This window comes from Schistocerca piceifrons, chromosome 2 (assembly GCF_021461385.2).
Source record: "Schistocerca piceifrons isolate TAMUIC-IGC-003096 chromosome 2, iqSchPice1.1, whole genome shotgun sequence".
Classification (NCBI taxonomy): Eukaryota; Metazoa; Arthropoda; class Insecta; order Orthoptera; family Acrididae; genus Schistocerca; species Schistocerca piceifrons.
Window position 1 is genome coordinate 430660619 of NC_060139.1, and position 72089 is coordinate 430732707.

Genomic DNA, 72089 nt, shown 5'->3' on the forward strand with positions numbered 1-72089 from the left:
AGACTTTGGCATTATTCTTGTTGTATTTTGGAGCACGGAGTAACTATCCTTATGATGGAGACGCGTAGCTGTTCAGGGAGCCGCGACCGGAAAAACCTGCCAGACAATAACCCTGAACAAGGACGAGGTCAAAACGTCGATTCCGACCAGGAACGAAACGCGGAAAACGCAAGTACAAGTGTTGTCCATCCTGAGCCCGCCGTAGTGATTTCGAATCATTCGATAGATGCAAATTCATTACAGGCTATGCTACGACAATTACTAGACAGTAATAGGAGACATATCGAGGAAGTGAATAAAAAACAAGCAGAAGAAAATAGGAGGCATATGGAGGAAGCGAATAAAAGATGGACTAGTGAAATAGTACAAGGCGTTGGGGAGAAACTGGCGATCATTGACCAACGCATCTCCGCCTTAGAAGAGGGGCACTAAGTCATTAGCAAGCAGGTGATGGAGCAAGAAGAAAGGTTCGCTGGGAATATACGTATACTAGCAGAACAATGCCAGAGTGAACAAGCGGCTCTTGAGTCCCGAGTAGGACGAAATTCCGCCAGGGATCTCCGCGCGTTAGCAGAACAATGCCAGAGTGACCACGCGGCTCTTGTGTCCCGAATAGAGGACACTGTGGCTAAGTGCCCGGTTCACCTTAGCGCGCAGGTAGAAACCCTCAGCCAGGCGATAATAGCTCTCGAGCGAGAGCAAGGGCTCACGCAAACAAAACAAGACACGGCCCACCGAGAGATGCGAGAAGAAATAGCCAGGATCTCAGACGCAGTGGCGCGTAAGTCTGACAATAATAGGGATACGATTACCTCGTCATCTGCGGATGCAGACGAAATACGGTCGATAACGAAATGTCGGCGTGGACAGTGTGAAATAAAAATACAACAAAGAGGGGTTACCGATGGAATATGTGAGCGCATTGCCCGTTTAGAACTTCACCTAAAAGGGTTAAAGGCCCATGAAGTTGAAAGAAATGAACGAAAGGGCCATTATTCCGACGATGATTCCGGGAACGATGGCGAATTTGATCATCGTCATGATCACGGATCTCGTACCAGGTGGGAACGGCGCGGATCCCCTCAGGAACGTTCGCCAAGGGAAACTCACGAATTTGACTTTAAACATTTTCTGACCGTGAGGAAGTTTGAAGTCTTCCGTAACTCGGCTACGGGGATTCATCCGCGGGCCTGGTTACAGCAGTTCGAGTTCTCCCTCCCTCCTACGTGGCCCAGTGCGCACAAAATAGAGTATATGTGCGGCTACTTCGAAGGTGAGCCAGCGGCGCGGATGAGGTCAATTGCACGCAGTTGCTACACTGTTGGGGAGTTTCGTTAACACTTCCTGTCGATATATTGGTCAGTGGCAGCGCAAAGTCGTGTAAAACACGGACTCATTATGCTACCAGAGTTAAACAGGTCAAAATTCTCCAGCCCTGTGCAGATGTTCGAGCACATGCTGCAGGCGAATGAACATCTTGACGATCCTTATGGACCTGCATAAATTATTCGTATTTGCCTGGGAAAGTTTCCAATGCAGTTGCGGCACGTTATCCTTGCAGGACGATGTAAGGATGACGTAGAGGGGTTTCGCAATTTCCTTTTATAGCTTGAGTGCGATGCGAATGGCACCACGCAGAATTACGGTCAGAGCGCCTACGAGCAGCGGCCGCGCGAGCGAAGCCGCAGCCGTAGAGACAGGTGGCACTCCAGATGTAACGGGTCGCCTCAGAGTTACAGGGCGCGCGAGCGTTGGCAGCGTCACGACTCCTCACGGAACGCGGGCAGAACGAACGATGCCAATCGTCATCATTCGCCGAGAGTAAATCAAAGACACCCCCGGGAGTTTAGAAGATATGGTAATGAGCAGAGATTTAGGCGCAATTACAGCGGACCTAGGAACGGTAGTCGTGACCGACCCCAGAATAATTATCGAACAAGCAACAACAGGGGTGCCGTAAACAGTACGGTTGGTCCGCCAGTGGGTGTTGAAATTCGTCCCACAAACCCGCGGCACAATCCGACAAATGCCTCTAATCAAAGGGATCAATGACTGTTGGCTGGCTCGGTTGGCGTCAAACTTAATGAGGACTGGTGCTATTGATGATATTGATGTGCATTTGAATAAAGGAAGACGATATTAGGGAAGATTTGTTGAGGGAGGGAGGGCCACAGTATTGGTGTGCCCGCGGTAAACCCAGTCGCCTCTGTTTCGTAAAATGACAGTGTATATTTTCCAATGTTTTGATTCACTCTGGTGTGATTAAAATTAAAGTGTATATTTTCTGTGTATTGTAAAGGGTCCACCAATATGTGTGTAGTTATTTCTTCTTGTCAGCAGAAAGGAGTAGTGTTGTGCAGCTTCAAAACATCTGAATGTGAATGATTATGAGGCTCATATGAAGCGTTTCATATTACAGTAAGATGGCTTTCGTTCTTTGATGACTAAAAAGGTATCGGGTGGATTGGCGTGGCGAGTCAATGGTCGTAAGGTAATTCTTGATGATAAATTACAGTTTTAGTGTTCTTATTCCCCTTAGGTGAGCATGATTCAGTGAGATTTTTCAAATGTACTGCGATGTTAATGAAGCAACTTGGTGACTTGTAGGTGAAGGACTTGTGTATGAAGGGAGATTAATAGTGTTTGATTTTCAGAGTTGCCATCTTATAAGATATTTGGAAAGTGTAACTTGCCGTCACATACTACTAGGTACGGTTGAGGACACCAGGGTGTGAAACCCCAGAAGATGTATATGGAAACAGCTTATAAACTCAAGCAGCTTGATATTTAATAGAGAATCAATGCGACTACCTCCAAGCTAAAATAACATGACGGTAGGTGAGGACCCCTGGGGACATGTGGTGAGTAAGTGTGTAATCATTATGAGTATCTTATGATAGCAGTAAGTTGGGTACTCATGGCCCTGGACAATGGATTTCTTTTGACAGTATTTTTTTATGTACTTATAGGACGAAGTGTTTATGTGTTTGCTAATAGGATAGGATGATTTTTATTTTCATTTTTATGCCCACTGACCTTTTGCATTAGTCTGATGAATAGATGTTGAAACATTTACCATTACAGATGTGACTTGAATGAACCTTCTGTGTCTCATTAATCATAACTTTTATTATGCAATGTCCATGGAAAAGAAGTTTCGGAAATTTTTCACAGATCAGCAAACATGTTCTGCAAACCTTGGAGGAGCAGTCAATGAACAACGATATGGGTATTGGTGTTGAAAGGAATATTTTGTTTATATGTGGGAATTGTAGTCGGGCTATATGGTGAAGGTGACTAGTACGAGCTGTGTAGATTGTGTGTGAGAGCGTAATTAGGAGCAGGTAGAGTTTTGTGTCTGTAGCTAGCAGCGGCGCCAAATCCTATCCAAATCCTGACCAAACCTTGTACAAGATCTACCCTGAATGATTGACAGCAGAGGTAGTACTGGAACTATATTTTATAAAAAAGGATTTTTTGTTTGTTTGAATATTGGTTATTTAATTTTCTTCATTGTTTTTTTATTAGTAATGTTAAGAAGGCCCTTTTTGTCAAGTTAATTTTTGGCACTATTCCATGTATTGATCAGGAGTGAGAAACTCCGAAGATTTTGTGGTAATCTGTACACATGATATTTTGTAACGATCCCTGTGAGCGCAGTTCTTAAGTGGGTGCAAGGCCGCCTAGGGAGCCTCCGCATCAGAAAGCACAGGGCTTGGTCCACCGGCAGGCGTTGCAGAACCCTGGTATCAACGGCGAAGCAGTGGTGCGGCGAGCGGTCACAGCTGTTTCCCCATCAGAGGGGAGGGGTGCTGGTCTTCCCCCAGGCGCAGGCTCACACCGGAGCCCGCAGCCGTGTCACCACGGCAGCGCCAGCTGATGGCCGGCGTTCCACCCCATGCGCTAGTCATCTGACAAGCGAAAGGGAAAGTATGACGCACACCAGGCGAGGCCGCCGATCCCTGAGCGCCGCTAGTCCAGACGGCTGCTGCGGTGAGGTAACGCCCACTGCCCGGAGGGACACGGGTCCCACTACTGACGCATCAGCTGAGACGGTGCAAAGAGGTGATAAGCGGGTCTCAAGCCCGACACCCGCACGAGTTTACGTCGACCTCGATGCGACGCAGAAGAGCGCGTGTCTCCCCATTGACACGACAGGAGACGGGGGCGTGTGTCGGTAAAACACATTCCTCCACAACACACGGACGACGACCGCCAAGCCGCCTTCTCGATGATGAGGCAGGGCCCACAAGTGGCGATGTCCTGCAAATCTGCAACGCCGAACCATCCCACAGTATGGACGCAGAGGGTGGAAACGGGCACGAGGCAACGTCGCGGGGTGCTGTCTAGGATGAACAACCTGGGTTACAACGGACGTTACAATCAACGCCGCTGCGAACTCCCCAGTTCAGGTTGTGGTCCCCTAGTAGCTTATCCTCCAAGTCGCCTTTAGAAGAGACGCCCACCCCAGCACCTAAAGAGAATACCCAGTGAAACAACCATGTGGCGAAACTGAAAAATGACAGCGTGTCAACGAGTTGATTTCTGGATGTGTTTTTGTACTCATGTCTTATTTTCCATAGGTGATTATTTACCAGCTGTCATACCATTGGGTTCATTAATGATTTTGTATCACTGTATTTGTTGTGAATATTGTATTTTGCACTTTCACTTGCATGTTTTTATATATGTCAGCACCAGATGATACTGCTTTGGTTCGTGATAATGATTTTGCATCATTGTATTTGTTTATATATTTATATATATTATGTACCTGTTCACCTATGTCTCTATGTTAACTTTTGATAGTTGGTTAAAGCAATTTTAAAATAATATCTCATGGTTGTGGTCGTAGTAGGTCAGATGACATGATGTTAGCGTAGTATATCACGCTTAATTTAATTTGTTCTGTTTGCTTTGCGGACCGCATGAGATCACAATTATTGACTAAGGTCGGATAAAGCTCACTTGGATATAACAGATTAATCAACTCCTTTGTGCTGCTATTTACTGTTGCAATTGTTACTCATTAGGGTATGTTTGTTTCGAAGACTGTTGGCGAATCTCCTAGCATGGCGAGAAAATTCGCGGCACGGTCTTCTCCGGGACGTTTGGGGTGATGAAAGGGTCCTGTAGCCACCTTTCATTGCCAACTCTCGTGGTGGTCAAGTCGGCAAAGAGGTTTCCGCTACCTGTGAGAAATCCACCTGCGTTAGGTTGGTGGCGGAAATGGCGTCCTGGGGTTTTCCGGTCCACGCGGAGCGTGGAAGAGGCTGGAGAAGCGGGAGGCAGTCTGCCGCCGGTACGGGAAGCGTACACAGCTGTGCTCCAGTCGAAGAAGGGTGAGCTGGACTGACCGCGTGGCGCGTTGTCACATAGAGAGGGGAGCTTTAGCTTTTGGTCTCGAATTTCGTCTTATAAATATTTATTTGCTGGGTTGCAGCAGGGAACGCAAGGCTTTTGTAGACTTTCAGTTTGATTCCCAATGCAGTCTTGACTTTGATCCGTGAGAGGAACGCAGCACAAAGGAGTTGCATATGTTGAAGTGCCCTCGGTTCAGTGTGAATGTTTATGTGAGTACAACTGTGTGTGTATGCTTCTAATCTTTTCCGGATCTTGGTAATTTTTGTGTATTTGTGAATTTTCTTTGTCTCATGTCATTAAAATTTGGCCACGGTCCATAAAAATTGTCTCCGCGGACCGAGTGGGCACGCTAGTCTGTTATGAAACGTGTAGCATTTCACAAGCAATTGTACATAGTTAGCATGCAACAGCAGTCCATAGATGCACTACATCAATGTTTTAAGGAATAAATAATTTTGCCTTCAATCTTATCTTGTGTACCGATGTTACGTCGCCGTTACCTTCGCCATTTACCTTGTAGTTTTCCTTGTTGGCCCATCTATAGCGTTTCCATGTGCACAGGTGTAGTGATTAGTGTCCCTTTTTTATCTGAAACAAATGCTCTGGAATAGATCGTGTTTTCACGAATCTTGCTTCAGGCTGCACTTACGCATGGTGTTCACACCCTCTTTACTTTACTCAATATTTGATTCACGGGAAGAATGCCTGGATCATATTAATAACTACATCCCATTCTTTATCCGACTCAGTGCTACCTCTTCTTTGTGGTGTGGCTAGAGTTGGTGGCGACCCTATCTTTTATATTGATTTCAGTGTCAAATAGCATTTTCTTATTCAAAGTGCGTGTGGCTCTTTTAGCTATCAGGATACATTCAAAGGGCGCTTCATGCTTCTTGCACATAGCGTCCTTTTATTCACGCTACTTACACATGTTTGGAGGCAACCCGGCTAGACTCAACGTCAAGTTGGAGGTTCCCTGCCGTTTTCGGGTGGCATTATGTGGGGCCGAAGAGGTCACTGGTGGTTATGGAAGGAGCCGTAACGGCTGTACAATACGTGAATGCCAACCTCCGGCCGATAGTGCAACCATATCGGCAGCATATTGGCGAGGCATTAGTCTTCATGGACGACAACTCGCGCACCCATCGAGCATATCTTGTGGATGACTTCCTTCAGGAAAAAGGCATTCGCTCGACTAAAGTGGCCAGCAAGTTCTCCAGACATGAATCCTACCGAACATGCCTGGGGTAGATTGAAAAGGGCTGTTCATGGACGACGTGACCCAGCAACCCCTCTGAGGGATCTACGCTGAATTGCAGTTGAGGAGTTAGACTGTCTGGACCAACAGTGCCTTGATGAACTTGTGGATAGTATGCCAAGACGAATACAGGCATGCATCAATGCAACGTGCTACTAGGTATTAGAGGTACCGGTATGCACAGCAATCTGGACCACCACCTCTGAAGGTCTCGCTGTATGGTGGTACAACACGCAATGTGTGGTTTTCATGAGCAACAAAAAGGGCGGAAATGCTGTTTATGTTGATCTCTAATCCAATTTTATGTACAGGTTTCGGAACTCTCTGAACCGAAGTGATGCAAAACTTTTTGATATGTGTATTTTTCCACCTAGCGCCAAACTTATAATTACAGCTTGGGAAAATTTTCTGGGAACTGTCATTACTAAAAAGATGTTAGAAATATTCGGCCTTTAACTAATGGCCACTAGGTAAGGGAAAACAGTAGACCCCTAAAAGTCCAACATAAAACATTGCTCATACTCAGGTTGTAATTTACCGACAACCATGAACCCACGATTTAAAAAAGTACCAGAAAGCTTAATCAGGATGCCGACCGAAAGCTGCTTATATAATTAACAAGAAAATCCTTAATTTCAAGATACTTAAAAATAACCCACAATAACACGGCCGTTACGTCCTGTAACTAATTAATCAAACAGAACAGTATTTGAAAAACACGAATCAACTCGGGAACAGTACAACTTAGAGTAGCTACACTTTAACCTGTTCTCGTAGAACGCCTTGTTGCACAACACACAACAAGTACACACAATTTAACGACCGCAAGATTTATATAAAAGGTCAAGGTCTTAATCCACTGGGGTTATGTTCAGACAGCACCTCCACAATGCACCAAGACTCCACTAGGTAAAACCGGGTCGCCAATTGCTCACCAGATTTACATAAACAGGGACCGGCCGCTCGTATGTGGCAGAGGATGGCTACAAATCCACGTTTCCGGTTGTCCCTCATAAGCTTCGTTCTCGAGACACAGCCCGGCAGAGACAAACAGTGCATGTGGCTCAGTCACCGCGGCGTTCCTTGCACGCAACACCACTGGCCGTCCAAAACACCCTCCTGCCGCAACAGGCTCACGGCTTCTCCTACTAACAGCACAGCTCTTCGTGGCCACTTCCTTCACTCCGTGGTCCCTCCTCCGACCCCTTTCTGGTTGGAGCCTATCTTGCAACTAATGAAGCTCCGCTGTCACGCGACAGAGACGCGCTCGGGTACAGATAGCCACACAGCAGCACAACTGGCAGTCGAGCGATGGAAGCAAGCCGCACAGCTCACAGATAGTTGATGCTGTGATCTTGTTCATGTTCCACTACAAATGTACTTTTCTCGTGTAAACTATTGAAGCAACTTATAATGTCTAAATGGGTTCATTACGTCTAACAAGCTACAACAAAAACTAATACGTGATACAAAGCGTGATCATGGCCCATACTCAGACTCAGAAACATATAAAGTAACATCCCCGGAACGCTCCACGTTCTACCTAGTAAAAATAGGCCGAAATCTCTACATCAGGCAGGGCCGCTGAGGCCGAGCGGTTCTAGGCACTTCACTCTGGAACGACGCTGCTGTTTCGGTCGCAGGTTCGAATCCTGCCGCGGGCATGGATGTGTGTGAAGTCCTTAGGTTAGTTAGGTTTAAGTAGTTCTAAGTCTAGGGGACTGATGACCTCAGATGTTAAGCCCCATAGTGCTTGGAGCCATTTGAACTCTACACCAGACCTACACAAACAGACACTAAACATTAGCAATAACCACACACATACACAATACGGGACACACATGTGCATAAATGGAGCAAAATGCCATAATACTGACTAAATAAAGGGCGTGAAATGGATATGTTAGAAGACCTGGACATACACTCACACTAAAAAAATATTAAGATAAAATAGTAAACGAAAAAACGTGAAAGTGAATCAGTGATTTTCTTCAGATGCTTTGACAAAATACTTAAATAGAAATAGTAATACACAGAAACAAGCACCATTATAAATATGTATATATGCAAATTACGATCCATATTATTAAGAGAAATGCCTTCTGTACAAAAGTGTACGATACTCTGTGGGACACCTGTTAACTAAATCTAAAAAAAAAATCTTTCCAGCTGTCTCATCAGAATGGAATTTACGGATATAGATTACAGCTCAATCCCGTGAACCTAGCAGTAGCTCAACATACAGTCTCCTCACTCACTGTACAGTGTTGACAGATTTATCCAAGATGGCGGATCCAAATTAGTGGTCGTACATGTGGCAATGTTGCACTGACGACATGGCGGGAAATTCGACTACTGTCACTATTCTAACTCCTCCAGCTATGAGGTCACCCACCAGCCTCTGAATATCCAGCTGCACGAGAGGAAGGTTCTGTTCGTGTACGTCATTTATTTTAGGTGGGAAATGGTAAGTCTGTACTGGAGAGGATGGGATGGCATTTAACTTATTTATTTATAACTCGACTGGGTTACTTCCAGTACCCTAACTCAGACATATGTGTTCGTCTTGATGAGCAACGACCGACTAAGCAAGCATACACTACATCCACCAGAGGGTGCTGCTGGCCTACCCCACACCTCCCCAAATTCCTATAACGTCATCTAAACCGACGGGAAACAGTCAGTTTCTGTCCACCTGCCGTAGAGGATGGTTAGGTTAGTGCACATTATTTATTTTTGGTGGGAAACTCAAGATGGCTCCTAATTACACATATATATGCACAGTGCTAAACAGCAAGCACCTAAAATCGGAATACTGTAAAAAATTTACAATGTCGTACTACTGGTGTAATCCTGTTGGGAAAAAAATTCACATTACCTCTCGAAACCAGTAGCAGGTGGATTCAAAATAAATAGTAACTCTCCATAGGAAGCTTCCTTCACTTACAAATCTAAATAAATGAAACACTGAGTGTGCTTAGTTTATATTTGCTACTGGAGTCAGGGATGTTTTTTCAATCATTTTTTATTTTCCTCACTTTTCGAAGCATAGTTCTACAATGGGAAACCTACACTGGTGTCGAAGCACAAACGAGAGAATCAGAACAATTAAACATCTAAAACGTTATGACATGTTTCGATACCCATAACAGATCGTAAAAAGAAACCACAGACACACAAAAGATCGAATATGTAAAAAATTCTCCTAGAATTCGAAGCACTGTCCTATAGACGAGAAAAATGGCTGGAATTTTCAGTGAATTTTCGATGTCCTACAACTGCTGCTTTGGAGGTGCTCTAAACCAACAAACAATGGCGAGTAGGGCACAGCATCCCACCTGCCTGAACCAGAGGAGGCTGGGCTACCCAGACTTGTTTCTGAACACTTGGACAAACAAGACATCACTACCAAACCTTTCGTAGATGCCTCGTTCTGATCCCGTCTTGTTCGAACCATTCTGTAGAGACTCCTACGCCTCCCACACAGGACGTCTTGTGACTCTCTGACGTCATAGACCTTCCTGTGAATGGGGCGTCCTGACTGATTCTCACTGAATTTATCTGTCAAAATGCTGCTGCTGGTGTGGAAGCACTGTCCGCCACTTTCTACAGATGGACAAATAACGAGAATTTCAGCGGAAAACTGTTTTGTTAAGATCGAAAAACGGAGGTCACTCGAATACCACTGCCAATTAATCCCTTCAAAAGTTGTCTATAGACGATGAAATGCGGAAGCTATTGTCAAAGTCTGCTACGGTCGAGAAAAGCTTGAATTTTTCGGCGTGAAACCAGGGTACATCACCACAAACGATTGTGGTACTACACCATATCGCTGTAACACACACAATTCGTATCCTGCACCATAAAAAATCATCACTTCTGCATCCTGTATATAGCTGTCTACCACCAGACACTCATACATATACTGCAAAGACACACAGATGCCAAAAGAGGAAGTGCATGCGCCGTATATAGAAGCAGTGCTAGATATTCCCGCAAGGTCCACCGGTCATACACCACTGTCAATGATTACTAGGCAACTACCCCTGTATACGCTGGCGCGATGCACGACTAGAGCGCCCTCTGCGGACAGCGACCACTCTCCGGACTGGTGTACAAAGACTGAGCTCGTTTCCCCGACACAAAGGCGTCCGCCAACGTTACTATTTCCGGTCTGATCTGTTTTTGCTGCCGTGGTTTTTGCAAAGAGTTGGGAACGTCTCCCGACTATGGGTTACCAGAATATTTATTTCTGAGCTCTGTCAATGAGGAATGGATTGCCAATCACGAATTAATTTACTGGTACCAGCTGCAGTATCCGATTTTACATGCCAAAAAACGACGATATTTGTGACTCTGTTATCAAGTAGCATAGAACAATTCTCAGAATTTGGTGTATTTTCACATGGTTTGCCAGAATATCATTCCATTTACGTGACTTTTCTGGATATCAGTCACACAGCAATATACTAACGATCGCTTGCACAGTATAACTCTGAAGTTAAAGAGTGGAAACTTCAGTGAGGTCATTACGTGGAGCCGGCCGGAGTGATCGTGCGGTTCTAGGCGCTACAGTCTGGAGCCGAGCGACCGCTACGGTCGCAGGCTCGAATACTGCCTCGGGCATGGATGTGTGTGATGTTCTTTGGTTAGTTACATTTAATTAGTTCTAAGTTCTAGGCGACTGATGACCTCAGAAGTTAAGTCGCATAGTGCTCAGAGCCATTTGAACCATTCATTACGTAGAATGTGCTGCAAATTGGTTAGTAACTAGAAATTTACTTTGTCAAAACTCGAAAATACAACAACTGGTAGTTCCGCTCTTATTTCTTAACGAATGCCGATGTCGATAATATAACAGATTTCAGATCATCCTTGTATTTTACAAAGCCAACTAAGGCTTTAATACTCATAATTGTATGTGTTTCTCATATGTAGAGAAACAGCATGCGTCTCTTTCACCAGTTTTTCGCCTTCTCGATGCAATCAACACATCACAGTCGATGTTTTCTCAACCAAATAAAGACAGGAGATGTGTAAAATGATATTATACCTTGCAGTCGAACAAGAGGCTTCTGGAACTCTCGGACCTGCCAGACTGACCACACAGAGAGAGAGTGATTTGAAACAACTTGTCTCATTATAGTTTCCCAACTCGCCAAAGAAGTGTGACGTCACTGATCACACCACCTCCGTCGAACAAGAGGCTTCTGGAATTCTCGGGGCTTGTCTCACTACAGTCTCCACCCCGACAAAGAAGTTTTACATCACGGATAACACCACACCTCACAGTCGAACGAGGGTTTCTAGGACTTCCATTCAAAGTTTGAATCTCATTGGTTACTGAAATATACTCTTGTCTGTTCGTACGCCAGCTTTCCCAGACGCTCAGAGACCGGATAGGCTATTTCCGCGACTGCCAAGCAGTGAACCAGTCAGTTTTCTTGGGGGGGGGGGGGGAGGGGGGGGGGAATAATTTTTCGGCACAAACACTCACCACATTGAATCTTCTTTAATTTCCAAGCAAAAATCGCAGAATACTCGCAACACACACAATCGCGAAGGCTCCCCAACACGTACTGAGTATTAGTTTGCCAATGATCCACGCAAAGGGCACTGCGAGCGCGGACGCAAGCTACGCCCGCCAAGTCACCCTACAGCCACAGGGCGGCGCCGAACACAGACCGAAAGTCTCTCTAACGTCAGAACAAAGCATCAGCCATATGCATCATGCTCCCAGCCACCAAGACAAGTCATCCTGGCAAACAAGTCCCATTTATCAGTGTAATTACAACAAAATATTACGGTTGTTAAACTCGGAGAACGAGCAAAGTGCCAGAAATGTCTCCTCATGACTGTGGCTCTGGAAACAAATTTCCTAAGTAAATATCTAACTTCCTTACGACTGGACATAATTTTCGGCGTAAAATCTCTCATACTCACAGCTGTCAATGCGTCGAAATTGCGATTTTCCACGTCAAATCCATACCTCCTTTGCGGCCGGGCACAGCCCCACCACGTCATTTTTCTTTCGGAACACTGACAACAATAGTTCTACGCTCTAACAGCGTATCATTTCCTAATAACATTTGTAGGTGTATAGCGTTCTAAAAACACACCAAGGGGGTGTCGGTGTACGATAGCTTCCCTGCAGCAAAACCCTTCCGCCACATCGTCGTTATCACATGTCGAGGAATATTTGGCGTAATTAGAATTAAAAAGCCCTCACGTTTTTAATTTATATTAAGTATCTCTTATTTATGTTACATGCGTTCTTCCACGATAGTAGCGTGTGCCAGAGCATGAAGAACTGATACACCCAGACAACTCACAGTTCCCTGCTAGTTCTCTCTAAATCTCTTCATGTTTCGACAGCACTGTTCCATTGTTAGAAGGCTGCCTAGTCGTCCACCAGTCACTTGCTAGGTGGAGAGATGATGGCGTGACGTATAAAAATTTTCGGTGCCTGCAGTGTCACGTCTTTCAGTGTCACAGAAATTTTTATTTTTAAAGGGGATCCGTGAGTTCGCCCCTCAAATTTCTCCCTCATATCACAAACTTGTCGTCTGATGTAGTACAAACTGAAAAAATAAACTCCTTTTAAAGCACAGTTTCGTAAATAATTTATATTCAAAACCTTACACCTGTGTCACAGAACAAATTATACATCGAGAATGCTTTACACAAGTTTAAGGGAAGAAATGCTTCCGATAATTATTACCGTATTTAAAGAACATCAAAATATGAACAGGCTGAAATGAACGAACGGTACATGGGACTATGTTAATAAATTTAACTGTAAAAAGCTAAGGAGCATATTTTTAACAAAATCAGAAATATGCAAAAGTGAAATGCCAAAATGAGCAGTTCTCAATTGGGAGTAAATCAAAACAATCAGAATGGCTGAACGAGAGCACAATACCATGAAGCCATAAACGAATAAGAGCTAAGCAACTAAGCAAATAACTGACTAGGCAAAAATGAGATGCGAACAAAATAAGAGCTGCCCGAACTCCGTCGGCACTTATATACGGTTGCGCTCATGGCGGCAACTCGCGGCCCGTACGCAACACGCGCGCCTCTGGCCGCAATGCACTCTTAGCGCTTGCGACGGCATCTGGCGGCCCGTACGCAAGTTGTGCGATTGCTGTCGCAGGTCGATCCTTAGTCTACGATGTTACATGCCCCCCCAATGTGGAAAGCGGTTAATTTATTAAACGCCTGACACATTTTGTCAGTTTACTCCGATCGCAAAATTTTACTTTAAATTTTCAAATTACTATCGTTGTTTCTACCACCTTTACATTCAGTGGTTCACAAAATAATCATTCATTATCACATATACTGATATAAATACAAACATTTTAGCCATATTTCAAAAGTATGACGATAGTAGTACAAAACATTTTGTTATATATTCTTCTACCTCTATTGAATAGAAGGTATTGTACAATATTTCAGTTGATGCTTTGGTCTAAATATTTATTTATTTTACGGGTTTTATTTAACTAGAAAAGCTGTAATGATTAACAGGCATTTACACTGTTTGAAAATTCATTGTATATACATTGTTACATCTACAGTACATGGAAACGTCTGGAAATCGTTTATTTAGATGAAATTTTACTGTAGTGTACTTCGTTAACTTCGAAGGTGCAATTTAAAAATGTGTCTAGAAATATATAGCGCACACACACACACACACACACACACATATATATATATATATATATATATATATATATATATATATATATATATACAACCTTTCGCATCGAGGAGTTATTTTTCAAAAGGTTGGCTCGAAAGACCCCAAATTATCCGAGTCCTTCGAGTAATGATGTTCAACAGACATACATTTCAAAAATATAAGGTAACATTTGTATATCCTTATCCTTTTCAATTTACTGGCTATTGACATAGTTTGAGTACGTAGTAGTCCAACACCACCTAGAAATTTTGAGTATTGCTCCTTTTGTTAAGGTGCTCAGGTCAAGCAATGGTGTATCACTCATTGTTGATAGGGTACATCGCTTACCTGTCCTATGACTAAGGTATTTTCTTTTGTTTAGACAAAAAACAATTTTTTGCTTTTTATGTACATTATACATATTTCCTTGTTTCTTTGTAAGTACTGCCAATTATAGGCGCTACGAATTTCGTACGACTATTAGCTATGCGACTATTAGCTATAGTCAACATCGTTCTTGTAGCCAAGTTTATATTCACACTACTCCGTTTTTTTCTCATCTCATATCTAGTCTCAAGTATCCCCGAATGAGTGCAAGTAACTTATCTTTCGTGAATTACAAGTTGAAAGGACTTGACTCTTCCGAGTCTTTTCTTGTACAGATGTGCATATAGAAGATTTTGTCTCATGCTATCTTTCCACTATTTGTGACCTAATTGTCCTGTTATATTAGGAACAATTTTACAGTTGGTCTTACATTTATTTAGTACTTATTTTAAAGGAAAAAAACATTTTATGTTGTTCCTTACACTAAATTATCGTAGTGTCGTCGTAACTGCCGTCTGTGTCACGTCTGCTGTGCAGCGAGCAACGTTAATTTAAGTATTAACTGCATTTTTCGTACTTGTCACTTCTTCTTCCGTGTGTTTTTGATTTTAGGAAGCTTTAATTGTCGAGTGCTAGTAATAGTGTTCCATAGATTTCGTGTTTGTTTTGAATACAGCCAGAGAGAGTCCCTTTAGCAGCCACAGTGCCAATAGTGCTGTCCAGAGACAGGTAGTGCTATTTTCATTGTTTTCTACAAGAAGTGTCTAGTAACCACAGTTCAGTCAATTATCAGCCGCCTTTAGTGAATTAGCAGTCTAGTTAAAAGTTGATTAACTGTCTACAGTAAATTGATTTCTTAGGATGGATAGGATGTGTGACGGCTGTGTACGGACGCATGAGGAGCTGACCACTGTTCGCGAACAGCTGAACGTGTTGATGGCCGCGGTCAGCCGTCTTCAGGCTGCTGCCTCGGACTGTAGCGGCAGTGGGGAGTCTGGTGCGTCGCATGATACACCCCAGGTGTTACATGCTTCACCCACTGTCCCTGCTGTCAGGACATCTTCGCGGGTACCGGGTGCGGTTGGGCCACCCTCTCCCCAACGGGAGTGGCGGGTTCAGCGGCGTTCGCGGGGCACGATGCGGAGGGTCAGTGTGGAGGCTGGCCGTGTGGCATCGCCCGCTCTGCCTGTGAGTGGACATGTGGCCGCTCCCTCAGCAAGGTCCGAGCAGGAACATGGGGGAGGGGTTTATTAGTGGGAGCTCGAAGGTTAGGCGGGTAATGGAGCCCCTTAGGGAAATAGCGGAAAGGTCTGCTTGTCGGGGGTCTCATCCGAGATGTGGAGGAGGCCCTGCCGGCGGCGACAGAGAGCACTGGGTGCACCCGACTGCAAATTGTTGCTCATGTCGGCACCAATGACTCCTGCCGTCTGGGTTCAGAGGTCATCCTCAGTTCATACAGGCGGTTGACGGAGTTGGTGAAGGCGGAAAGCCTCGCTCGCGGGGTGGAATCTGAGCTAACTATTTGTAGTATCGTTCCCAGAACCGATTGCGGTCTTCTGGTTTGGAGCCGAGTGGAAGGCTTAAACCAGAGGCTCAGACGATTCTGCATTGATCTGGGGTGCAAATTTCTCGACCTCCGCTATCGGGTGGAGAAATGTAGGGCCCCCTGAATAGGTCAGGCGTGCACTACACGCTGGAAGCGGCTACAAGGGTAGCGGAGTACGTGTGGAATGCACATGTGGGTTTTTTAGGTTAGAGAATTCCCTTCCTAGGCTCAACAAGACGCCTCCTGAGACGCGGCAAGGTAGGAGTAGGCAAAATCCAACAGGAAATAACAATATTAATGTGCTAATAGTAAACTGCAGGAGCGTCTATAGAAAGGTCCCAGAACTGCTCTCATTAATAAACGGTCACAATGCCCACATAGTACTAGGGACAGAAAGTTGGCTGAAACCAGATGTAAACAGTAATGAAATTCTAAACTCAGATTGGAATGTATACCGCAGAGACAGGCTGGACAGTGAACGGGGAGGCGTGTTTATAGCGATAAGAAGTGCAACAGTATCGAAGGAAATTGACGGAGATCTGGAATGTGAAATAATTTGGGTGAAAGTCACGGTTAAAGCAGGCTCAGACATGGTAACTGGATGTGTCTATAGGCCCCCTGGCTCAGCAGCTCTTGTGGCTGAGCACCTGAAGGATAATTTGGAAAATATTTCGAGTAGGTTTCCCCACCATGTTGTAGTCCTGGGTGGAGATTTTAATTTGCCAGAAACAGACTGGGAGATTCAAATGTTCATAACGGGTGGCAGGGACAGAGAATCCAGTGAAATTTTTTTAAGTGCTTTATCTGAAAACCACCTTGAGCAGTTAAACAGAGAACCGACTAGTGGCGATAACATGTTAGATCTTCTGGTGACAAACAGACCCGAACTATTTGAAACAGTTAACGCAGAACAGGGAAACAGCGATCATCAAGCGGTTACTGCATCGATGATTTCAGCCGTAAATAGAAATATTAAAAAAGGTAGGAAGATTTTTCTGTTTAGCAAAAGTGACAAAAAGCAGATTTCAGAGTACCTGATGGCTCAACACAAAAGTTTTGTCTCAAGTGCAGTGAGCGTTGAGGATCAGTGGACGAAGTTCCAAACCATCGTACAATGTGTGTTAGATGAGTATGTGCCAAGCAAGATCGTAGAGATGGAAAAGAGCCACCGTGGTACAACAACCGAGTTAGAAAACTGCTGCGGAAGCAAGGGGAACTTCACAGCAGACATAAACATAGCCAAAGCCTTGCAGACAAACAAAAATTACGCGAAGCGAAATGTAGTGTGAGGAGGGCTATGCGAGAGGCGTTCAATGAATTCGAAAGTAAAGTTCTATGTACTGTCTTGGCAGAAAATCCTAAGAAATTTTGGTCTTATGTCAAAGCGGTAGGTGGATCAAAACAAAATGTCCAGACACTCTGTGACCAAAATGGTACTCAAACAGAGGATGACAGACTAAAGGCCGAAATACCAAATATCTTTTTCCAAAGCTGTTTCACAGAGAAAGACTGCACTGTAGTTCCTTCTCTAGATTGTTGCACAGATGAAAAAATGGTAGATATCGAAATAGACGACAGAGGGATAGAGAAACAATTAAAATCGCTCAAAAGAGGAAAGGCCGATGGACCTGATGGGATACCAGTTCGATTTTACACACAGTACGCGAAGGAACTTGCCCCCCTTCTTGCAACGGTGTACCGTAGGTCTCTAGAAGAGCGTAGCGTTCCAAAGGATTGGAAAGGGGCACAGGTCATCCCCGTTTTCAAGAAGGGACGTTGAACAGATGTGCAGAACTATAGACCTATATCTCAAACGTCCATCAGTTGTAGAATTTTGGAACACGTATTACGTTCGAGTATAATGACTTTTCTGGAGACTAGAAATCTACTCTGTAGAATCAGCATGGGTTTCGAAAAAGACGATCGTGTGAAACCCAGCTCTCGCTATTTGTCCACGAGACTCAGAGGGCCATAGACACGGGTTCCCAGGTAGATGCCGTGTGTCTTCCGCAAAGTGTTCGATACAGTTCCCCACGGTCGTCTAATGAACAAGGTAAGAGCATATGGACTATCAGACCAATTGTGTGATTGGATTGAAGAGTTCGTAGATAACAGAACGCAGCATGCCATTCTCAATGGAGAGAAGTCTTCCGAAGTAAGAGTGATTTCAGGTGTGCCACAGGGGAGTGTCGTAGGACCGTTGCTATTCACAATATACACAAATGACCTTGTGGATGACATCGCAAGTTCACTGAGACTTTTGCGGATGATGCTGTGGTTTATCGAGAGGTTGTAACAATGGAAAATTGTACTGAAATGCAGGAGGATCTGCAGCAAATTGACGTATGGTGCAGGGAATGGCAATTGAATCTCAATGTAGACAAGTGTAATGTGCTGCGAATACATAGAAAGATCCCTTATCATTTAGCTACAATATAGCAGGTCAGAAACTGGAAGCAGTTAATTCCATAAATTATCTGGGAGTACGCATTAGGAGTGATTTAAAATGGAATGATCATATAAAGTTGATAACGGTAAAGCAGATGCCAGACAGATTCATTGGAATAATCCTAAGGAAATGCAATCCGAAAACAAAGGAAGTAGGTTACAAAAAATGGTTCAAATGGCTCTGAGCACTTGGGACTCAACTACTGAGGTCATTAGTCCCCTAGAACTTTAGAACTAGTTAAACCTAACTAACCTAAGGACATCACAAACATCCATGCCCGAGGCAGGATTCGAACCTGCGACCGTAGCGGTCTTGCGGTTCCAGACTGCAGCGCCTTTAACCGCACGGGCACTTCGGCCGGCGAAGTAGGTTACAGTACGCTTGTTCGCCCACTGCTTGAATACTGCTCAGCAGTGTGGAATCCGTACCAGACAGGGTTGATAGAAGAGATAGAGAAGATCCCACGGAGAGCAGCGCGCTTCGTTACAGGATCATTTAGTAATCGCGAAAGCGTTACGGAGTTGATAGATAAACTCCAGTGGAAGTCACTGCAGGAGAGACACTCAGTAGCTCGGTACGGGCTTTTGTTGAAGTTTCGAGAACATACCATCATCGAGGAGTCAAGCATTATATTGCTCCCTCCTACGTATATCTCGCGAAGAGCCCATGAGGATAAAATCAGAGAGATTAGAGCCCACACAGAGGCATACCGACAATCCTCCTTTCCACGAACAATACGAGACTGGAACAGAAGGGAGAACCGATAGAGGTACTCGAAGCACCCTCCGCCACACACCGTCAGGTGGCTTGCAGAGTATGGATGTAGATGTAGATTCCTTTGCATTAGAAATATTTGTTTTATCAACACTTTATCGGAAGCATCTTTACAAAATTCTACTTAACACACTTAAATTTTATATAGAAAATGTGCTACTTCGATACTACATTATTTCGTTATAACTTCCTGTACTTTCACATATCACATAATATAATCAATTTTTAGGTGTACTTCAAAATTTTTTTTTTCTTACGAGTGTAGGAAACATCTTTAGACAGTTAACGTGTTTAGCTGAAAATTTTGAATAAAACAGTGAAAAAACAAATTTATTAATAGCAACATACGGTGTTCAGTCCAAGACGGTTATCTGTGCAGTCATTTCGTTTTTTTTTTTAAATCTATATACTTTTTAATGTCTTGATGAAGATATATTCCCTTTTGTTTAAGGGTACCGGGATGCACTAATAGATTCACGCCGGGATGGGGTATATTCTCTATTAAAAAAGGTCCAGTATATAATAGCTGCCACTTTTTATTCCTTTTTTACAATACTGACGATTTCACATGACTTCTAATCAGGACTATCACCGCCTAAGAATGTTCTTTTCCCAGTTAGTCTTTTATCAAAACATTTCTTCCTTAATTGTGCTTGGTGGTGTAGAAAAATGGTCGCCTGCGTGATCTTCTCGTCGAAGGAGATGCTTTGATTTGCAAATTTCGGCCAACTTTCTGTCCACTCATTTTGTTCAGACTTTTTAAACATGAGCTCTTCTGGAGTGTGGTTTGTCGCCGATTGCGTAAGATTATTTACAATTTCCTGAAAGGGTTTTACATAACTGACCCAAGCAGTATGATTGTTATGGAAATACTTCCTTACAAATCTATTAAACTCACGAAATACCCTTCCTACCGGGTTAGCTTCCGGATGATATTTGGACACATGTATTTGCTTAATTTGTAGAGTGGCCAAACTTCTTTTTCACGTGGATGAGGTAAATGTGGTCGCATTGTCTGATAATATCGCTTGCGGTTTTCCCACGTGTGGTATAAAATCAGCAATTCTTTTTCGAAGTATGGAAGAGATTTTGCCGACTTAAGACCATAAATTCTAAGGTACTTCGTAAAAACATAAAGAAATGCCACTAAAAATTTTGCACCAACCCTGGCTACTGGGAATGGCCCGCAAACCGCCCGCTAAAATCTGCAATGGAGAGTATGGTAAAATTTGGTGTTTTTTTCTACATATATTTATGGCTTCCGCCTTTTGACAAATTACACAAGTGCGAATCAAGTTCTCGACTTTCTAAGATTGGGGAAATAACAACATGTCCCAATTTTATTAGCACACTTAGTAACCCCAAAGTGCCCCCAGGTGTTATGGGTATACCATATTAATCGGTCTAGACAATTAACCGGAATACATACGCACCACTTTTCAGATGCAGGATTCTTCCTATAAGAAAGCACCTGTATTTCAAGTCTAATGATTGTTGGTTTTTGGATTACGACCTCTCAATAGCTCCTGTTTAACACTTACCGTGCGGCTGCCGTTATATTACGTCGCGGGCGGAAACGAAGAAAATGCGGCCGCCGTAATATTACGTCCCGCCGCATTCCACATTGTTTTAGTATTTCAAACGCATTGTTAGCGTTCCCGCGACAACCTGTAGGTCGTGTATTGCTTGTAGGTCATCATATTAGCGCTAGATCGCATCACCTAGTGAGGTAATGCGATGTATACGTATATATTACCGAACGAATTCACGTGTGTTTTTCACGCGTATGTTACGTGTTCTGTCGTTTGTTTACCGTTGATTTTGGCGCTAGTATTTTGTTTTTAGCTTCTTTATCTTCTTTTTACTCACAATGGCGAGTGATGAGGATGCAAAACTTCGAAAAATGATTGAAGAAGTGCTTGCTGAACCTACTGATGATGATTTTTCGGATTTCGATAGTGACAGTGATTACGAAATGCCGGAAAGTAACGATAGTCCAGGTATGTCTAACATCTTACTAAATCGACGCAGAACAAGACAGTTCATGTTGCGATTTCTTCTGTTACGTTCTGTAGTATTTCAGACACAGATTTGTCGTCAGATGAAGGTGTGCCACCGCCTGTGTCAACAAATATTTCGCCGCAAGAACGATGTGCTAGCATTTCGATGGAAAGACAAGAGGGATGTGTGGATGATAAGTACCAGGCACACATCCTCAATGTTGCCTGTTGCTACAAGAGAAGGCAATGAGAAGTTGAAACCAGTGGCAGTGCTGGATTACAACAAACATAAAGCTGGTGTAGACCTTTTTGATCAGCGTCTTTCATATGGAGTACTTGATCACGAAACAGTGAAGCGGTGGGGAAAGCTTGCCTTCCACTGTATAATTATGGCAGATTCCAATGGTTGTATTTTGCACAATTACATCAATGAGAAGAAACTGAGCACTCCTAAGTTTATACGGGAGGTCTGCACTGCGTTAGTGTTACAGAGAAGAGAGAGAAATGAGGATTCTCATGGATCTGCAACGATTGCTCAATTGTCGCCGAAACATTTTCCGAACCGTGTGGTAATGGCAGAAGGGAAGAAGAAACCACAAAGACGTTGTGTAGTGTGTAGTGGAAAACAAAAGAACATTACTGAGAAAGCTGGGAGGAAAGATACTTTTTATGAGTGCAGTGAGTGTAATGTAGGTTTGTGTGTCACCCCGTGCTTCAAGCTTTATCACACTGTGGTTCACTATGCAAAATAGCTTATGTGTATGTAGCTGTGCTTTATGTGCAAATGGTATAACAAATGTCTTGTCAGTGTCAAATAATCACTTTCCAAAATGTTTTTCTTCTTTAAATTGAATAAAGAAGTAAAAATAAATTTTTGACAAAAATTTATTTTCGCAAATTCCAGGAGAAATCCGCATCACTTCTTGGAAACAGTATATGCCCCATACACATGACTGTTAACACATGTAAAGTTGAAACCTTAAAGTTTTAAACCACACCTGTAGTTTTTATGTATCTCTAAACGTCCTTTACAGCTATTTAAAGTCTGTTGAAAATAGAAAAGATCAGCCAGCACACAGGGAGTGGCATGCAGTTAAGAGCTTAGGATGGTAAGTGTTAACCGAGTTCCACCAAGGGTCGGCATCTTGCAATGCTGCTATATTTTTATCTAAGTCAACAAAATACTGTCTATTGGCCTCATCTTTCATTAGAAACACGTTAAATTCCAATGTTAGATCTGAGGATGGGGAATATTCATTCAGTCCTTGGGGCATCCGAGATATGGCGTCAGCAACAATGTTGTCCTTACCACTGATATACACTATCTCGTAACTGTATTCTTGCAAAGCAAGAGACGACCTTGCAAGTCGTGCATGTAGGCATTTGCAACTATGCAAAAAGCATAGCGCCTTATGATCGCAATAGACTTTGGTATGTGCACCAGCTAAATAATAATGGAATTTTCGGTACGACCACAGAATGGCAAGTAGTTCCAATTCTGTAGTATAGTAAGATCGTTCACATGAGGTTAAAGTCCTACTCGCGAATGCAATTATGCAAAAGGTGGGTTGTCCATCAATATTTTGAACTTGGAACAGACATGATCCTAATCCCACATTGGATGTGTCTGCATACAAACAAAATTCAAGGCTCATACCAGGATGATAGAGTAATTTTGCATTTAATAAAGCCTCTGATTTTTCAAAATCAGACTGGCATTCCGGAGTCCAATTCCAGTATGTATTCTTTTTGAGAAGGCGTAACAACGGCTCCACATTTAGTATTTGATTTGGAACATATCGGCGATAGAATGACGCCAGTCCCAGAAAATCTTTTAATTGCCGTTTTGTTCTGGGCACTGGAAATTTCGCTATGTCATTCAATTTTTCATAATCTGGGAGGATACCATACGAATCAATCATATGGCCCAAAAATTTAATTTTCTCTAGTGCAAACTTCGATTTACACAAATTGGCTATAATATCAGCATGCAAAAACTTATTTAATACATTCTCCAGGATTTCCATATGTTCCAACTATTTGTGGCGATTAAAATGTCGTCTACAAACAGTGATATCTTACTCAAGTTCAGGACCCAACGCTTCAGCTAGTGCTGCAATAAAGACATCTGAGCTTATATTTAAACCGAATGGTAAAACTTTGAATCGGTAACTTCTTCCTGCGTGAATGAAGGCTGTATATTTCCTAGATTCTGCCGCAGTAGGAATTTCCCATTAGGAAGCTCAGAGATCGAGGCTAGAAAAATATTTTACGTCATGATATCTCTGTATCAATGCGTCTATACTCTCGGACCTTGTTCTCACCGGTATTATAATTTTATTGATTTCTCTTGCGTCGAGAACTACTACTTGTTCGTTTGTCTACAGCAAGTAAGGGGCTAGAATAGGGACTGTCAGATGGTTCTATGATGTTCCATGTAAGCATCTTTTGAATTTCATTACTAACTGCGTTTCTTTTTGTCCATGGTACTTGGTACAAACTATGACAGAAGGCTTTATGTGGCATGACATTCATCCTATATTCATATCCCCTTATCGCACCAGGTTTTTCTTCGAATACTCGTCCATATTTCACAAGAACCTTAAACAATTCAGAACGCTGCTCTGAGGACAGCTGAGAAGATTCAGAGACTATTTTTAACATTTGTTCATGTCAGTCAGATTTTATTTCTTAAACCTGAGCCTGTAGTTTTATTTCTTGAAATGAACTTTACTTGTATACCCGGGCAAAACCTTCCATGTGTGTCGGTTATCCTCAGTAATTTCAAAGAGAGGATTTTCTGTTTGACCTTCAACTCACATACCTCGTTAGGAAAGTCTATCTTTGTGTCCTTTTCTTGCAAAAAATAAAACCCTAAAATACAGTCCACTATCAGCGCATCAATTATGAGGAACGTGCATTCAATCGCTACATTTCCAAATTCTATCTCTAACTGGGCTTGTATTTTCATGCTTCTCCCTCCAATCGCTCCCAAAAACTTACAATTGCTAACCGGCAATATTGGCACCCGTTTTGCTTTGGTGATCTGTCTAAATAAGTCCATAGAAATCACATTAATATCAGACCCAGTATCAAATATTGCATTCACTGAAATACCTTTGATTAATACTTTAACGGCAGGTTTTATAACTGCCGGATGATTGGTGCTGTATTTAGTGTCCTAGTTATGCAATTCATTTCTCATGTCAGTGCCATCATTGTACCTTGAGAGGTGGCAGAAGCCCCCTCTCATATTTCTATCTTACTCTGAGTAATTCGATTTTCCTCTCTAATTGCATGTGGTGAAAAGTTGCTATTCCTTCACACGCGGACTTCCCACGCAGCATCTCTCGTCACCCAGGTGGTCCGGTGACAGGTGGGCTCTGCTGATCTTGAAAGGGTTAAGCCGACGGGTGTGCGGGAGTCGAGTGAATGCTTTCCAGACGCCGACATTGTCATAAGAGTGGCAGAGACACGCCCACAGGGGCCTGAAGGAGCGGCTGGGCTAGAGATTACGTTACTTCACAGAAACTTACGAAAACACTTTCTGGTGGGCTACCAGCGAGGCGTGGGAATGACTTGTGTTCCCAGGCAGTCTGGTCGGGCAAATTCCCGCGTTTTCTGCAAAATCGTAACTGCGATTGGCTTGCTCAGGGCATAGCACCGTGACGTAGCAAAATCGGCGCAAAAATTGGCGCCAAGAATCTCCATTGGTGGAATGGTAGTGCTTCGGCAATAGAGTGGAATTTTCCGCCGGTTTTCGAGTTGCTGATTGTAACGTTTAACCACGGCCACTGTTGTGGGGGCGGGAATGTTCTGTGTTCGGTTTGTACGAGTGCTCTGGTGGGAGTCGGCTCTTGCCTTTCGGTTGGGGTAGTTACAAGACTGAGCTCTCGCTGCTCTGGACAGTCTGCCTTCCATTGGCTGTCTAATATACTTTAATTGTAACTGTTTGACGAAGTTGCTGAAGTTTCAACTTCAATGTAACTTTCCGAGAACAGTTGGCAATTGAGCGTTCTGCGTACAAGCGGCATATGTTGTCTGTCTTGAGGAGTTTTGGCTAAAGTTGACTGTATCGGAGTTACTGTGTGACTTCGCTTGTTAAAATCAATCACTGTACCGTCAGTAATTGTGTGGCGAGCCTTCTTCGTCTCCCTCAGAGGCGCATTTGTATTGCTAGGAAGTCTTTAGTCTGGAACAACCAGACCAGGATAATTTTTTTCGGGCTATACTCGCGACGTTATCATCACCACGACAGGACGCCGAAGCAACCAGCCATCGCCTCCAGTACGCCAGATCGAGTCCTTGAAGTTAAGGAGACAGCTTGGTAATGTACGTCCGCAGTACCGGCAAAGCAGGTAATTTTGATAGGTGATAATCAGAGCTCAGCAGAGCGCGCCTGTTCGTCTTTTCTAACTTTGTTCTGTCTTTGAGTTCTTACTACTGTAGCAGCAATTAATGTTGGGTTGGCTGTGTGTTTCTCTTAAGATTTGAGTTGCAAGGAATTGGCTCCACATACCACTTCGTCATAAATGTCACAATCTAGTTTAGGGACAACTTCACCTTCACAGCATTTATTTGAGTATCCAATTTGAGGTATTGTAAATGTTTCATGTGTTTTGTTTATTATTTTGAGTTTAGACATAATAAATCATTTTCTTATTTTGGACAGAACTTTCATCCTGTTAATCGGTAGAGCAACCCTTTCATTTCTTCCTACATCAATGAAACTTTCCTTTATTTTACGTATTTATCAAATTAAATTATTTCAGGTGCCAAACTCTTTTCTACTCCACTTGCAGGGTCGATTACAGTCAGTTCGCGTTTCTTTTTAATCCATGTGCAACAGCAAAAGTCGGAGTTAGAATAGGGGGGGGGGGGGGGGGCTTAGAGAATCATTTATATATGAAGATTCTAGAAGAATTTAGTGTTAAATACACTACCAGCCCCAGCACCTCGCAACCTTAACATTTTTAATCTTAGAATCGTCCCTATCTCGCCCACCCACCTGCACGTCTGGACTTAATGCGGCGGTAATTGGTTTTCCGCTGGCTGGAAATCGGCCGCATTTCGGTATCATTTACTTCACTGATTACTATTGGTGGTGGATGCTGTCGCCAGTTTTGATTTATCGGGTTTTATGTCTGGGTATTCTGTCTCCCTTGATTTCTGTTTTGTGTCGTTTCGTTATTATTGTAGTATCCTGGAGTGAACCTACGTTCCTGCCTCCTATCCGCAGTACCTCGTTCCCACCAGCCTGTTCTACCGTAGCCGTACGCGTTGTTATTGTCTTGGCTTTGGTACGCCGAGCTGGGTTCTCTGCCAGCCCGCTCGCGACGGTGAATATTTCCATTCCTCCACGACTGACTGATTTAGAGATCTTGCCAGCACATCCTCCTGCATCAAATCAATTGCATCTAGGATGGGCATAAACTCATCAATGTTTGCGTCTGGGGCGTGAATTAATTTTTCGCGTATATCAATAGGCATCTTACTCTTAAGAATGCACAACAAATCTTTATACGAAATTGGCTCGTCCCAGTATTTCGTTTTATTCAGATACTCTCGAAATACTTTCGGAGCGTTCCTTTGCTATAACTAAACTGCTTGGGGTTCCATACAGCCTCACGAAGTCGTTGCTGTACCCCTAAAGACCAATATTTCGCGAGAAACCTTTTTTAAAACTCGTCATATGTGAAACATTTTTCAGTGACTTCAGTGGCCCACAAGGCTGCATTATTTAACATGAATCCTTTTACTAATGCATCTTTTGTAATTACGTCCATTTTGTGGGTAACGCCACGAAAAGAACGAATAAATAGTACTGGATGCACCCCACTCATTTCTGGTGAGAATGACTGACCCCTCCTGTGTTTAATAATGTTTTCCTCCATAATGACATTTATAAGGTGTCGTAGCCCCCAGTAATGAATATGATTCCTGATCCTGAGTTACCTCAGAATTTACTTCAGTGGCTTGCCCCGCTTTTGTGTACTAGCATCTGCTATGTTCTCTCCACGTGTCGGCGTGGAAACATCACTCTTGACTATCTCTTTAATATTGGTAAGCTCATTACTAAATTTGTTTAATTGCTCATTTACTCCCATTCGCCATTGAGATAATTCCTGAGTAATTTGCATTTTCACTTCAGAAATCTGAACAGTTGGATCTATCGATTGTCTTTCTTCTTTTGAAATGGAATTTGTGGCTTCCTTTACTCGAGAATCTATTTCTACAGATATTTCCGTATGCTTTAATGACAATTCGTCGAGTGTCTTAGACAATTGATTTACTATGACCTTGAGAGCGCCTTGATTTCCTTTTAACTGTTTTACATCCGAATTTAAGTCTCTGACCGCATCCTCGTGTTTGTGTCTGAGATTTATTATTTCTTGAGCCATTTGTGTTTGATTTTGAGAAATTTGCCCTATCTTACGAGACATTTCGCCTACTTGTGCCGACACTGATTCCTGACTTTTATGTATGTCAGCTACTTGTATCAACACAGCTTCCTGATTTTTATGAATGTCATCTACCCATGTATGTATGTCATCTACCCGTGTATGTATGTCATCTGCCCGTGTATGTGTGTCATCTGCCCGTGTATGTATGTCATCTGCCCGTGTATGTATGTCATCTGCCCGTGTATGTATGTCATCTGCCCGTGTATGTATGTCATCTGCCCGTGTATGTATGTCATCTGCCCGTGTATGTATGTCATCTGCCCGTGTATGTATGTCATCTACTCGTGTATGTATGTCATCTACTCGTGTATGTATGTCATCTACTCGTGTATGTATGTCATCTACTCGTGTATGTATGTCATCTACTCGTGTATGTATGTCATCTACTCGTGTATGTATGTCATCTACTCGTATTGACACGGCTTCCTGTTTTTTATTCATCTCACCTACTTGAAAGAATATAGCGGAGATGGTACTTGTCACGATTCGTAACTGCTTTTGTATACTGGGAAGATTTTCAGCAACTTCTAATTCCTCAGTCTCACTAGTCTCCAATTGTGCTTCGCCTACTTCCTTTAAATCCATGATTACACACGTGAATTTCAAATCATAGGCTAGTCGTCACACGAAATACGGATAAATATCCAGGGTCGCATGCTCCTCACACTTACGTGGCGGCCTATTTTGATTACACTTGGCCGTGGTTCCACTTATCTACAGCACTACTCGCTACGCTACGTACTGTAGGAAAGGAAAATTGTTCACTAAGTATCGGTTGGAAACTATTCACTACACTTGGGTGTTCTACAGGTAGATAAACCACTAGGACAAAATAAAGTATGTTGCTCACCAAATACCTCGTTCAACCAGCTCAACCGTCGATTTTGAAGAATCCATTTATAATTATAATTGTTCATGCACTCGTTTACATGAAAAAGAAAACAGTCATAGATTAACAGAATGCCAGTTTTTACCAGGAAAATAGATATATACATATAACTCCTATTTTGATGAATAAATTGTGAACTTACTTTAGAAATAGGCTTAAGCGAAATCCCTCCAGTGCCTTCGGTGTGACGTATAAAAATTTTCGGTGCCTCCAGTGTCACGTCTTTCAGTGTCACAGAAATTTTTATTTTTAAAGGGGATCACTTAAGACTATTTCCGTAGGTTCGCCCCTCAAATTTCTTCCTCATATCACAAACTTGTCGTCTGATGTAGTACAAACTGAAAAAATAAACTCCTTTTAAAGCACAGTTTCGTATATAATTTATATTCAAAACCTTACACCTGTGTCACAGGACAAATTCTACATCGAGAATGCCTTACACAAGTTTAAGGGAAGAAATTCTTCCGATAATTATTACAGTATTTAAAGAACATCAAAATATGTACAGGCTGAAATGAACGAACAGTACATGAGACTATGTTAATAAATTTAACTGTAAAAAGCTAAGGAGCATATTTTTAACAAAATCAGAAATATGCAAAAGTGAAATGCCAAAATGAGCAGTTCTCAATTGGGAGTAAATCAAAACAATCAGAATGGCTGAACGAGAGCACAATAACATGAGCCATAAACGAATAAGAGCTAAGCAACTAAGCAAATAACAGACTAGGCAAAAATGAGATGCCAACAAAATGAGAGCTGGCCGAACTCCGTCGGCACTTACGAGGGCTGTTCAGAAAGTAACCTCCGGTTGATTTAAAAAAATACACCAAGTTAAATAAAAATATTTTAATATATACATCTTACAATTACATCTTTGCACTATTTTGCTACGTAGTCTCCATAGCGATTGAGGCACTTATCGTATCTCTTCACAAGCTTTGAAATTCCTTCTGCATAAAAATCACCCGCTTGTGCCTGGAGCCAGCCTGTGACCGCATCTTTGAGCTCTTCGTCGTCATCAAACCGCTGTGACCCGAGCCATTTCTTCAAATTCATGAAGAGGTGATAATCACTTGGCGCCAGGTCTGGGCTGTAAGGTGGATGGTTGATAACGTCCCACTTGAAGGACTCAAGAAGGGCCGTTGTTCTGCAAGCAGAGTGAGGACGGGCGTTATCGTGCAAAAAAACGATACCGTAAGTCAGCATACCACGGCGTTTGTTCTGTATAGCCCGTCGTAACTTTTTTATTGTTTCACAGTACACGTCTTGATTAATGGTCGTACCACGTTCCATGAATTCAACCAACAACACCCCTTTGGCATCCCAAAACACCGTTGCCATCAGTTTTCTGGCAGAAAAATCTTGCGAGGCTTTTCTTGGTTTGGTAGGCGAATTTGAATGTGCCCACATCTTTGATTGTTCTTTTGTCTCAGGGTTCACGTACTTAATCCAGGTTTCGTCACCGGTCACGATTCTGTTTAACAATGGTTCTCCTTCGTCCTCATAACGTGACAGAAAGTCTAATGCAGAGGTCATTCTTTGAGTTTTGTGGTGGTCGGTAAGAATTTTGGGCACCCATCGTGCACAGAACTTACGGTAACCCAATCTTGCTGTCACTATCTCGTACAAGAGAGTCTTAGAAATCTGTGGAAAACCAGTAGACAACTCCGACATTGAGAAACGTCGATTTTCACGAACTTTTGCATCAACTGTCTGAACGAGTTCGTCAGTCACCAATGATGGTCTACCACTCCTCTCTTCATCATGAACGTTTTCTCGTCCACTTTTAAATAAACGTACCCATTCACGGACAACTCCTTCGCTCATAACTCTTGGTCCGTACACGGCACAAAGCTCACGATGAATAGCTGCTGCAGAATATCCTTTGGCTGTAAAAAACCTTATGACAGCACGCACTTCACATTTGGCGGGGTTTTCTATTGCAGCACACATTTCAAACTGCCACAAAAACTAAACTAGCGCAGGTACGACGTTCACTCGACCACGGCTTGATGCCGACTGACCTGTTGAGTGCGTGAACGCACAGATGGCGTCGCTACTCCCCCCACAACCCGCACTGTGACCAATCGGAGGTTACTTTCTGAACCGCCCTCGTATATACGGTTGCGCTCGTGGCGGCACCTCGCGGCCCGTACGCAACACGCGCACCTGCTATCGCAATGCACTCTTAGCGCTCGCGACGGCGTCTAGCGGCCCGTACGCAAGTTGTGCGATTGCTGTCGCAGGTCGTTCCTTAATCTATAATGTTACACTATCTTTCAAGAAAAAATTCACGACCATCTAAACTACACGTGGACTGCATGAAAAAAATTCAGAAGCATAACACCTACAATTCATCGATATCGAACGTCAATCTATAAATATCCCCCTGTACAGGTCCTGATCTCCTGTGTCATATTCCAATGTTTACTACACAAGAAATAAGACAGTGTAATAGTGTCAGAGTCTTTGGTGACAGCACAGTCTTTCTCTCTCTCTCTCTCTCTCTCTCTCTCTCTCTCTCTTTCTCTTTTTCTTTCTCTTTCTCTTTCACTCTCTCTCTCTCTCTCTTCCTCTGGCTCTCCCCTCCTCGTTAATTTTGTAACATCCAAAGGAGTAAAACTACCATCTACAAATACTTCGCCTGGTAGAGAACTCAATAAGATCCTGCCAAGTCTCTTTCTTCCGATGTATCAGAAACAAATACCGTCTACGTGTTGGCATCGACCATATGTGGCGATTCCATTAAATATACAAGTATTGGTCCACCGGTGCAAGGAGCCAGTGATCGAAATCGCTTCCATTGAGCTGTGTAAGATTTTGTCGCCTGTACTGGCGGAAGACCATATCCCACAGACCATCAATCACAACAGAGGGTTTATTGTAGTGTTGCTTCATAAGCGATTTGATACTGTAGCATGTCACACTGTTCTGATTTCGAAGAGACCAAGGGCATTTATTCTTCATAATGGTGGTGCATTTTGCACCCAGGGATGTCATCGCTGATTCGGTGTCCTAGGTGGTAGGCATCCTGACCTCAAAATCTTTTGACACTGTGCCTTTCATTTTTATGACTTACAATATGTGACCGCACGAGGAGCAATGAGGGCAGGGGGTATTTTGCAGAACTTAAACCATGGAGCGCGGATAAATGCACCATCAATTGTCCGTATCACCGGTGGAGAAATGGAATGATTTTCATACAACAGGGCGCGCACGTAAGTACCCTCATCCCTCCTCATTTTCGCCCTACTGTCATCAGTTTTGTGTGTTCTCCATCAATTTATCAATTTTAACAGGTTTTCCGTAATTGCAACGCATTTTACACAATTACGTAAAGTTCAAAGCACCACTGTCTACGAGTTGTCACGTCAACAAAATGCTTCATTGCGTCGATCTCGTGATGCCATCAGCCAGAGACATTGTAGCATGGTAGTTTCTGTATCATTGCCAAATCAGCTCCGCAATTACTTTGTGAGTGTCATATACATGTGAGCAAATCGCGAACTTTGTTATCCTGCATACAAAACACGACACAAACACTGTGTTTCAGTGTAGGAAATAGCCATTTGCAGAGAGGAGGTGCAAAAACTATGTTACTCAGCAGAAACCCTTTATAAATTCGGTAAGATTTTATTTCAAATTGCCATCTCCCCCTATCTGGATGGGAGTCAAATTATTCTCGCATTCGTCGGAAATGAAAGATCTCACCAAGGCGTTTGATATTTATCACCCCCCAACAAACAAATCATATCTATTGTAGCATTCCGCTCTCTATTTCGAAACGATTTGTCCCTTCGGCCATCAGATTTCACCACTAATGCTGCGTCATACACAATCTCTCTTGATGCGTGCATGCTGACGAGGTTAGCACATATTGGTGTATAATAGATACGAGACTGACACATCTGAGAGTGTTGTAGTGTTATAATAGACGATAAAGAAGAAGAAGAAATGTATTGTTTATGCTTGATGGAGCTCCAAGCGGAAAGAGATTGAAACATTTTATCTAAATCATTTGTGCTATCAGTTCTGTAGAATAGTTGTAGTGTTTGGAATCCATAGCAAGAAGGTACTGGAAAGAGAGAAATGATCGTAGAACATAAAAACACAGTCCTAAGGCTACACTATTCGCCACTTAAGCATGCTATAATGTTAAAGCAGTGTGACTTCCTATTTATTAGTCATGTGGAATGAAACGCTGTTAATAGTCCAATCCAGGAAATATATTTCCAATACCTGACACACATTCAACCTGCACGTTTTCTATCCCACTCACTATAGTGAGAAACTTTAAGGTTATAAAACGTCTATCTTCTACACCAAAGGAAAAAGAAAAGTAAGTTCTGTGTGATACATGCACTATATAGATTTCAAGGAGCGTTCACATCCGATTACAGTTCTGAAATTATACTACTCTCGCATAAGACCTATAAAACGAACGTCAGCGACGGAAAATTCATGAAACAACGACATTTGATGAGGAAGTAGACAAACGCATTGCAGCGGTATTTGACATGTGAAATTACATGCCATGCTGCACTAACTCTGTGAACAAAACACAGTCTCTCCCACACACACAACATCTGTCAAGCAAACGTATACACAGGGACTGCAGTATCTAACAGACCTGTGACACTAACTTAGAATGCTATGAAACTGAAGACTCGATTTATGTCCAAGATGTGGCAGCGAAATGGAGTTTCTTCACATACATCTTCGTTTGCCTAGCGTTGGGTGCCGAAATAGGTTTTGCATCGATTTATTGGACATGATTAATCACACATGCGTTGGAAGTCCTCTGCTGGCTGTGGTGTGAAGAGGTTTAGTGTTAACGATTACACGTAGATAGCACTCTTAGCCACAGACAGAACGCGCAACTCTGTACGAGTCGCTCTTAGGCTACAACACACAACTGAACAACCCGAGATAAGAACGGGAAAAAATAGTGTAATGTGTGATAAATGACGTAACACAACATCTCCCTCTCTCTAGAATATATCATCACTCTCCATATATCATCACTCACCATTAAATCGTAACTTGTTACAACCCATCTCAACCGATTACTCCCTCTACTTTCTATACTCCTTCAATTTATAGGCAGATGGCTCCCTTTTCCAGGAATGCACCAAAGAAAGCAGTCAACTTGTTATATATCCCTGTTACCTCAACAGACATACAGCAGAATGTTGTTAATAACCAAGCAGCTACTGTTCTGTAAGATAGTTGTTAGCTGACGCCGCATGGTTGTGATTGGTAGGGAGTATAGAGAAGCACATTGTAAATATTGTTTGTTAGAGTTTAAAACACGTAAACAGTCTTGCACAGGGTCAAACACATGATCCATTCTGTAGTTGTATATTGCAGTCCTCAAGCTGGTAATACGATCTTCTTTAGGTAAGGATACATTAAAGAAATCTGTAAGGTGGTTGCCGATAACTTTGAGGTCACGTCTGGGCTTGTGATTCGACGTATATAAATTTATTACCCTACATTTGGTGGTCATCCACGTTAAACTATCTATTCCAGCCGTCTTATCACTGTCCACGAAAAATGACTGTGTCCCTGGTTCTGTGTGCTTCCATGTCAACTTTTTATCATATTCCTCTCGCTGTCGCATACTCGATCCCATGTACAAGAATTTTCCTCCACGAAGCAAACATGTAAATATTCCTTCTTTCTGTCTCGATTTCCCTACATCTTGGTATATTTTTCCTTAATTTACACGTATTTTCCGCCAATTTTCGTAATTTTACTGATTTTATGTCAGTTCTGTTCAAGTAATCACGACATTACTTGTCACCACCTATTATAAAATTGCTTGTAAATGTACTACAGTTGTCAACACCTTGCGAAACGGCGCTATTTTTCTGTATGTGTGTGTCTAATCGTAAGGGGAGAATAGATTTGACGAGGGGAATTGTGATTTCAACGCATCAACTTGTGTATCTGAGGTAAGGGGTGATCGATTCAATTTGTAAACATCTGTGAAATATACCAATGCAAGGGTTCAAGTGGATCTACTTTAGTATACAAATAGGGCAGGCAGTACAGTTGTAACATCATGGATACGTAGAACGTCCTCCCATTGGCTCCCCTGAGCAGATCCTCACATGTTCTTTGTCACACTATCGACTGCGATGTTTATTAAAGTACACGAACCCATTCGGTGATGGCTTCCTAACCCTTTCTTCCGTGGGAGCACTGTTGATTATCACATAGTGCCGGACCCCTGTGCTTTAGAACACCTGTTTGAGAGAATCTTCGCGGGATGCAGCACCTTCAGGGAGTGCTGACTGAAAATACCTGCAGTGTGTTATCGAATCTGATTGGCTGGAAGGTCTAAATATTAAATAATTTCCTAGAAATGAAGAGATCTGGAAGACCTAGCGGGTGAGTGCGAATGTGGACATACAATAATTTTTCGGGTGCTATACACCTGTAAATGATAATCGGACCTGTTATCCTGTTAGAGCGTAAAGTGACTGTGGTCAATGTGCCGAAAGAAAAATAACATGGTTGAGGCTATGCCTGGTGGTAAAGGAGGTACGGGTTTTACACAGAAAATCGCGATTTCTATGCATCGATAGCCATAAGGACTATGAAAGATTTTACATGGAAAATTATGTACAGTCATAAGGAGGCTATAAATTTACGTGAGAAATTAATATTTCCAGAGCCGCAGTCGTCATGACGAGGTATTTCCGGCAATTTGCCCATTGTCGGACTGTCAAAATCGTAAATTTTGTAATAATTACATTGATAAATATGTGACTGGTTTCCTAGTATAACTCTAGTTTTGAGTGGTGTTGTGAAATTTTTTTCAGCGTGAAATCGTCAATTCTGAGCCGTACTGCGATTGTAGGTGCTTTTTGTTTAGTACATATAGATATATAATTAGGAACCATATTAACTTCAGTTTCCCACCAAAAATAAATAAAATACGCTAACCTACTCATCCTCTCCATCAGCTGGACAGAGACTGACTGTCTCCCGCCATTTCCAGTAGTGGGATGGTGGGGGGCGGGTAGGTGACGTCATACGAATTTGGGGAGGAGTGGTGGGGTAGACCAACAGCTTCTTCTGGTGGCCATAGTGCGAACTAACACAGTAGGTCCCTGCACGTCGAGGCGAATACACACACTTCCGAGTTAAGTTACTGGAGGTAGCCCAATCGAGCTATAAAATAATCAGTTAATTAAATATGCCACCTTCCTCTCTGGCACAGAATTAGTGTTTCCCACCATTAATAAGTAAAGTACACTAACCTAACTTTCCTCTCTTGCAACTGGGCAGAGACTGACTGTTTCCCACAATTTCTTGGTGTGGGGTGGTGATGAGAGGTGTGTGACATCGTAGTATTGGGCTATGGGGTTGTGGGTTAGGTTGCTGGAGGTAGCCCAATGGCCCTGTTTTCCAGCTTAAAATTTGTACTTCCCACCATGACATCAGTGCGATGTTGCCACATCTATAGCCGCCACCTTGGATCTGCCATCTTGGATAAATCTGGCAACAATGCAGAGTGGACTAGGAAATAGTTTATTTACTCCTAGCGAGCATTGGATGTAATACAGTTAAAAGGTGACTGAATTTAAAAAAAAGGAAACTTTAATACTTACTTGGTTAGACACTGAAATTGTGTAGTATGGGACCCCATTCTCCTATAAAACGTCGGTGGAAAACACCCTCGTCATAAACTACAAGCTAACAAAGAGGAACTCTAAAAATGAATAAGAAGAAAAATACCAAAAGCATTGAGTATAATGAGTTGGAGGGGGAGGGGGGGGAGAGAGAGTACAAGAACAAGGTCTCATGTAATTAAAACTCATTATGGTAGAAGGAAGCTGGGGTACTATGATAGGCATATAAAACTGAACAATTTGAACTGCAGTGCCCTTGCCGACCATAAACACAGAAGTGGGTACAGCGAGCTGAGGGCCAGGCATATGGTGGCGCTGGAGGAACTGGAATGTGAATGACATGCAAGGGAATGGGGACGAAACGGTGGGAAGCAGGAAGGTGAAAGTGAGGAGGTTAAAAAAAAGGGGGAGCCTTATGGCTTAATATGAATGAATGGAGAAGAAAAGGGGGATAAAAGAGGGAGTTAAAAAGAGGAACTGGTATAACGAGAGGCTTCTATAAAGGAGAGAGAGAAATGTTGTGATGAAGCAAAGGGACCTGTCGTGCAGTTAGATGAAAATCTTTTAGCCTGGGAAGGAAAGGTGCTGTAAGTTCTGAAAAAAGCGGGGAGGGGGGGGGGAGGGGTAGAAGAATTCCTTTTGTTGGGGAAATAGGATTAGAGGAAGGGAAAGGACGGCTCGCAGTGGAGGGGATCCGCAGGCAGATTTCATTTTGGAAAGGAGACAGACATCATAATATTGTAAAAAGTTTCTTTTTTTGAGATAAATTGCTGTTTTCAAAATGAATTCTACCTGCCCCCCCCCCCCACTACCCCCCTGTCCCCTCCCATTTCTCTTATTCTACTTCCTCATTTAAGCCAATCCCTCCCCCCTCTCCCGCATTTTTCAACACTTGTGGCACCTTTCTTTCCATTCTTCCCAGACCAATACACTTTCCTTTGGAAATTAATATTATTTAGATCTCGTATATATTTAACTACATGACACTAGTCCGATTCAAGCAAAAAAATCCTCATAGCTTAAAAAATAATAAAACTAGTTAGGTCGAGGAAACCAGTTTGCCCCACCCATGTGTTAAAGTAGGATACCCACCTAAATGAATGGAAAAAAACTTGAAACCAAGACAAAAGTTTTATTTCAATGTAGAAAACGTGTAAACACGTACAGAAATCCTTAAACATACTACAAAATGATACAATAAATCTTTTTGAGTACCAGAACTGGTTTTTAACAAATTTTAATTTTGTGAAGAATTCAAAATATTTCACTGAAATAGGAAAAGTTCTCAATAATTGGTTCTAATGAAAAACAGAAAAACAATTTGTTAAGAACCGAAACCACAGTCAAATAGCAGTCTTCTTCCTCAGCACTGGAATATAATTCATGAACCCAGACACGGGAAGATAAGCACTGGGTCCATCCCTCCTTTGATAACTAGTCTGAATGTAGCACATTAGAGAATATGCATGCTCCGTCTGGGTCTCCTTCGCCTGATGAAGTCTAAGCATCCTGCTTTTTCAAGGCTTTGGAGCTAGTATAGATTCACAAGTGCCGGTTTCTTCTTCTTAGCCTTTTGTTTCTTCCTCACGAAAAGCTTTCGTTTTCAGTTTCTCTTTTCTTCTTTATCTTTTCTAGCTTTTTCCGCAACTTCCAAACCATGTAGGCTGATTCTAAAATTTGTTCCGCTCTGTATTCACTTAAGATTTTACACTTGTATTTCACAGTAGTGTAAAGTAGCATCATGGCAGTAGAAATAGGTAAATTAGATACTGTATTAGCCAAACCGTTCAGTATGTGTAATTCATAAAATGAAGTGTCCCAAACAACGCAGACACCTCGCGAGTATAGCATACGAGTGAAATAAAGCTCCAGTCGCAGCACAATAACGTATGTTCCTTTTTTACAGACTGTCAGAAAAGTGGGGAACTACCTGCCTCAATCCGCATTCCACCTTCATCACCAAACATTTTAGCAAGCGAATATCTTCTTGCTCTTTTAACACAGAACGTTCTTAATCATTTTATAGTCTCTCTCTCTTGCTTTCATACTTAACGTCCCCCCCTCACTTGCACTATCTATATAAGTCTCACTACCATTGTCTCTTTTTTTTTCTCCTACTGATTTACAGTGCCTTTCTTTCTCACTGCCACTGTGTCCATCACGTCTAGGCAGCTCCGAAATTCTGGTGAGTCCAACTTAGTTTTTTCCCCAATACCCTCGTCCAAAACACACGCTCCCCTACCTTATGCTTTAAAGTTCGCCAGTCTGGAATGGTCCAGAGCCCCCAACCCCATATATGGTCTCCATTCGTCGATGTTTTACATTTCCGCTGTTTATCTCTTTTGCTCCCACTGCTTCTGTCTTCGTTCATCTCTCTTTCTCTTTTACTGTCACAGTTTCTCACTGACCATTTCTTCCCTCCTTGGACCCCACTGCTGTTGTTTTTATCAATCTATTTTTCTCTTTTACCACCACTTTAGGTCTCCAACCATCACTGTGACCTCTCTCTCTCTCTCTCTCTCTCTCTCTCTCTCTCTCTCTCTCTCTGTGTGTGTGTGTGTGTGTGTGTGTGTGTGTGTGTGTGTTTCTCTCTCCCACTGGCAGAAACTCCACTATCTTCCAGCGTCACTTTCTCTCCGCTCCTCTCGTTCAGAATACTAAAATGCGAATATGTTCTCACACGAAAACTTTGGAGACGAAGGCGGAGTGAGGATTGAGGCAACTGGTTCCGGCACTTTTCTTCCAGTATCTTTTAATATTCCCCTTTCTTGACTTCCGACTGGAGCATTTGTCGTTCTTTCCCTTCTTTTTCCTTATAGAAGGGCGTGCGGCTTATATAAAACGAATTCTATAGGTCAGTAAAGTTTCGACAGTTTATTTATATACTTCGAAACTTTTATACTTTCACGCTTATAAACAACAGATAAGTGCGCATAATTTAAGATTAACACAAACTAGTTTGCTTTACATTTTCTCTGGATTCTCTGTTCATCGATCGCAAGTATCGAAACTGCACAGCTTAGGATTTGTATCTTAAACGAGTAAAACTGTTATTAGAAACATATTACTAAACCTGCCCTCATACCTGTTTTATATAAATTTGGACAGCCATCTTAAGTTCTTTTCCGGCCTGTTAAGACACTTCTTAGCCCATTTTTTGTCAATAAAGTACCACTTCGGGTATATTTGTGTAGGCGTGAAATACGCGTCATGAAGTTTTATTGGTAGACTTTCACAAACCATTTATAATGGAGCAAATCAGACCATACTGATACGTATCACGAATGTGACAGTAAATTTCTCTCAAAAGGATATTAAATGTATTGTTTTCCCCCAATGATAATCTTGGTACTATAAATGGTCTACTTTGACAAGAGGTGTATGTGTCCGAGATTACAGGTAAAACATTCTCGAACAGTGTTAAGGTTTGTCAGTTTCATCGCACATAGTAAATGTCCCTCCGCAATTCTGATGTATTAAGTTAGTCGTGAGTCTCTGTTGCGATTTTCAGGAACAAAACCACAACAGAGATAATGTGCATAACTCGGCTTACGAGAAGACAGAAATCATTTTGCTTATGTTAGGGGCATTTAATAATAAAAGTCTCCCAACTTTGTGCTTATCTGATGCTTAAGTACTTCAGATACTGCTACAATCAATGCCATATGATGTAAAAACCGAAATAAGTAAAAATTATTTATCCAGAACAGATCGATCGAAACTTTTTGCTTAGCTACAATATGGTGCATAGTACAGACGACGGGAATCCTAGTCACGCATTTCTATGCTCCAGTATTAGCTTTCTCCAGCTAAATGTTATAGACATCTCAGCTGACACGTCATTGCCCCTTGTCCTTCATGTGTATTTGGTAATCTTTCTATATTTCAGCTGAAATTTCCTATGACTGTGTTACTGCAAGCAGATAACACGACGAAATGTAGCTCAGCATCGTACTTTCATATCGTTGGAAAAAACTAGGATTTTTGCAGTGCAGCTACACGAGTCACCGTTTAATGCATTTTTTATCATTTAATTACAAATTAGCTTAGAATTGGATTCCAGTCGTTCATTTAGTGTCTTTTGTAGGGCACCATGACACAAACAAAACAAATATGATGGCGCAAACAGTATCGGTGATGTTAGTTTGAGAGATAATGCTAGGAAGACGATATTACCATCAAATAAGTACATTATAGTATTTTGGGTCTCTTCGAGGACTTCACATCTAAAACCGTTAGCAGGAAAAGGAACAAACACTTAAATACGCAACGTATTATAGGCTTTCCAGACTGTTTGAGATATTTTGTTGATATCTGTTCGCAATAAGAAAGGCTTGGGAGGGATACAGCAACAATATAGCAATTGTTCCCAATAATAGTGAGATAAAATACTGAGACTATGATAGGTGGCGGTAGTGCTCTTTTCAGAAACTATTTTGATGACAACGACATTGCTAAGTGAGACTGACAATGTGAACGTATGTGAGGTTGACAGTGCTGAGAGACTCTAGAAAAGGTAGAAAACTGATATACTCGCACTGTAACAGCACACAGAAAGCTGAAAAGGAAAGCTGATCGAAAATGTAGCATAGCTAAAAGGAAAGAAGCGGAAAGAAGAGCTCTAAAATCTCTGTAATTTCCAGGTAATGTGGTTAATGAAGATTCCCGGCCGTGTAGGAGATTTTCACCGCTCGGGGACTGCGTGTTGTGTGGTCCTTACATTCTCATTGCGGTAGCTGAGATGGCTGCAAGGGCATGGCACGAAAGTCAATAATCTGAAAAAAAGATTGGAAGGTGTCGATCAAATTTTTCGTTATTATTGGGAACAAAAAGTACGAATTTATTCTGAATGGCAAAACACAGGTAACAAATCATTTACACAACCGAAACAGGTATTGTAGCTTTACGCTGACAGCTCACACGAAGGATGGTCGTAAGGCGTAGGGCTGAAATAATTTGAAAACAGTTTCTTAATCTGCTTGCCCGAAAATCTAACTGTTCACTCAATATGCCACAAAAATATGAAGACGCACAGCTGCTCTGTCCTTAATAACTCATCTTGAGCAAAATTAAACTGAGACTAAACAAACTGCACAAATTCTGAATCAGTGATCGATTAAGGAACCCTGAGATTTAAGGTGAAGTCATTAGTAACAACATTTTTTTAGCATTCTACAGTAATGTTTAGTTTTATATAACATACGAAACGAATTACTCCAGAGAAATTATATCGACCCAGAAACATTTTTTCTCTTTGTAAATGGCATCATGTTCGCGTTTGGATTATGAAATTATTTGCTTGTACGATCTACTACCGTAGCTGCGTCCGTGCGGCCATTACCAAATAGAAATATTGTGGGACGGCCGAAGTTGTAATAGTGGTCTGTACAAACAAATAATCTGAGATTTAAAAGGCGACAATTGTGTTATTTACAAAATTTTGCATGCCTATGAAGCACAGTGATGAGAAATTACAGTACACTTTTTTCAGTCTTTTCATGCAAATTTTCTGTCGGGCAAAAGCGATTTTTTGCAGATAGTGTGGTTATGGATAGCGTTCAAGTGATAACATTGTCCTCTTTTTCAGATCAGTTTTACTCGAAGCTACAATCGTGTTCTAAGGGGAATATGTTATCCTGGTTGTTGAGAAGAGGTTTCAAGTATTTATAAAACAATTTACCACTGTAATCTATATCTTATCATGTTGACTCTGTTATTTCATATTTCCTCCTTACTAAGAATTTTCGAAATCACTGCGCTTGACGTAATGAAAATGAAAGCTTAACAGCAATGTTAAGGCTTCCTTCTCCTGTCATATTCTATTAATCGACTTACGTTACAAGGTCCAGTTGCTGTTGTACAGAGAAATGTGATATTTAGAAATACTTTAAAAAGTTAAAGAAAGGCAGTTTCTATAGGAAAGAAAGTATTCTTCTAGCTCTCCATTTCTACTATTTCGTTATGTAGCTTGTTACGGCACCCATCTGGCTATATATTGTCTTGAAGCTCAGCTTAACAGTTCTGTTTCAATAAGCAAAGTATTACACAAACATGTTAATCATGTCTTATTCAGATAATCCTATATTTCTCAAGAACGTACAAGTTTGTCCCACATTCTATCCCAGGCACTAACCCGCCATCACCAGCACCATTATAGGCTACAGGTGGTTTTCCAGCTGCTGTTACTAACTTAAAATGATGAATCGATATCACAGATTACAATGCGCTAACAGTGGCATTTGAATTTCGCTGTACGGATACAGTCAGTCTCCATCGAAAAACACCAAAGCAGTGCCAAACTTCAAACTTGTTGTCGAAAGAGGCCGCAACCGTTCTTACCTTTTAATAATGAACTGTTACATGATATTAAACTGTGCGTTGTTCGAGCAGGGCATGAACCGCAACGTGATCGTGGAAGCAACACTGCGATACTGGGTGCTTTTACACCGCAATGATTACGATCAGTGGCGAATAAGTTCCTTTCAACACTTGTAGCAGATGAATATGGGAGAGACGCCAGCTCAAGGCGTCAGATGTCGAGGTCCCCTCGCGTCCAGAAGACGAACACAATAGCGGACTACTTCGCTGCAGACGCTCCGAACAGCTCTCCTTCCTCTGCGCAGCCTCTTTACCTTTTGTGGCGACGTCGAGATTCCACGGTGAAACGAAATCGATTTCCGCAGAAGTGGCCTAAAGGCAGCATCAACAAAGACCTCACTTTCTACATTCTATCACGATGTGTGTCTCAATGGCTCCCTTGCGAAACAATGTCAGTCGCAAAAAGATACCAAATTTGTTTTATCTCAATCTGAAGCATGACATCCTTAATAAAGTACCTTAGAGATTAATATAACTATTTGTAAACGAAATAATTGGTTCAAATGGCTCTGAGCACTATGGGACTTAACACCTGTGGTCATCAGTCCCCTAGAACTTAGAACTACTTAAACCTAACTAACCTAAGGACATCACACACATCCATGCCCGAGGCAGGATTCGAACCTGCCACCGTAGCAGTCGCGCGGTTCCGGACTGAGCGCCTAGAACCGCTGGACCAAAACGAAATAATTAATAATCATTATATTGATGATATATAAAGATAAATTTCATAATTTTTACTATCTGGTTACATGGTGTTCGTTTAAATAAATATCTAACGAAGTATAAATTCCTCCGAATAGTTCATAAAAGATAACAAAAAGCTTGCCTTGTCAGAAATAAACATATCAAGATCTTCATGGTCCTTTCGCGAGATATGCGCAGGAGAATCAAATTATTGGTTGAGTCTTCCAGGAATAAACGCAGAACCCCACTCTTGCAACGTCTGCCATTGGAGTTTGCTAAGCCTCTCCGTGACGCTTTCGTCTTTCGTAAGTGAGCCTGTAACTTGCTGCTCTTAGTTGGATCTTCTCTATTTTCTCTATGTCCTCTCTGGTATGTATCCTATACTGACGGGTAATATTCAGGTATTGGTCGAACGGGTGTTTGTAAGCTCCTTTTTGTTTATGTCTTCTCTAGTACGGATCCAATACTCAAGAGCAATATTGGTCGAATGAATGTTTTGTAAGCTACTTCCTTTCTTAATGGACTGCATTTCCTGAGGAGTCTTCCAATGAGTCTCTGTTTGGCATCTGCCTTAATCGCCAATAATATTATGTCGCAGTCCCATTTCAAATATGCACTGAAGCACCAATAAAACTGCTATAGGCATGCGTATTCAAATAAAGAGTTATGTAAACAGGCAGAATTATGGTGATACGCTCGGCAACGCCTTCGTAAGACAACAAGTGTCTGGCGCAGGTGTTAGATCGGTCACTGTTGCTGCAGTGGCAGGTTAACAAGATTTAAGTGAGTTTGAAAGTGGTTTTATGGTCGGCGCGCGAGCGATGGGACACAGTATCTCCGAGGTAGCGATGAAGTTGGGATTTTCCCGTTCGGCCATTTCAGGAGTGTACGTCAATATCAGGAATCCGGTGAAACGTCAAATCCCAGACATCTCTGCGACCGGAAAAAGATCTGCAAGAACTGGACTTACGACGACTGAAGAGAATCGTTCAACGTGACAGAAGTGCAACCCTTCCGCAGATTGCTGCAGGTTTCAATGCTGGAGCATCAAGTGTCAGCGTGCGAACCATCCAACGAAAGATCATCGATATGGGCTTTCGGAGCCGAAGGACCTCTCGTGTTCCCTTGATGACTGCACGAAACAACGTTTTACCCTTCGCCTGCGCCCGTCAGCATCGACATTGGACTGTTGTTGACTGGAAACATGTTGCCTGGTCGGTCGAGTCTCGTTCCAAATTGTATCGAGCGGATGGACATGTACGGGTATGGAGACAATCTCATGAATCCATGGACACTGGGCTACTCTGACAGGTGACACGTACGTAAGCATCCAATCTGATCACGTGCATCCATTCAAGTCTACTGTGCAGTCCAAAGGACTTGGGCAATTCCAGCAGGACAATGCTACACCCGGCACCTCCAGAATTGTTACAGAGTAGCTCCAGCAACATTCCTCTGAGTTTAAACGCTTCCGCTGGCCACCAAACTCCCCAGACATGACCATTATTGAGAACACCTGGAATGCATTGTAACGTGCTGTTCAGAAGAGATCTCCACTGCCTCGTACTATTACGGATTTATGGACAACCCTGCAGGATCGATGGTGTCAATTCCCTATAGCTCTACTTCAGACATTAGTCGAGTCAATGCTACGTCGTGTTGCGGCACTTCAGCGTGCTCTCGGAGGCCCTGCACGATATTAGGCAGGTGTATCACTTTCTTTCGCGCTTCATTGTATGTGTACTTATATTCCCAGGTATTTCCTGAAAGTAACGGCTTCCAGTGTTTGTTCTGCAATAGTGTAATCATATAATAATTGATCTCCCTATGTATTCGCAATGTGTTAGATTTGTTTGTACTGAGGGTGAATTACCACTCCCTGTACCAAGCGTCGATCCTCTGTAGGTCTTCCTTCATTTCGCTTCACTTTTCTTGCATAGCGACTTCTCTGTATACAACAGCACATCTGCGAGAACTCTCATGGAATTTCCGACGTTATCTACTAGGTCATGCATATATAACGTGAAAAACAATGGTCCTATAACACTGCCCTTGGTCACGCCCTAAGCTACTTTTACGTCTGAAGACTTCTCTCCATTCAGAATGACGACTTGTGTTCTGTTTGCTAGAAGATATTTAATCTAGTCACACAGTTGGTCTGTTAATCCATACGCACATATATTGTTCATTAGGCGGCAGTGTGGAACTGAATCGAATCCCTTTCGGAAGTCAAGGGACACGGTATCCACCAGTACAACTGTATTTACTGCTTTCTGTTTCTCTTGGACGAACAGAGCTAGGTGGGTATTTCCCAACATTTGCGGCCACGTGCGTTTCAGCGTCATCTACGTCTTTTCGGAGTTTTTAAATGTTAATAAGGACAGTAATTCTAATGAACTCTTGGAGCGACGACGTGGATGAAGTTGAGACAAGTAATTTTATATGAGAGACATGTGGCCGCGAATGTTGGGAAATACCCCCAAAGCGGATGACAAATTTTGGAAATGTGACGTCACAAGATGACGAACGTCGCCACACGTGCAGTGGTAGAGCCTATGAGTCAATCACACCTGACTGTCCAAACCACCCCAAGTCAAGCACTCGTGTCCGTGTGGGTCCAGGTCTACGTGCGCGACTTTAGCATGTGGGGCTCAGGTTTCGAGTTTTGCGCCTGGTAGGAGATATTTATTTCCATTGCGTCAGACAAGTATGAGTTTACACTGAGGTAAGATTTATTATTTTGTTTACTGGTCTTGCCGTCTCTGCTGGTTAGTTACAAAGTACATCGCAACAAAAATCTGTATATTGGGTCGTGCGTAAACAAGTATGACCTTCCGAAATGCGTCGCTACCAGTAAATGACCTACGTATTCTTTACTAATTAAAGCCACTGAACAAAAAATGGGACAAATGGAAAGAAATACAAAATCAGGACAGCTTTTGGTTGATCACATTGGTGACACAAAGTTTGTAACTTCTACTTTTACGACAGATCACGATTACAAAAGGGTGTTCGCAGAAAGAGCAGCCTCGCGTGTGTAGCACCTACCGGCGAGGGCAGGATCGGAAAGCCCAGTCGCTGCACGTGCAGCAAGGTACGTCATCTGGTGATGTCACATATTCAAAATTTGTTATCCTCATTTTGGATAGTGAGCCCCCTCGTGTGTTATATTAAACTACTTATCTCAGTGTCGTTTACGTCGCTTCGGGGGCTTTTAAACTGTAATAAGAATCACCTTGAATAGCAAAAAAAAGTAGAAATAGTATGTATAAATGTTTTTTCCTTGATTCATTCCTATGAATGTATACCACTCCATACATCGTCTCAGACCTAAAAATACATAATAAATTGTTTGTATGGAAAAAAACCTTTTGTCACTTAAAGCGTTAAATTAGGTGATTAATAATTAAGAGTGTTACCTGCATTACAATGGCTTCTGGACCCCTTGACAAGGATGTAGTTCTGACTAGTTCGCAGTCTCACATGGTATTGTCCAGCGGAATGGTATACGATCACTCCACTAAGTGCTGTTGCATACCAAGGTCGCCTGTGACAAAACCTGTGTAGTGCGGGCTGTGAGTGGAGGGGGATATGGGCTCGGGGTTATGCAAGGATAGACTTACTTTACAATTGCGTTTATTCAACAACATAAACATTAGCATACAAACAACGAATAAATAAAATTATTGATAGTTAATAATAAATCAACAGTATTTTGTCCACAAATAGTTCTTACGCAAAATATAGGCGTCACTCAGTAATAAATACCAAATAAGAACGTATCCTAAGCAAATATAATATATACAATTCGAAGTTTCTACTGCCTCTGTGATTCACAAGTAGGCACCAACGGGGAAAAACAGATTAGGAATAACAAACTTCACAATGTGAGCCAATAGCACACCATAATCGGGCAACCACAAGAACACAGTATAATAAGTGAACGAAACACAACAGGAGCTTCCTCTTACCAAGCGCCTCCACCAGATACTAACTGCTGCTACAGATAACAGAATTCCAACAGATCACCCAATCTACAGCCATAAACTTCCTGAAGACTTCGAAGTATGTTCAATAGAGGAACCCTTCAGTGAAATTACAAGCACAGTACGGAGCACAGACTCTTGAAACCAGATTAAAATATCACACCTGTAGCCACTGTTTGGTATTTAAACACACTGTGCTCAGTACTGCTACACAGTAACATCAGCTTCACAAATTGCCAGCTGCCAACCAATCATCGTGGACAACCAAAGGACCCTGAAAGTTTCTTGTACAGTTAAACTCGCGTTCGTAAGTGTCAAGTTGGTATCTGAAAAATGGGTCAAACTTATCGAAATACGTAAATCTCGGTGCAGGGCAACTGAACTATATGAAAATTTAATTTTGAACGGAAATATGTAGAGCTCACGCTACACGACACGAAATCCAGACTAGCTTGTACATCAAACAATTCGTCTGCAAAAAAATCAATCCGTTTTCAATGAAATTTACTGAAAATCTCGGTGCAGGGCAACTGAACTGTATGAAAATTTAATTTTGAACGGAAATATGTGGAGCTCACGCTACACGACACGAAATCCAGACTAGCTGGTACATCAAACAATTCGTCTGCAAAAAAAAATCAATCCGTTTTCAATGAAATTTACTTATAACATCTGATAGTAAAACATAGATTCAGATTCAAATGCTAATCTTTATCTTTAATCTTTCAAATAATCAAAATATCAGAACTATTATTGTAATTACTCAGCAAGTGAATATAAAAATTAATGCATCTGACTTGCTGATAAAACTGCTTCAAAATTCACAACATATGGCTTTACTGAAATGTTCTACTGGTATTAAGATACTGAGCTGATACGATATTGTTTTCACAAATATACTCTGACAATCACTGTACCTCACAGTGGACATGAACTTTGATAGTAATTAATTTATTGGTCTACATGTGCGTGTGGAACGCTTGTCTGCTCTATAGCTTGTTGCTATTAGGAATAATGATGTGACTGGCAGAAATCAAATTTCATTTGCAGTACTTACGATGTGTAATGTAAGATGATATCTTACCAATTTTCATAAAACGCTTCTCAATACACAACTCGCGGTGTTCAATGCGACTGTGCAAACAGAGTCATGAAAGTAAAATGAAAATGTGGAACTAATCTCAACGACTGGTAAACGATAACAAGGACTCCAAGCTTAACTACATCATTAACCTATCAGAACAATACACCTTTTCATAAAGTTCTCAAACCTAAAGAAGTTAGAAAAAATATTTCTTAATAACTTTCCTGTGGACAATAGCCTTCCTTAACATTTGCTTGAACTACAATTCAAAGCCGCGTGCATAATTACAAAATTTCTACTGCATATTTCAACCATACGCAATGTTCTAACAATAAGAAACTACACAGCTACAAATACAAACAGATAATATTACCTTAAGCTTAATATCTTTCCTCAAAACATATTATTATAAAATCCTTTTTAATAATGCTACTTTTAATACACAGCAGCCCAGCTCCCATCCTTCTTAAACCAAGTACGTTGCTAGACTGTCCAACACACTCTGCTACTGCTACTCTCTGACGTACTCTGGCCAACATCTCTGGTTTCAAACACAGTCTTACAAAGAATATGATTATATCGATACTACAGAGGTTAAGTACATTTATGAAATTCGCAACTTCATTTACATTCATGGCCAAAACTTCCTGAAAATCGTCATTGCAAATAGGACTGCCCCTTTCATCCTCCTAGTGCTCTGCATGCTACAGCAATAACAAATTTCCACTGATCCCTGTCTCTAGCAGTGGATGATGTCTTGGCCATCGGGGAAAGACATCTTCTACCCTTCAGGTAGGCAATGTCCACGACAGCTTGGCCATGCCCCACGTTCTACATCATGCCTGTACAGACTCCACGGCACACCATGTCGAAGACTGGAACTTCGTATCTCTTGTAAGCCGCCCGCCTTCTCTTTTGTCTGCTCCAACAATGGCCATAGGAACCACCACGTCGCACTCAAAACACGTCTGGGCAGCGCGCGCATAACGGGAGACTGGCGCCGCCTTGTGGTTCTTTTGCCTCTAGCCACTGTGGCTCAGGCAGTGGCTGAAATTGTGGTCGCCAAATTTTTCTGTCCCATTGACTGTCACATTCACGCCCTTCCCTCTAACACGCACGTCAGCTTCCGCCAAAATCTGTGGCCTCGGCGATGTGCTGCAGGCTTGTCCGCCACTTCCATACAGGTGGTCGCCCTGGCTTCCAGAAGGCGTCTTTTCTGTTCAGTGTAGCTGACTGACGTCTATGGCACACCACATCTAAGCCCGGGGCAGTGTTGCCGTGGGGGGCTCTAATGCTGCCAACCACACCCGTGGACAAACTCCCAGTGGCAGAGCAGCGCTGTTGCGGTCGGCTGGGTCGGAAGGAATACAAGCGTGCCTCAGAATTCAATTTGGCGGCACACCTGTTATCCCCACACATCCTGCCGCACTTCAAGCTAGCTTCACTACTTTTATGGTAATCGAGATGCTATTATTTGTTGAAGCAATTAAAAGTTTCAGTACCTCTCTTACTTCTAAAAGGACTTATTTGTAAGTTAACGTTACAACATGTGCAGTACATGTGCAAGACATAACTTTAATTATTATTTTCGTTATTAACATTATGCATAGCTGATGAACAAGATATTTCTGAAATGCCAGTTCAATTGACACCATGTTAAGTAATTTTTCCAATATTCTTTGCCCACTGTGAGTAACTACATCCAGCAGACATATACGCCAAAACACGTCAGTGGTAGCAGAGCTCTTAAGTAAGAGCAGCACTCGTTAGGAAGCATCACGGACAGCTTCAGTATATTGCAGTTACACGAAAAAGGTTGACTGCTGTCAAATTTACAGTAAATAGAAATATTTTTCTATTTGAGACATTAATGAATCAACGTTTTAAATGACAAGACAGAAGAGTCCAGTGGACTTTCTGGGCCTATTTTGTGAAATGCAGCCACTAATCTGATTTCCTTACTAATAATTAAGTTTTAATGTACTTTAATCCACGTAGCAAGCAAATTTTAGAACGTGTTTCGAACTTTGCTCATAATTATTCATTTGGCAGGGAAGGGCTGCGTATGTGGGATGATATATCAGCGAATATTCCAAGGTTGTGTTGAAAAGTAATGCCGCCGAATATTTTATGTGAAAACTCTTAAATCTTTTTAAATGAGACAAACGTTGTTAACATTCTACATCTTTATTTTTCATGTTCACGTATTTATTTCTCAACATAGTCACCCTGGCGACGATCACACTTCTCCCAAAGAGGAACCAGTTTGTTAATTCGTCACCGAACAGTGTTTGACTTTATTGACGGAACCACAACCTCAGCTCATGTTGCACCGCTTCTTCGCTATCAAAGTGTAGTACTCGGAGGTGTTCTTTAAGTTTTGAAAATAGATGGAAATCAGATGGCGCCACATCGGGATTCGCATGAAGAATGATCGTTGGCGATGAACTCGAGGCTTCGGATTGTTGCAGATGTCGCAGCACTCGTGTATGGTACGGCATTGGCATGCTGAAAGAGAGGGTACCCCGTAGGTGAACGTATTCGAAACTCGATTAGAGTACACTATTTCTCACACACCGACATAGTTATGTTACACACTGCCACGTTACACGCAACAATTCGGAGCCCTCTAGCTGCAGAGGGCTTCAGATCTGTAGACATGAAGAATAAAGATGTAAAATGTTAATAACGATTGTTATATTTAAAAATCTTTAGGAGTATTACACAAAGATTCGGAGGCATTACTTTTCTAGCACGCCCTCATACTTTCCGCCAAATCTCAATTTGGAAACGTTGCAACCTAGGTGCACGATTGTTTTTAAGTTTTGCTTTGACATGACAGACGGACGTTCAGAGGTTCTTCTATCTACAGCGGTATCGTCGGTGGCACTGCTATACACGTAACAGGATAGTAAAATCTTTGATGCGTAAGTGGCAGTCGACTTTCATTAGTATAAAGGGCTCTGTGAGAGTGTTAAGAGCCACTGGGTAATTATGAACATAATAAGATGCTGTGATAATGGAGAGTCTCAAACGTTTGACTCTGGATGTTTGCTGCTTACTTATTAGATTGGAACGCAACACTTAAGGACGAAAGTAAGTTTCGTATGATGCGTCATTGCCAAATAACGAAGCTCAATGAAACTTGTAACACACATAGAAAACTGCTACAGTATAATACAGAGGGTAATGGAAAGAAATACGAAATGAGACGAACAGAAATGACACTTTTGTTCAAAGACAATAATTGCACTGAAGACACTGATTCGTCACGGTTCCCTCGACAGTGCAAAAGGAAGGGCAGAGTTCTTAACATAGAATATGATCACCACGGATGGCAATGCATGCTCTACAACTTGCTCCCATGCGTTCAAAAGGCTGGTAAGGAGTTCTTGTGGTAGAGCGTTCCATTCCTCCACCAGCGCGGTTGACGACTGCTGGAGGTCGGTGGTGCATGTGGACGTTCTGCAGTACATATCCCAGACGCATCCCACAGGTACTCCGTGGGAATTAAGTAGGGGGAACAGACATTCCAGTCGCTTTGGACTGTCATGCATAAAAATGAGTTCAGAGCTGACTACGCCCTTGAGAATACGTTGATAGGAACGGGGGACAGTGTTAACAGGTGAGTGTACAGTGCTCAGAGATTTGTAGGTCATTATGGCCAGGCAAAACTATGCCCACAACATCCGGAGCACGGAAATGATCATGTGCAACAATGCTGGACGCTCCGTCATATGACGAGAGGTGGGAACACGTAATGTACTTATGAACACTGTGAAACACCTTCCCCTTTGGCGTCTTTTCGGGAGTACCTTCGGACCTAACTTTACTTTTATGGATGTCAATGAACGACCTTATAGAACAGCGCAGTTAGAAAATCTTGGAAAGAGAGGAAATTCGGTGAATGGAGTGGCCAGCCCGTTCCCCGAGTTCATTCCCATCGAGCACGTGCAGGATGAGGTGGGGAGACACATTGCAGTACGTCCACGTGTACCAACGACCTCCTAGCAGGTATCAAACGCGCTCGTGGAGGTGTGGAAAGCCCTACTGCAAGAACTGCGGCCAGCATGGGACTACTTTGCAGAGCATGCTTTGCCGTCCGTGGCGTTCACACACCTTATCAAGAAAAATATTTTGCCTTTTGTAATATCAAGGGGACAGCCACAAATCGTCGTGAGTTACAATCAAGTCAAGAAGATTTGTGAGTGAACAAAAGTGTTATTTCTGTCCGCCTCATTGCATATTTCTTTCACTTGTCTTCTGTGCTACACTGTAGCAGTTCTTTCAAATGTGTGGTCCAAGTTTCATTGAGCTATGTAACTTGGCAGTGGCACATAATACAAAATTTAGTTTCGCCCTGAAGTTCTGCACATCAGTGTAGTTTTAGCTGCGCCTCATGAGTATTACTTTTAAAGTACGTAATTCTACATGGCGATATAGACAGATTTCCCACCGAGCAAGGTGCCGCTTCGGCTAGCACACTGGACTCGCATTCGGGAGGATGACCGTTCAAGCCCATGTCCGGCCATCATAATTAAGGTTTTCCGTGATTTTCCTAAATCGCTTCAGGAAAATGCTCGGATGGTTCCTTTTAAAGGGCACGGCCGACTTCCTAATCCGATGGGAACGATGACCTCGCTGATTGGTCCCCTCCCACAAATCAATCAATTAATAAAAAACAGATTTCCATCATCTGGTACCGCGCGCCGCGGAATTTGAATCCGCGCCAGGCATCATGGACGTCGAAGACCCCTAGAGGTCTCTGAGGTCTCTGCACCATTGCGCCCCTCCAGGCCTGCATTTAGTGTGAGGGCGCCACAGTGGAACACGTGGTTCCAGCGGCCAATAGCGGCGCCCCCGATCGTGCATCTAAGCGCCTGCCTCTCGTTCAGCCAGCGTGTCTAATCGTTGCTTGAGTCTTGACATATCGCCTCGACAACGGACAGCGTGTTTACCGTTCTTTGTTTTCATTTCTAGTGGACGTCTTGGATTCGTATGGTCTGTCTATGTCGTCCGTCGTTGTTTCGTGTCCGTCCCTTCCGTTCGTTTGTTTGTTCGCGGGCCGCTCTCCGTTTGGTCCCGCCGCGCTTTCTCGACCACCCCGCGACCGTTCCGGTCGCGGTTACAACAGGTTACAACACATTACTTCTATGCTAGCATTTGCAATAATGCGTCGTTATGTTCTTTTTCTTTTTCTTGTGCTACGTAACTTAATAAATGGATCATGTCGTCTCGAAACATGTGTTAAATAAATCACACATTTTTCAAATGGTGACTCCGTACTGATATCGTGATACACTTGTCCTGCGGCTTAACAACCGATAGCAAAGGCTGACGCGATCAGACAATCGAGCGTTATACATATGTCCTACGCAAGATTCATTGACAGTTCGAGTTTTACTGTTTGCAGCCTGTTACAGTAGTGAAGATTCGGCCTCAGGTTCTTGGCTTGCGGAAAAAGCAAGGTAGGTCATGTTTGAAAGCTCTGGTGTAAAATACATTCCATTTTCAGACAGAACGTCTGTGAGAAAAGTGAAGGTCTGTTTCATCTCTACACATCGTTAACTTAACGTCAATTGTAAAGAGTGCTGATGGTTGCGAACACACTGCCTCGTTCGAAAGCACGTGACACTAGTACCAAGAACCTCACAGTAAACACGAATCAGTGTCTGCGTTTGTGAGATAGTTGCGTCCGAATTCTTTATAAATTTTAGTCCTAGTTAATGAATATGTATCAGAAATGTTATCTTGTCAGTTACGCCTCCATCGAATTGGGATCCACATACCTCAACAAGAAACACAAATGGCGATAATAAGCAAACACTTTTTTTTTTAATTTTTGATACAGTTTACTATTGTAATATACGCCGAAGAGCCTAAGAAACTGGTACTCCACACTAATAACTTGTAGTTCTTCCGCGAGCAGGCACATGTGCCGCAACACGACGTGGCATGGTCTCCACTAATGTCTGAAGTAGTGCTGGAGGGAATTGACACCATGAATCCTGCAGGGCTGTCCATAAATCCGTAAGCGTACAAGGGGCTGGAGACCTCTTCTGAACAACACGTTGCAAGGCATCCCAGATATGCTCAATAATCTTCATGTCTGGGGTGTTTGGTGGCCAGCGGAAGTGTTTAAACTCATAAGCTGGTTCCTGGGGCCACTCTGTAACAATTCTGATGTGTGTGGTGTCACATTGTCCCGCAGGAATTGCCCAAGTTCGTCGGATTGCACAATGGACATGAACTGATGCAGGTGATCAGACAGGATACTTTCGTACGTATCACCTGTCAGAGTCGTATCTAGACATATCAGGGGTCCTATGTCACTCCAGCTGCACACGCCCCACACCATTGCAGAGCCTCCACCACCTTGAACAGTCCCTTGCTGACATTCAGGGTCCATGGATCCTTGAGGTGTCTCCATACCCGTACACGTCCATTCGCTCGATACAATTTGAAAAGAGACTCGTTTGACGAGGCAACATGTTTCCAGTCATCAACAGTCCAATGTCGATGTTGACGGGCCTAGGCGAGGCATCTTGGTGTCGTGCAGTCATCAAGGGTACACGTGTGGCCCTTCTGCTCCGAAAGCCCATACCGATGATGTTTCGTTGAATGGTTTGCACGCTGACACTTGTTGATGGCCCAGCATTGAAATCTGCAGAAATTTGCGGAAGGTTGCACTTCTGTCACGTTGAACGATTCTCTTCAGTCATCGTTGGTCCCATTCTTGCAGAGTGTTTTTTTAGCCGCACCGATGTCGGATATTTGATATTTTACCGGATTCCCTATATTCACGGTACACTTGTGAAATGGTCGTTCGGGAAAATCCCCACTTCATCGCTACCTCGAAGATTCTGTGTACTATTTCCCGTGTGCCAACTATAGCACCACTTTCAAACTCACTTAAATCTTGATAACCTGCTATTGTAGCAGCAGTAACCAATCTAACAAGTGCGCCAGACACTTTTTGTCTTATATAGGCATTTCCGACCGCAGAGCCGTATTCTGCCCGTTTACATATCTCTGTATTGTAATGTGCATGCCTGTACCAGTTTCTTTGGCACTTCAGTGTATATTCAGCCTCTTGCACAGATTACTATTCATATAACAACTATGGCACTCTGTTTACTCATAACTGTTTTGCTGTTCATTATGTACATACGGGTAGCCCACGAAGTAATTCTGTCACATTTGTTAGCAACTCATTCATTCGTTCTGCTTGCTTATATTTTGTGCCTGAGGGAGTCGTCACAAGTTGCGACTCCTGAATTCCCCCGCCCGCCCCATCTGAACTCGTTGCAGTGCCGCGCCAGGAGCGACACCGAATGTGGTGCCGCCTAGTTGCAGTTGTGGTTTACCGGGAACATCGCGGGAGCTGCTGCCTGCGGTACGGCGTTAACTACACCGACGCAACTCGTCAACTTGCTCGGTATCGGTGACAGTGGCGGTCACCATCACACTTGTCATTGGTGGAGTAGTTGGCAACCATGATGCCCAGGTTTAAATTTGTTGGGCGCTGCTGGACGTAGTGGTTGTTGTGTCTGTGCGGCCACTATGCTGTTTATGGCACGTAAACAGGAACCGATGTTATCATGCAGCAAATAATGACGACTGGGTTGTAGATGCTAGAAGCTACTACGTAAGAACACGTTTTGGTTACTGTGAATGGTGTTGAGTTGTAATGTTTTCTCATTTGGGAAATTAATGCCTTGCAGATTCCCTATCAAAGCACCTTTATAAAAAGAATATATGACTATGTACTGTTCAGCTAAAATTTTTCTTTGTAAAAGGGGCCCATTCTCAACATCATTTGTGTCGTGTTCTAGATTGCAAACCTAAGTCACACATTTATATCAGGGGTTCTTTTGGTCGGAATTCAGTTATTGATATTATTGTGTGAGAAATTATCTTAAGCATTTTCACATTCATTATCATGATTACTTTCAAATTCTGAAGGTGGCAGGGGTAAAATACAGGGAGCGAAAGGGTATTTACAATTTGTATAGAAACCAGATGGCAGTTATAAGAGTCGAGGGACATGAAAGGGAAGCAGTGGTTGGGAAGGGAGTGAGACAGGGTTGTATCCTATCCCCGACGTTATTCCATCTGGATATTGAGCAAGCAGTGAAGGAAACAAAAGAAAAATTCGGAGTAGGTATTAAAATCCATGGAGCAGAAATAAAAACTTTGAGGTTCGCCGACGACATTGTAATTCTGTCAGAGACAGCAAAGGACTTGGAAGAGCAGTTGAACGGAATGGATAGTATCCTGAAAGGAGGATATAAGATGAGCATCAACAAAAGAAAAACGAGGATAATGGAATGTAGTCGAATTAAGTCGGGTGATGCTGAGGGAATTAGATTAGGAAATGAGACACTTAAAGTAGTAAAGGAGTTTTGCTACTTGGGGAGCAAAATAACTGATGATGGTCGAAGTAGAGAGGATATAAATTGTAGACTGGCAATGGCAAGGAAATCGTTTCTGAAGAAGATAAATTTGTTAACATCGAGTATAGATTTAAGTGCGAGGAAGCCGTTTCTTAAAGTATTTGTATGGAGCGTAGCCATGTATGGAAGTGAAACATGGACGATAACTAGTTTGGACAAGAAGAGAATACAAGCTTTCGAAATGTGATGCTACAGAAGAATACTGAAGATTAGATGGGTAGATCATATAACTAATGAGGAAGTATTGAATAGGATTGGGGAGAAGAGAAGTTTGTGGCACAACTTGACTATTAGAAGGGATCGGTTGGTAGGACATGTTCTGAGGCATCAAGGGATCACCAATTTAGTATTGGAGGGAAGCGTGGAGGGTCAAAATCGTAGAGGGAGACCAGGAGATAAATACACTAAACAGATTCAGAAGGATGTAGGTTGCAGTAGGTACTGGGAGATGAAGAAGCTTGCACAGGGTAGAGTAGCATGGAGAGCTGCATCAAACCAGTCTCAGGACTGAAGACCACAACAACAAACATATCGTCATTATTCGCATTGGTTCAAAATGGTTCAAATGGCTCTGAGCACTATGCGACTTAACTTCTGAGGTCATCAGTCGCCTAGAACTTAGAACTAATTAAACCTAACTAACCTAAGGACATCACACACATCCATGCCCGAGGCAGGATTCGAACCTGCGACCGCAGCGGTCACGCGGTTCCAGACTGAAGCGCCTTTAACCGCACGGCCACACCGGCCGGCCATTATTCGTATTGTGTGAAGTAACATTACAATAAACTTGCTGAGAATATCGAGATTTTAAAACTATCTGAACTACCTGAACTAAAACTATCTGAACGAAATGTTTGTTCGCTTTTAATATTGTAGTGGATGTTGTCTTAAGGGGAGGTTTACTATCTGTGGCCTGAAAAAAGCATGTTCCTTGAAACCTTTTTCTCAGGATGTGTCATAGATCCCAATGTCAAATTTGGTCAAAATGTTTATTGATATTTCCACCACAAACTGGAGTTTTTTCGATCGGAAATGTCGAAGAGAAAAGGCGGAAGTGCCGTCGGAACGAAACTAAATTTCGATTAGACCTCCGCGCGCGGTATGTCACAGGTCAGCCGGCTCATCTGAAATCAAAATTGAGTTGACGTTAGTGAAGTATATAAGATTCTTTAGGAGTTGTACCTCGCTTAAGTTATTTGCACCATAGGAAACAAAATGGCGGCCATTTGAAATAAAATAGGGTTTTTTTCATCGATTTTTCGAATTCGTCGGCCAAGTAAAACTATTTATAGTCGATGGATCGGAATAAAAGTGGTACAACTCCTAGACAATTTAGTTAGCTTCATCGGAAACAAATAATCATGCCAGTCGGTTCAGTAGATTTGAAGTTACCATACCGAGCGATAAATAAAAGTCGTTTAGAGAAAACGCGTTTGAAGTTTTAACCACATATAAATGCAATATTATGCAACTTACGTTCAATCTACTATTCCGGGTCCATAAACTAGTGCTTCCTCTTCCTCATAGAAGGCGTTCTGCTCGATCTGGGCCATCCTGCGCTGCTCCAGAGCCGCTCGTACGGCCGGTGACAAACAGTTTTCGGCCGTTTGAATCTGGTGGTCGTCCGAATACTAGGCGAACTGCGTCGAATAGAGTCCCAGGGTGACGTCCATCTGTGTTGTGGTCTTCAGAATTGCTGAATACCCTTCATTGAAGCTGATCACTGCCTGGAAAGTCGCAATCTCAACAGTCTTTGCACCAGAATGCAAATGCTTGGGGGATCAACTTCCAAAGACACGCGCTCAAACTTTCATTTGAATTTTGTGTCTTTCCTCCCAAGCACCGGTACAATAACTCGTCCTCTTAAAGAAAAAATCTTGTGCGTGAAAAAGTCCGATTTCAGGCAGGTGCATTTTTTTGTTCAACTGCGAATAACAAACATTTCCGTTTCGTATTCGGGAAAACCGTTTCAGGGGTAGATTCTAAATACTTTCATGGATCCAAAAACGCGATTTTAAAAAAATCGATTTTTTTGAACGAAATGAATGTCACACTTCCTTTTAATTTTGTGACCCATTCTGCATAGATATTGCCAGTGCATCAACGCACTGTAGCTTGCAAAATTCACTTACAGCCGCTACCTATGGTTGTAAATATTGTGTACTGCAAAGCACCTCAAATCGAAGATGGCGATACGACAACAAGTGATGCCTTTGTACTTACATTCAATGTTTATTTACTGTGAGTGAGTGTGGAACCAATTGCAGCTAAATACTATGCGTGTTTGCAGTTTATACATAACGTACAAAACGCACATTATCAGAACTGATTTGCCATGGACACCACGAGGCAATGGAATTTAAACATCCAAAACATAAAACCTTTCCGTTTTCTACAGTTTTCGTTGACAGCAACTAAATTTCCGTTATTTCCGGCAACGTTTAGCTGCATAAAGTCCGAAAAATTTTCCTGTGACATCTCCATCTGATAATGAGCCTTTAGCTGCCCTAAAACTAGTTAATGATACAGAAAATAAATTGCATCACAAATTCAAAAAGAAAGCGACTGGTTGCATGCTGTACCCAAAGAAATCGCTAACTTAAATCGCAGTCCCAGTTCGCCATTCCCAATGGATATAGTGAAGAAATACAATACTATGAGTACTTCAGCACATTACCTGTCACGATTTCTGCGTACTCGTGCCTGTTAAAGGAGGTTCAATGTACCGTCCCCGCATTTGAATGCAACGGTGCACTAACATCTGCAGTGAGTTATGATTTCGGTCAGGTGATCTTGGAGGTTAGCAGTATAGGCGTGTTAAATATCGTCTTCCATCGTCAGAAAAATGTATCTGTGCCCCATCATGCACGTACCACATTCCCTAATCATGTGCCTTGAGTAAAATTCGAGCCGTCAGATACGGATTTAATCGAAAAGCTCTTAGTTGCCAGGACACATCCCTTGTCGGTTCATCTCAGGCTCGGATTATGCTTTCTGAACACTGTCTAGTTTCCGTGTATCTATACGTCACGAAGGCCAGTAACTAAAAGTCATTGTGTCATCACTTTTCAGCGTGTGTATTTGTATTTCAATGCAAGTATTTACCTTATGAAGAGCATCACCTTGGCAACGTCCAACAAAGGTTTAAATAATGCACTAAAAACCAACAAAAAATTATCGGAGCTAAAATTGGCGATAATTGCACGGTGAATGCTTCAGCGCATTTTCATTCGGTTACTCACATTCTGTTGGATGACAGTGTTGTTGCAGATAGTGATGAGGAGCAAGAGGTTCAAACATTGAGAATAACTAGGAGCGGATTAACAAATTCGGTATTTAGTCAAAACATCGCAAAACGTCGACGAAACGAGGGAGAACTATTTTAGATTGTTACTGAATAAATTCTTACCTAAAAAAATACTAATACTAACCGCATAAATGTACTATCTAGTAAACAGTATCCGGACACTTGTTAGTGGAGGTTAATAAGGAGTGTGTCCACCCTTTGCCTTTACGTTTATGCTAATCAGGATGGGTGATGGGTGATCACACATTCGCTATTATCTCGCAAACAGTTCGTTTACGACCGATATTTACTGGAATGTTTTTTATTTTTAAGAGGGCTACTTTTTCTTTCTTTCAACGTCCGATAAGTTATGAAGTTAAAACCAGAGCGAAAATCCGTTGAAGCTTTGTGCAGGTGTGGTGTCATGTCGCACTTTTCAGTTGTCAGCGCATAGTGAGCACGTAATGGGCACGTAAAGTTTGTGCTGTCATTCGATTTATTGATGCTGATAGGTTCCCCCTGCTTCATGCAGCCCACATAACTGTCACGCGTGACACAACAGTGCGGTAATGTAGAAGGAACTTCGAGGCAATATGAACAGATATAATGATGCAGACAATCATGGTAGGAAGTCAGTATCAACCGATCACCTTGTTTAGTGAGTGGGTCAGTTAATTCGAGACAATCGCCTACGAATGGCAGTTAAGAACAAGTGAAGAGGAATGCTGTCATGTACTGTCCTTCTTCATGCCAATGCTCGGCCACCCACTGCAGTTGCAACACAGACACTTCTGCAGCGTTTTCGATGGGATGTTTTTGGTCACCCGTCGTACCGCCCGGCCTTGGCTCCCTCTGATACTCATTTCCTTGCTAACATGGACCGCTCGCTACGAGGACAGCATTTTGGTAGAGGGAACGAGCTGCAGACGAGCATCGGGAATTTGTGGAAATCACAGACGGCTGCCTTCTATGGCGAGGCTATTGGGAAGTCCGTACCACGTTACAACAAATGCCTAAGCCGCAGCGGCGAATGTGTAGAGAAGTAGCTGGAAGATATATGTCGCAAGTGAAATATTTTTGGTTTTTACTGTGGCTTCCATTTCACGAGCGATCAGACCTTGAAAAAAGACCTCGTATTACGTTTTCGCTATTAATTACGACTAATAGTTTCGGTCGTATCATCCCACACTGAGATACTATTCTCTTTTTATTATGCCCTCACATTACAAATGATGTACCTAGTTTTGTACGATAGGAAGTCGTCAATGGAACAGCATGTCTGTCATGACAATCCTGTGCACGCATTTTGTTTGCTATGCGACGCTGCACAACTATATCTAAGTCTTCCTTGGAAGTCGAGAAAAACCGTGTCAACCCGATCTCCGCTATCTAATGCGTTTTTGGAACTCGTGAATGAACAGAGCGAGCATCGTTGCATACTGTCGGTGCTTGCGGAAACCGTCTTGGGTCCTACAGAGGACTCCAGAACGGTCTGCAACACGGGTTTGTACAGGAGCTTCGTACACCTGATCTGCAAACCTAACCACGTTCTGAATCGTCCTATGGCTGCAGGAAACTTTTGTTAGAAGAATGGCGAAAGGGATTCGCAAATTCGATGCACAGAATGAACCTGAACTCCACCAACAAAAGTTCGGACGTTTTTCAGGAATACTTTCTGAGCATTTTGCTCGGCATCCGTGATCTCACGTGGCTCGTTACAGACTGAAAATGTAACTAAGATTTATTAACAGAATCTTCCATCGGTTCTTGGTAGAACAACATTATAATAAATGAAAAGCACCAGTTTGCTTTTGTTCTACAATATTACTTTTATTGTTAACCGGCTTACGGCTTACAAGGTCATCTTCAGACATTTACTGAGTATTATCACCAAAGAAGTTACAATGTTTGCAAACAACATTGGAAGAGAAGTAACACGTCCAGACTGAAGTAGAAACATACAGTAAGTAACATCTTTGACAGTGTGGTGGTAACACAATGACAAAGTAAAATTGAACAGTACACAAAAAACAATAGAGCAAACAGAAAAACCTTTAACAGAAAATAGGAATAGCATGCCCACATAACAGTTTCTGTTAACAAACAAAACTAATAAAATAAAATAAAATTAGTACTAGACAAGGCTACATCAGGAAACATGGAGAGTGATAAAAAAAACAATCAAAAGTAGAGACCATTATCAATGTAACTACAGAATACGTAAGAAGCAATATCAATAAGATATATAGAAATAAATAAATGCAGGAAAATGGAGGCATTTCAGGGAACCTACAATAAACCCAATCTTTGAGGGTGTGGTGGTACTGCATTTTGACATTAACATTATAATCAAAACAGTGGCTGTGTAACAGTTTGCATTAAATAAATGAACAAAGTAAAATACGAACAATATTTGATGAGACAACTACGAGGGGTGTTAAACATGGACGGTAATACAAGTACCAGTTAAAAGAAAGCTTTAACTATTGAAACTACAGTCTATATGGAATACAAAGACAAATTCAACAAAACAAAAGAACTTAATGAATACAGGAAAATGGGAATATGTAGAAAGAGACAGAGTTGGAAGTAATGAACAACAGAGATGATTATATGAAGTTTATGAGAGGAGATGTGTTCAGCTGTGTATGGTCATTTAGAATTAAATCTGGACTGTGAGCAAGATGTTAGTTAATTTCCAGGGCTTCCAGCAGGTTGAGTTTATGGCCTTTGTTTGCTAGATGAAGTACACGGAACACTGGCTGGTAGTTGTGACCCTCACTCAGTACACTATGAGTGGCTGGAACAAATTGAAAGAAAGGAAGGAAGTTTATGCTATAACGTCCCGTCGATATCTGAGGTCATTAGAGACGGTGCACAAGGGTGAGGAAGGAAATTGGCTGTCCCCTTTGAAAGGAAATATCCCGGAATTTGCCTGGAGCTGAAACCTAAATCTGGAAAGCCGGACTCGAATTTGAACCGTCGCCCTCCCGGATACGAGTTCAGTGTGCTAACCACTGTGCCACCTTGTTCGGTTGGAGCAAGTTTGTTTTCACACAAGACACACAGTGCGTGTTGTCCACACTTGCACTGCTTACAGTTATTTTCAGCGCAATACCCAAATAAATGGGGTAATATATAGACTGATTTGCAATTACCATGTAACGAGCCACTAGAGACTACGCATCCCTCATACCAAAATATTCATAAAATATCACTGAAGAATCTCTGAAAATTTGTCGGTGCACTTCGGGCACCCAATGTAGAATCCGACAGACTGTTTATCGCGTCCAATGGCCTTCTCTCTGCAGGGTGACTTGGGCTGATTTTCAGTACGATGTTCCCTTATGTCTTTGTCCATTATTTTTCATCAATGCGACAAGGTTGGTAATGCACTGTGGTCCCCTTCGTTTTCGGAAAGTCAAACACACTCCCAACTTCGTGAAGCATACCTAATCCTCACTTTTTATGCTTCCAGAAAAACTAAGTACACTACAATGACGGGGTTAGAACCGCTAAATACTTTTTGTTTCAGTGAAACCTGCCAAATGCAACTAACTGCACAAAGTACGTAACGCTTAACTGAGGTTTTCAGAAACCGGTTTCTAATGAACGCACCGTAACAATAGTATATTAATTGTGTTTTCACGCATTATAGTGCGGAATGTTGTCTGAAACACAGATTTTTTGAAAATAACACCTTGTAGAAAGATTTTCCACGACATTAAAATTCAAATTAGAATTTTTAGAATAAACAGCTAACGGGATTAATCTGCAGAGTTTCCTTCGCCAAATATGTCGTTCATTAATTCATGTTACTAAAAGAAACTCTATGCAACATAATCAACAAAACTAATTTCCGTCATTCTTTTTTTTCTTCAATGATTTAATGAGACCTCGCTTCGGAAGTTTGCCTCACGCATTCTCATTAGCTGTAAATGCACCAGTTAAAGAGCCTATTAGAACAAATTAAATGAAAACGAATGACGAAATATAACCTGATTCACCATATATCTGAGAGGAAATTCCGCGTTCTGGTCATGAACGTTACAGCGAATTATACGCATACGTTTTGTTACTCTCGTTCTAATGGCTTAATAAAGGCTCTTAATAGCACAATGCAGCGTATAACAGCATTTTCATCCGTTCCTTTATTATATTTAACGTTAGTGGCACCCATTATTTAATCTGATGGCGTTTAATATTATTCCTACGTAAAACACGTTGTTAATAACGCCCGTTATTCCACTTATTACTCACTTCATTTGATATACGATATCATTTCCTTCTAATGTCCTTTTTCACTTTTTACGCTCTTTTAGTTAATGTCCGTGGAACACTTAGTAATAGCTAGAAGAAACAGTTTTAAAATGTCGATTCCAGGAAGAGTTCCACTGCCTAGGGACTGAAGGCCCATTCACCAATGATCGTAAACTGGTTGCCCTGTAGGAGATCACTATGAGCTGCGAATCCAATTTAATTGATATGAACAGCAGTCAATTAATCATAAAGCGCTGCACTGTTCACCACAAACTGCCTCTCACATCCTTATAAATGAAACTCGGATGAAGAGAATGACATTCGAAGCTGTTAAGCAAATTTTCCACCTCAGATGGAATTCCCCCTCGTGCATCTATTCAATTAATCTCCACAGAATAGCTGCACAAGATTACCACATGCAAATCAGCGGTGTTGCATTTTGCCTGCAAGACCTGTGCGCAGTAAACAACCGAATGTTTAGGGCCGCCATTGCTGTCATGAGAATGACTCGTGGAAGGAATGCTTTCGGAAGAGGTTATGGCTGTAAAAACATATTTAGGTAGGCTCAGACCCCAGTGAAACGCTTACTGTACAAATCAATAAACGCGACGTCTTGAGAGCCATGAACTTTTTTTATCTAATACTCCAAAAAAGCTACTCTCGACCACATAAGGCTCGTTTCCTTGACAAATGTTTTCAGGGAAAGAATTCGGCATATACCTTACAACAGATTTCGGATAACTTCTGCATATGTTACTGATCACAGTTCTGTTACGCATACCATTCAGAGTATCGAGGCAACTTTGCAGGAAGAATATTATTCGCTTTCAGTGGGAATCATAGACACCATAATTATTTAAGTCAATCACAGTTATATACTCTATATTTTTATTCCAAGCAGTAACACTGCGCAGTCATGTTACTTGTAATTTATCAAACAGACACAGCTATGGAGTCAGTACCAACGGCAGCTGTATGAGTCATAAGAGCAACAGAAGTCTGAACGAAGCAATAGTGGCTAATGCCTTTGATGCAGTCACTTTAAACAGCTTAGCCGAGGGCAAGTAGAGCGGAACGAAATTGGACGATACTGTACAGGCAGTTTACCTGAGATGGTCTCCTGTCATATAAGAAGTTGCTTCAGCTAGATGAAGCCAATATGGGGCACCATAGCGAAGCACGCTTGTCATCGACCGACAGTAGCACAACACATTTCCCCTTACAAGAACGAAACCACATATCCAGCGGTCGCATTCTCCAGCATCACAGAGCCTATGAGCTACCGTTGAAGATTTACAGCCGACGTAATGAAATCCTCAGTCGTGACATTAATTGCGGTCTGTTTCAGGCAGTTACACCTGCCCATTATGAGCGCTCGCGTTCTGTGGAAATGGGCAACCTCTATATTTTTCCCTCTGACATTCCACGCCGTTCATCACTCGTAATAATTTAGCAGTGTTGTTTTCTTTTTGTGAGCATTGTTATTCTGCGAAATAGTACCCTGTAACTGCCCTCATACAGTCTTGATGTTTGTGCCATAAACTTTCTAAATAAGCTACGTTTATTGCCGCTGTACAATGCTACGAATCCTAAAAATAATTTACACATATCGTTTTAGTTGTATCGTACGGTATTCTTCCACATACAAAAATACAATATACTGCCAATAGTTATTGCCTTAGTATAGCGAAGGAGCAGAGAGTATTTTCGCTGTCGATATCAATTATAAAACTAAATTGCATGAAAGTATTATCCTTGAAGGACACGGCCAGAAGACTGCACATTACTTCAACCTCTGCATAAGTCGCCGTTTATGTAAATCTTCTTCAAATAGATAAGCCCTTTTCCTTGGCAATACCCTGGACAAAATTAAGATCTTTCGAGTCGCAGTGAGCCCAGTTACTTTCCAGCTACGTAGTCAAGTCCACTACAACTTAATTTATTTTTTGAGTAATCAATCTTCCGACTTGTTTGATGCGACCGGCCACGAATTCCTCTCCTGTGTTAACCTCTTCATCTCAGAGTAGCAACTGCAACCTATGTCCTCAATTATTTGCTGAATGTACTCCAAACACTGTCTTTTACAATTTTTGCACTCTACAGCCCCTTATACCACCATGGGAGTTACTCCATGATGTCAAAACAGATGGCAAACCATCCCGTCTCTTCTTCTTGTCACCGTTTCCATATATCGCTTTCCTGGCAGAGTCTTCGGAGAACCTCCTCTTTCCTTACCTTATCAGCCCACCTAATTTTCAGCATTTTTCTGCAACATCACATCTCAAATTCATCGCTTCTCTTCTTTTCTAGTTTCCCCACTGTCCATGTTTCACTACCTTATACTGCTGTGCTCCAGACGAACGTTCTCAGAATTTTCGACCTCAAATTACGGTCTATGTTTGATACAAGTAGAATTTTCTTGGTCTGGAATGCCCTCTTTGCGAGTGCTAGTCTGGTTTTGATGTCCTCCTTGCTCCGTCCGTCATTGGTTATTTTGTTGCGTAGATGGTAGAATTCCTTAACTTCATCTATTTTGTGACCATCAGTCCTGATGTTACTCGCAAGTTTCTCGCTGTCTCATTTCCGCTACGTCTCACTTCTTTCGTCTTTCTTCGATTCACTCTCAAAAAGTATTCTGCACTCATTAGACTATTCATTCCATTCAGTAGTTCCTGCAATTCTTCTTCAGTTTCGCCGAGGATAGCAATGTCAACAGCCAGCCTTATCATTGATATCTTTTGAATTTTAATTCCAATCTGGGACCTTTTTTATTTCCGTCATTGCTTCTTCGATGTTCAGAGTGAACACTTTGTCTTCGTCTCCGGCTCTTATGGCTCCCACTTAATTCTTATATATATATATCTTGCACCCTTTTTTCTCAGAATTTCGGACATCTTGCACCATTTTATATTCACGAACGCTTTGTCCAGGTCGTTTCGCAGCTCGTGGTCTAGTGGCTAGCATTGCTGCCTCTGGATCACGGGGTCCCGGGTTCGATTCCCGACCGGGTTGGGGATTTTCTCTGCCCGGGGACTGGGTGTTTGTGTTGTCCTCATCACTTCAGCATCATCATCATCATCATCATTTATGGCAGTGCCTAGGGTGAACTGTGAAAATATTGGGCTGTACAACAATTGCGGCTTTGTACGGACGCAGTTGAGCGTCCCACAAACCAAACATCATCATCATCATCCAGGTCGACAGAGACCCTAAGAAAGTGCGTTGCTTTTGCCTCAGTCTTTCTTCCATTATCAACGGCAACGTCAAAATTGTCTTTCTGGTGCCTTTACCTTTCCTATAGTTAAACTGATCGTCATCCAACATATCTTCAATTTTCTTTTCCATTCTTCTGTGTATTATGCTTATTAGCAACTTGGAAGCATGAGTTGTTAAGCTGATTGTGCGATAATTCTCGCTCTAGTCGACTCCTGCAGTCTTCGGAATTGTGTGGATGATGTTTTCCCGGAAGGCAGATGGTATATCACCAGAATCATACATTCTACGCACCACTGTTAGTAGTCACTTTGTTGCCACTTCCCAAATGATTTTAGAAATTCTGATGGAATGTTATCTATCCCTTCTGCCTCATTCGATTTTAAGTTTTCCAAAGCTCATTTAAAATCTAATATTGCATCTCCCATCTCTTCCATATCGAGTCCTGTTACTTCTCCTATCACATCATAAGAGAAGTCTTCCCCCCCATCGAGGCCTTCAATATAGTCTTTTCACATATCTGGTCTCTCCTCTGCATGTGCCAGTGGAATTTCCATTGCATTCTTCATGTTACTACCCTTGTTTTCATTTCACCGAAGCTTGTTTGGACTTTTCTATATGCTAAATCAGTCCTTCCGGTCTTTTTCTATTTCTTCAAATTTTTCCTGCAGCAGTTTTTCGCCTTAGCTTCCCTGCATTTTCTATTTGTATCATTCCTAAGTAACACGTATGCTTATATTCCTGAATTTCCCGGAATATTTTTGTACTTCCTTCTTTCATCGGTCAGCTGGAGTATTTCGTGTGATACCCATGGTTCCTTTCCAGTTACCTTCTTTATTCCTATGTTTTTCTTTACAGCTTCCGTGAGTGTCCTTTTAGAGATGTTCATACTTTTCAGTTGAACTGCCTACTGAGCCATTACCTATCGCACTGTCTATGCACTGTCTATAGCCTCAAACATCTTCAAGCATATCTCGTCATTCATTAGTACTTCTGTATCTCACTTCTTTGGGCACTGATTTTCCTTCACTAATCTATTAACTTCAGCCTACTCTTCATCATTACTAAGTTGTGATCTGCTCCTGGGTACGCCGTACAGTCCAGTATTTGATTTCGGAATCTCTACCTGACAATTACGTAATCTAACTGAAATCTCCCGGCATTTTCCAAGTATATCTCCTTCTCTTGTGATTCTTGAACATAGTATTCGCTATTGTTAGCTGAAATTTACTGCATAACTCGATTAGTCTTTCTCCTCTGCCTCTTCTAGTACCAAGCCAATATTCTCCTGTAGCTCTTTCTTCTACGCCTTCCCTTACAACCGCATTTTCCTATCCTCCGTGACTATCAGAGTCTCATCTCCCTTCACGTATTGAATTACCAGTTGAATATCTTCATATATTTTCTCTGTCTCTTCATTTTCGGCTTGCGACATTGGCATGTATACCTGAACTACCGTTTTCAGTGTTGCTTTGTTGTCGAGTCTGGTAGAAACTATCCTGTGTCTATAGTGTTCACAGTAAATCAATCTGTGTCCTACCTTCCTACTTATAACTAATTCTACTCCAGTTATATCATTTTCTGTTGCTGTTGATATTACCCTATACTCGTCTGACTAGAAATCCTTGTCTCCTTTCCATTTCACTTAATTGACCCCTACAATATCTGGATAGAGCCTTAGCATTTCCTTTTTCAAATTTTCTAGTTTCCCTACCTCTACCACGTTCAAACTTCGCCAATCCACTGCTCGACTGGTAGAACGTTATCCTTTCATTGGTTAGTCATTTTCTGATTGTCACCTCTACCTTGACTGTCGCCTTTCGGAGATCCGAATGGGGGATTAGTCCGGAATGTTTTGCAATGGAGAGATCATCACGACACATTCAATTACATTTCAATTCAATAAACTTTACAAACAGTAGAACACTTCAAGATATTTTATTTTATTTTGAAAGCAACCAGTTTCGGCAATTCATTTTGCGATTTTCAGGCCTCTGAGTTGCTGTCACGCTTTCGTATGAATCGGCTGCGCAACGATTGGGATTCACGATATCCAGTTTTATGGCGCTATATGATAATTTCGTCTACCCCATGGTATGTTGCTATTACCCAGTAAGATGGGTTCCTGCTTCAAAACTGTTTACTGATGTTTCTGCTCCTAAAGCATAGTTGTACCTTATGGGTAAAAAGGTCTACCCGCCCAGTATTTTCACTGTCTACAATTTCTCTAAAGACAACTGTGTGCCTATTGATCTGTTCTTTCGATCTTATTCTGTGTAATTTTTTTTTCTCTGATCGTTGTTGCTTGGCCTTTGATCCACCCTGACTTGCTTCATTGCTTATTTAGAACCAGTGCAGAAACTATGTGGAATTGTAACTTCCTGGCAGATTAAATCTGTGTGCCCGACCGAGACTCGAACTCGGGACCTTTGCCTTTCGCAGGCAAGTGCTCTACCAACTGAGCTACCGAAGCACGACTCACGCCTGGTACTCACAGCTTTACTTCTGCCAGTACCTCGTCTCCTGCCTTCCAAACTTTACAGAAGCTCTCCTGCGAACCTTGCAGAACTAGCACTCCTGAAAGAAAAGATATTGCGGAGACATGGCTTAGCCACAGCCTGGGGGATGTTTCCAGAATAAGATTTTCACTCTGCAGCGGAGTGTGCGCTGATATGAAACTTCCTGGCAGATTAAAACTGTGTGCCCGACCGAGACTCGAACACAGTTTTAATCTGCCAGGAAGTTTCATATCAGCGCACACTCCGCTGCAGAGTGAAAATCTCATTCTGGAAACATCCCCCAGGCTGTGGCTAAGCCATGTCTCCGCAATATCCTTTCTTTCAGGAGTGCTAGTTCTGCAAGGATCGCAGGAGAGCTTCTGTAAAGTTTGGAAGGCGGGAGACGAGGTACTGGCAGAAGTAAAGCTGTGAGTACCGGGCGTGAGTCGTGCTTCGGTAGCTCAGTTGGCAAGTTATTGTGGGCGGGAAAAAGTTACTGTTGTGAAGGCGGTCACCAGAAGACACCAGTGCCATCAAACACTGTATACTACGATGATCCTTAGTAACGAGAAGCTGAGTAGTGTGATGTATTAGGAGTATTTTCGAATCTAGAGATTTCTTCAAAAAAATAAAAAATAAAAAAATAAAATGGAACTAACTAAGAAGTTTCCTGATCGAGACAAGTTGACAGCAGAACAGTGTGCAAATATTTATTGTGATCTTGTCGATCATCACCGTGAGCATCTGGTGCGCCATCTATCAGATGATGTGGTACTGGACTGGTTTGGAAGAACCATTGCAGGAAAGGAAATGCTGCTGAATTTCTTTCAACAAGAGACTCATATGGAACACAAACTGGTATCAGTTGAACCAGCAGGTTATGTTAAAATTCAGAGAAGGCCAGCAATTCGAAAGCTGAGAAAACAATGTGTACCTGATCTTAAAGAAACAATATTCACAGATGAATGCTCTAAAGTAGAAGATAAGTTTCCAGAAAGTGAGCCTAAACTTCCGTTTTACCATACAGGTAAGAAATTCCCCAGGATACCTGTACAGGTATGCAAAGAAACATACAGATCTGCTTTGCCTCTTAGTAGGTGTGAAAGAGGACAAGGTGATGAAGAGAACTATTTTCTTGAAGCTAGTGGTACAATAGAATTTGCTATTACAAAACAGTCCCCTACATCACCAAAAAATCTTAAGTTAATTGCTGACTCGTCCAAGTGGGAGCGGAACTTTAAATTGCATCTTTCTTGCATACTCACAAAAAACGAAGGTCTTGATCCTGTCAGAAACTTGGAAATTTTTCAAATAATTTATAGCAGCACAAGCCGTTGCAGGAAGAATCTCTTTCAGGCATTTAGCCAAGCATAAAAATGCATGGGACAGAAAGATTTCAGTACTGTGATAACTTTGTAAAATAGACTCCATAATTTGCTGGTTGTTCATTATGTAGCTGTTTGAACCATGATCTGTGTATTACTTGTTCTGTTTTCAATGTGGGAGATACTGAGAGAATCCTTTTTAGTTATTGGAGAAAGATCGATACTCCGTATTGGTACTGATATGTTCTAGACTAATTTGACACCCTTTTGTATTTCTGTACAGTTGAAGGAATTAGCTCATTTCTTAGGTGCAGTTTAATGGCTCTTTCATATGTGTGGTTACCATTTACTTAGTATGAGAATTTAATTGCTACAGTACATGTAGTAGTAAATGAAACTTCAAAAATGTGGTGCTACTGTAAGAAAAAAAATATTGCTGATCACCAGAGATTGAAGATGTTTCAGTTTTTAATTAACATGATGGACTTTTGACAGTTTGTTCAGTG